The sequence below is a fragment of the Halichoerus grypus genome, chromosome 11 (assembly GCF_964656455.1).
Source record: "Halichoerus grypus chromosome 11, mHalGry1.hap1.1, whole genome shotgun sequence".
NCBI lineage: Eukaryota > Metazoa > Chordata > Mammalia > Carnivora > Phocidae > Halichoerus > Halichoerus grypus.
In genome coordinates, this window is record NC_135722.1 from 60,862,748 (window position 1) to 60,934,836 (window position 72,089).

The 72,089-nt window shown below is 38.2% G+C and overlaps 2 pseudogenes; both read left to right on the plus strand.

Moving 5' to 3' along the window:
• Positions 1–14,445: 14,445 nt before the first annotated feature.
• LOC118544558 (large ribosomal subunit protein uL23 pseudogene) lies at positions 14,446–14,987 on the plus strand (annotated as a pseudogene).
• Positions 14,988–44,943: 29,956 nt separating this feature from the next.
• On the plus strand, positions 44,944–45,462 carry LOC118540958 (cytochrome c oxidase subunit NDUFA4 pseudogene; annotated as a pseudogene).
• Positions 45,463–72,089: the final 26,627 nt, after the last annotated feature.

A 72,089-nucleotide genomic window follows, 5' to 3' on the forward strand; every position in this document is an offset into this window, starting at 1 on the left:
AAGTGGTCAGTTTCGTGTGGTTTAGCAATAGTTTCTGGCAAATGGATTAGCATAGGATAATGTAGTAAAACCCAGGGGTAAACCTGCCTATCATATTGTCTACATATTAAAATGGCACCAATTGTATGAACCTTTATGTAAGTATTAAAAATGACATTTATATATTCATTTATTTAGTAAGTATTTATTGAGCATTTTCTATGTAAGATATTGAGGTTCATGTTTATATGATTAAAAAGATGAATAAGATATAACCCTTGGGCTGAAGGAGAATATTAATCTAGTGTGAAGACTAAAATATGGGCATCGACATAATAAAACAAAAGCTCCTCTTTACTAATCAAATTGCAAGAGGAACTATATTATATCCTTACATGGATATCTCATTTTAATACTTTAATAATCTTCAGATTAAACAAATATTTCATTTTCAAGTGAGGAAACTGAATCTCAGAAAAGTGCAAAGCTTCTGCACAGCAAAGGAAACAGTCAACAAAACAAACAGGCAACCCACAGAATGGGAGAAGATATTTGCAAATGACACTACAGACAAAGGGCTGATTTCCAAGATCTGTAAAGAACTTCTCAAACTCAACACCCAAAAAACAAATAATCAAGTCAAAAAAATGGGCAGAAGACATGAACAGACACTTCCCCAAAGAAGACATACAAATGGCTAACAGACACATGAAAAAATATTCATCATCATTAGCCATCAGGGAAATTTGATACAAAAACAATGAATCATGGATCACTACATCAAAAACTAATGATGTATTGTATGGTGACTAATATAACATAATAAAATAAAATTTAAAAAAAAAACACACATTGAGATACCACCTTACACCAGTTAGAATGGCAAAAATTGACAAGGTAAGAAACAACAAATGTTGGAAAGGTTGTGGAGAAAGGGGAACCCTCTTACACTGTTGGTGGGAATGCAAGTTGGTACAGCCACTTTGGAAAACAGTGTGGAGGTTCCTCAAAAATTTAAAAATAGAGCTACCCTATGACCCAGCAATTGCACTCCTGGGTATTTACCCCAAAGACACAGATGTAGTGAAAAGAAGGGCCATATGCACCCCAATGTTCATAGCAGCAATGTCCGCAATAGCCAAACTGTGGAAAGAGCCGAGATGCCCTTCAACAGATGAATGGATAAAGAAGATGTGGTCCATATATACAATGGAATATTACTCAGCCATCAGAAAGGATGAATACCCAACTTTTACATCAACATGGTTGGGACTGGAGGAGATTATGCTAAGTAAAATAAGTCAAGCAGAGAAAGTCAATTATCATATGGTTTCACTTATTTGTGGAACATAAGGAATAGCATGGAGGACATTAGGAGAAGGAAGGGAAAAGTGAGGGGGGCATCGGAGGGGGAGATGAACCATGAGAGACTATGGACTACAGGAAACAAACTGAGGGTTTCAGAGGAGAGAGGAGTGGGGGGATGGGTTAGCTCGGTGATGGGTATTAAGGAGGGCATGTATTGCATGGAGCAGTGGGTGTTATATGCAAACAGTGAATCATGGAACACTACATCAAAAACTAATTATGTAATGTATGGTGACTAACATAACATAATAAAATTAAATTAAAAAAATTAAAAAGAAAAGAAAAATTAATTTAAAAAGCTTTCTGCAAGGAAGTTAAAGGCATGTGATAATGTACTCAGAGATTTAATAACTTTTAAATGAAATGTTCATGAAAGTTAACACAGCAGAATTAGACTCATTTTAAAATGGAACTACTTTGTTATGATTCTGAGATTTTTTTCATTAGTCTGTGATATGAGACTAAAAGTACAATTTCACACAACAAATTAAAACATCTTGAGTACTCAAAAAAAAAAAAAAAATACAGTGCAAAGACTCAGGCAAGTCACGGAGTTTATAAATGCAGAGCCAGTGTCCGAGCTCAGGTCTACAGGCCTCTAAAGCCTTTTGTTGGAGAGGTTGATGAAAGGTAAGATGCGTTCACACCACTGAGGAGAGTGTGAATTAGGAAACTGTTGGTCAATATCTATTCAATCTGAGCATATGCATACTCTATGTTCCAGAAATCCCATGGTATATTTTTCATGATAAAAATGTTTTCAAAGAATCAATTTTTGGCTTTCCTTATCCTCTTTAGTTTATCCTTGTTTTTTCATCATATTTTTGCTTTTGTTTTTATTACTTTTCTTTGGGTTTAATGTTATGCATTTATAAATGTCTTAAGTTGAATGCTTACTAAAAGTTTTCAGTTTTTCTTCCTAGCTAATTTAAGCATTTATAGTTAAATTTTTTCCTCAAAGTAATATTTTGATTGTATCCACAAGTTTTGATACATATTATTTTTGTTAGTATTCAGTTGTGAACATTTTCCAATTTATTTAGGAATTCTTCTTTGACTTCAGGTTAATGTAGAAATGTGTTTTTAAATTTCCAACTGTTCAGGGACGTATTTTCATTTAAGTTGTTGTTGATTTTTTTATTTAATTTCATCATGATCAAAGAATACAGGCTAAATGGAAAAGTCTGACACATAAGCAGTACAAAAACTCATGTCAGTGATCACCTTTGGCTGATTGGTATCAGGAAGAAAGAATAGCCATCTATGGAAACTAAAAAGGAGGTGTTAAACTAGGCAGAAAACTCAGAAGTTGTTTGCTAGATTATCCAACTTCTGAATCAGAAGTCATGAAGAGCTTCAGTCTTAGCTGGAGTTCTCCTAAAAAGCAGAGCCTGCAACCAAAACACAGATGCTTGTAGTTTATTTGGGAATGTGATCCCAAGGAGCAAGATACAGGAGAGGGAGAGTGAAAAAGGTAAATAAGAAAAGGCAATACAGAAACGTGTACCAGGTTGGCCACCCCCAGGGCCTGCATAAGGTTCCTATAGGGACCTTCACGGGATTCCTCAGAACCCTTGTGCACTATTGGTGGGAATGTAAATTGGTATAGTATTATGGAAAACAGTATGGAGATTCCTCAAAAATTAAAAATAAAACTACCATAAAATCCAGCAATCCCATTTCTGGGCATATATTCAAATGAAGGGAATTTAGGATCTAAAAGAGATAGCTGCACCCCATGTTTACTGCAGCACTATTCACAATCGCCAAGATATGGAAACAACTTAAGTGTCCATTGATAGATGAATGGATAATGAAAATGTGAGATATATATATAAATAAAATGGAATATTAATCAATCTTTTAAAAGAAGGAAGTCTTGCCATTTGTGAGAACATGGATAAAACTGGAGGACATTACACAAAGTGAAATAAGCCAGATACAGAAAGACAAATATTGTATGATCTCAGTCATGTGTAGAATCTTAAAAAGTCAAACTCAGAACCAGAGTAGAATGGCAGTTGTCAAGGGTTGGGGGAAGGGCGATGGGGAAACGCAGAAATATTGGTCAAAGGGTATAAACTTTCAGTTATAAGATGAAAAAGTTCTGGGGATCTAACAAAGACATTGGTGACTAATGTTAATAATACTGTACTGCAAACTCGAAATTTGCTAAGAGAGTAGATCTTAACTTTTCTCATCACACAAAAAAAGTTAACTATGTGAGGTGATGGATATGTTGATTAACTTGATTATGGTAATTGTTTTACAATGTATACATGTATTAAAACATCATATTGTATACCTTTAAAAATTACATTGTACAACCTAAATATGTACCACTTTTATTTGTCAATAATACTTCAATAAAGCTGGGGGAAAAAAACAAATACATAAAGCAAACAAGAACTCTTCCTTGGAAAATTGTTTCAGAATTGTCTGCCCTGGTTAACTAATGGGGAAGTATTTATTGTTTATGCCCACCTTAGTCAAGGGTAGCCCCACACTTCCAGTTTGCACATGGATGCAGAAGAGACCCTATAACATTGGGGGGGGGGTGAAGGACAGAAGGTATTGGCCTGAGCCAAGACACTGTCCCATTGCACCTGCCAAAGTTTTGTCAAAAACCTCAAGATATCAGTCTCCAAAGCATTCCTAGGGTAAGAGGCATGGCTGAGAGGATATTGCAGTACCACAAAAGAGATGCCTAATATGCTCTTAAAGCTGACTAAATTTCACTTTGCTTTCCTTTGTCTGTCTTGGGATTATGATTTCTATGGCTCTTCTTAAGGAAAAAGTTGGTTAACCTGAAGGATTCAAGTATTTCTGAGTCCTCTGACTATCTCCCTCTGCGAAATTCAGATGTAATCATGTCATCTTCCCATTTCTTTTGAAGTTTTCCATTTCTTTTGAAATAAAGACCAGAATCTTTTAGAGCCTTTCCACCTCAGCAAAGCTTCATTTTATGCCTATCTTCCTATCTCTCTGTGCTTCGGTCACACTGGTCTTTCTCTCTCAAAAGCCATGCTTCTTTCTCCTGAGGCCATTCATTCATACATGCTATTTTATCTGCCCCTTCTCCTATTTAACTTTATTCTCCTTCCAAATCTTATTTCACATGTCTAAGAATGACCTCCAAGAATTCATTTTTGTTTCCAAAGATTCTTTTAAGTCCTCCTGTTGTTACACATCCTCATGATATTTAACACCATTTGAAACTATGTTTATTTTCATGCTTATTTGACCCATGCTGATCTCATCCAGTAAACTGGAAACATCATGGAGGCATTAAATGGGTATGTAATTCACCATAATCTACCTAATGCCTGAACTTAGTTATATAAACCTCAAAGGAACAGAAATATTCATAGACTCAGAGATTTCTTAGAAAATAATCAGTGTCCTTCCCATCCTTACTGCATATAGTCTCAAGTTCTTGGCCCTTATCATTCAGTAATCCTTTCTAGGAAACTTCACATGTTCAGACTACTTTCATTTTTGTTCCCTGGAACAAATTTTGTTGATTAGTTCCTACCTTGAAACCACCTTTCTCACTGTGTTTCCTCCATAGTTGGAATGTCCCTCTATTATCTACCCATCAAAATTCTTCCACACTTTGAAGTCCAGCTCATGCTGCTCCTCTCAGACTCAGTAATTAATCTTCCCATAGAACTCCAGAATCCGATTTTATCTCTTTTGTGTTTTTTGGTTTTTGGTTTTTTGGATTTGTGTGTGTGTGTGTGTGTGTGTGTGTGTGTGTGTGTGTACCCATCTAATGCGTACATTTATTTTAGGACCTAGACCAGAGGTCTTCAGTCATCAGTATGCAACTGAGTCCATAAGTGTATTTTCTTGAATCCAACACAACCACTCTTTGACAAATGCCAATAAGAGTTAAGAATTGCAGAAATACCTGACATAGAAAAGTGGAGATAAATCAAATGTGATTTACTTATCTGAATTATATAAAATAAAATAAATAAAATAAAAAATAAAATCATCATAGTCAAAGTACCCAGTAGAAAAAAATAGAGTCTTCAACATGAAGAGATGTGTAGATTTCCAAAGCCTCACAGTTGCAGATGACAACATCTGTATGAGCAAGAATCACACGAGCACTCTTGGAATCAGAGCAGTCATCTTTCACCTAATCAGCATATGTGTCAAGGACCACCTCATCTTGGCCTGGAGCACCCATCAATCTCAAAGTTCTGCAATTCACAACATAAACATGGACTGTTAGTCCATGGTTACTACGTTTGAAGTCACAGTTTGACTTCACATGGTTACTACATTTGAAGTCACAGTTTGAATCAACAGCTGTCTAATTTCAGAGCCCTTGTTCTTAACTACAAAAGGAGAAGAAGAAAAAGAAAGAAAGAAAGAAAGAAAGAAAGAAAGAAAGAAAGAAAGAAAGAAAGAAAGAAAGAAAGAAAGAGGAAGGAGGAGGAGGAGGAGGAGGAGAAAGGAGAGGAGGGGAGAGAGGGGAGGGATGGGGAGAAGAAAAGAAAAATTTCATTTTGCATGGGAAAAAGATCCAGGGCACCCAAGGTTAATTCTGGCTATCTATGAGTCATGTAAATTTTAGATAACATTTTCTAATTTTCAAGAATAGACAGTGAATATTCATAACTTTTAAGAACCAATAAAAAATATATTTTTTAAAAAACACTGTTGTCATTGATGCCATCAGCTTTGGTCATAACCATCATTACTGCTCAGTTAATTATTTACTGTCCTTGACTGGTTTGTGATCTACTAAGGGAGAAAAGGCATAGATATAAATAAATGGCTATATGACTATCTTCTCTTCCACTGATATTAATAGGTATACTGTTTTTGGTATCTGTTCTGTCCCCCTGTCCCTATAAAGGCTGATAAGAGAATCAGTTACCCTAAAGCCATCTAAAATTGAAATCCAGTGCTTTTGTCCCTCTCTGCAACACTCCCACCAGTATTCCTCCAACTATAACATTAATACTGCCAGAGAATATACCACCTGCTAATGCAGGCTAGCTATCCCTGGAAAGCTCTGACTTCTAGAAAGCATTTTGTAAATTTGGAACAGAGCTTTGTCCCCAAACCTCCACACACTGATCCCTGCTGTTTTCTAGGGAAAACAGAGATGAAATCTCACTATACTGAAATGGAAAGAAGAGAAAATAAATAAGCTTAACAAACAAAAGGGAGAAAAAAAAAGTACAGGTAGAGAAACTAGAGCAATCCATATAAAACTTACTATCTTTTGCAAATCAACCAAAAGTACTGCATTATTAGTGGCCCTCTGTAGGCACTGGTTGGAGCAAGCAAACTGTTATTTACATAACCACTTTGAATTGTTCAGTTTGTTATACCTATCAAAACTGAGTCTGCAATTCAATGTTTCTGGCAGTTCTTCCCCAGTACAAGCCCAGATGTCCTCAACATTCAACAATGTTCCCTTCCTGAGCCAATCCTGTAGTGAGCACATCAGTGTGCATTAATTCAGTGATCAGTAAATATTTATTGAGCATTGTGCCAGGTACCATGATATGTGCTGGCAATGAAGCAGTTAAAAAACAAACTTCCAGGTAATGACAGAGTTTACATTCTAGAGGGATAGATTATAAGTAATAAATATTGAATTTGGTAAGTGTTACAACAGCAAATAAAGCATGCAAGGGGATTGAGAGTGACTAGGATAGAAATGCTATTTTACATACTATAATCAAGAACTTCCCTTTGGGGGTCTAGGAAGATGGCAGAGGAGTAGGAGACCTAAATTTCATCTGGTCCCAGGAATTCAGCTAGATAGGGATCAAACCATTATGAACACCTACGAACTCAACAGGAGATTGAAGAAAAGAATAGCAGCAACTCTCTGAACAGAAAAGCGACCACTTTCTGGAAGGTAGGACGTGCGGAGAAGTGAATCTGAGGTGATATTCGGGAAGACAGACAGCAGGGTGGGGGTCTCCGTAAGCCGCTACTGGCAAGTGATAGAGCAGCAGAGCACAAAATCGGCACTTTTAGAAGTCGGCTCCGCTGAGGGACATCGCTCCAGTGGCTAAGTGGGGGTTAGAACTCTCACTGGGACAGTGTGGTCTCAGGACCCTCTGGGTCACAGAAAGACCAGGGGTGCCTGAGTGCAGAAGAGCTCCCAGATATCGGAGCGGGGAAGCTGGCTGCAGAGACGGAGCTAAGGAGTGGGCTCTCAGCTCGGGGTTGCCATAAACCATGATCCGCAGCACAGTGGGCCACTGCTCTTCCAGCAGGGACCCAACAAGTGGCAGATCCGGGGAGACTCCCCTTCCTCCCCTGGGAGGAGCAGTGCGGGAGCACACCACAGGGATCTGCTGGGTTTGGAGACTCCACACAGGGTGTGCACCAGAAATAGAAATGCTCGATCACTGACTGGGTGAGCACAGAGTGCGGCCAGAGACCAGGGATATTGGAGTGACTGACTGCTTTTCTCTGGGGGTGCACTGAGGAATGAGGCCCCCGAGTTCTCGGTTCCTCCAGGGTGGAGATCAGGAGGCCGCCATTTTCATTCTCATCCTCCAAAGCTGTACAGAGAGCTCTCAGGGAACAAAAGCTCCGGAGAGCAAACCCAAGGAGACTACATAGCCTGACCCTGGCAAGGGCGGGGCAATTCTGCCTCTGGCAAAGACATTTGGGAACCATGGCAACAGGCCCCTCCCCCAGAAGATCAGCAAGAACAGCCAGCCAAGACCAAGTTTACCGATCAGTGAGAACGGCAGAACTCCAGCGTGAGGGGAATACTGCACATAAAATTCATGGCTTTTTTCTCATGATTCTTTAGTCTTTCAAAGTTAATTTTTTTTAATTTTCTTTTACTTTTTTTTTAAATTTTTCTTTCTCCCTTTTTCAACCAATATCTTATCAATCCCTTTTTTAAAAATCTTTTTTATTTTTCATCTTTAGAGTCATATTCTATCCCTTCATATTAGTTAACATTATTTTGGGGGTATATATATAAGTTGTTCTCTCTTTAAAATTTTGGGATACAGTTTCTCTTAACAGATCAAAATATACCCTAAATCTCTAGTGTATGGCTTTATTCTAGTCTCCTGCCTGATCACATTCTCTCCATTTTTTTTTTAAATCCTCTTCTTTCTTTTTTCAACCAACTTCTTATCAATTCCTTTTAGAAAATCTTTTATACTTTTCATCTTTACAGTCATATTCCATCCCTTCATCATATTTACCTTTATTTTTGTACATACATAAGCTTTTCTTTCTTTAAAATTTTGGGAGGCACTTTCTTCTAACAGACCAAAATACACCCAAAATCTAGTGTGTGGCACTGATCTATACACCAGCCTGATTTTATTTGATCATATTCTGGTTTTTTGTTTTGTTTTGTTTCTCTTTGTTTTCATCTTTCTCTTTTTTCTTTCTTTCCCTTTCTTTTCCCCTGGTTTCAGGTCTTTTCTGATTTGTTTAGTGTATATTTTCTGGGGATGTTGTTACCCTACTAGCATTTTGTTCTCTCATTCATCTATTCTCCTCTGGACAAAATGACAAGATGGAAAAAATCACCTCAACAAAAAGAACAAGAGGCAGTACTGACTGCCAGAGACCTACTCAATATGGACATTAGTACAATGTCGGAACCAGAGTTCAGAATGACAATTTTAAAGATACTAGGTGGGCTTGAAAAAAGCATGGAAGTTATTAGAGAAACCCTTTCTGGAGAAATAAAAGAACTAAAATCTAACCAAGTCGCAATCAAAAAGGCTATTAATGAGGTGCAATCCAAAATGGAGGCTCTAACTGCTAGGATAAATGAGGCAGAAGAAAGAATCAGTGAGATAGAAGACCAAATGAAGGAAAATAAGGAAGCTGAGAAAAAGAGAGATAAACAACTACTGGATCATGAGGGCAGAATTCGAGAGATAAGTGATACCATAAGATGAAACAACATTAGAATAATTGGGATCCCAGAAGAAGAAGAAAGAGAGAGGGGGCCAAAGGTATATTGGAGCAAATTATAGCAGAGAACTTCCCTAATTTGAGGAAGGAAACAGACATCAAAAGCCAGGAAGCACAGAGAACCCCTCTCAAAATCAATAAAAATAGGTCAACACCCTGACATCTAATAGTAAAACTTACGAGTCTCAGAGACAAAGAGAAAATCCTGAAAGCAGCTCAGGACAAGAGACCTGTAACCTACAATGGTAGAAACATTATTGGCAACAGACCTATCCACAGAGACCTGGCAGGCCACAAAGGACTGGCAGGATATATTCAGAGCACTAAACGAGAAAAATATGCAGCCAAGAATACTATATCCAGCTAGGCTGTCATTGAAAATAGAAGGAGAGATAAAAAGCTTCCAGGACAAACAAAAACTAAAGGAATTTGCAAACACAAAGCCATTTCTCTACAAGAAATCTTGAAAGGGATCCTCTAAGCAAAGAGAGAGCCTAAAAGTAACATAGACCAGAAAGGAACACAGACAATATACAGTAACAGTCACCTTACAGGCAATACAATGGCACTACATTCATATCTTTCAACAGTTATCCTGAATGAAAATGGGCTAAATGCCCCAATCAAAAGACACAGGCTATCAGATTGGATAAAAAAACAAGACCCATCGATATGCTGTCTGCAAGAGACTCATTTTAGACTCAAAGACACCCCGGATTGAAAGTGAGGGGGTGGAAAACCATTTACCATTACAATGGACACCAAAAGACAAATTAGATATTAAACCAAAGAGTATAATAAGAGATGAGGAAGGACACTATATCCTACTTAAAGGGTCTATCCAACAAGAAGATCTAACAATTGTAAATATCTATGCCCCTAACATGGGAGCAGCCAATTCTATAAGCCAATTAATAACAAAAGCAAAGAAACACATTGACAACAATATAATAATACTGAGGGACTTTAATAACCCCCTCACTGAAATGGACAGACCATCTAAGCAAAAGATCAACAAGAAAATAAAGACTTTAAATGACACACTGGACCAAATGGACTTCACAGATATATTCAGAACATTCCATCCCAAAGCAACAGAATACACATTCTTCTCTAGTGCCCATGGAACATTCTCCAGAATAGATCACATCCTAGGTCACAAATCAGATCTGAACCGCTACCAAAAGATTGGGATCATTCCCTGCATATTTTCAGACCACAAAACTGTGAAACTAGAACTCAATCACAAGAGGAAAGTTGGACAGAACTCAAATACATGGAAGCTAAAGAGCACCCTACTAAAGGATGAATGGGTCAACCAGGAAATTAAAGAAGAACAAAACTTCATGGAAACCAATGAAAATGTTCAAAATCTTTGGGATGGAGCAAAGGCAGTCCTAAGAGGAGAGTATATAGCAATACAAGCCTTTCTCAAGAAACAAGAAAGGTCTCAAATACACAACCTAACCCTACACCTAAAGGAGCTGGAGAAAAAACAGCAAATAAAGCCTAAACCCAGCAGGAGAAGAGAAATAATAAAGATCAGAGCAGAAATCAATGAAATAGAAACCAAAAGAACAGTAGAACAGATCAACGAAACTAGGAGCTGGTTCTTTGGAAGAATTAACAAGATTGATAAACCCCTGGCCAGACTTATCAAACAGAAAACAGAAAAGACCCAAATAAAGAAAATCATGAATGAAAGAGGAGAGATCACAATCAACACCAAACAAATACAAACATTTATAAGAACATATTATGAGCAACTCTATGCCAGCAAATTAGATAATCTGGAAGAAATGGATGCATTCCTAGAGATGTATCAACTACCAAAACTGAACCAGGAAGAAAGAGAAAACTTGAACAGACCTATAACCACTAAGGAAATTGATGCAGTCATCAAAAATCTCCCAATAAACAAAAGCCTAGGGCCAGATGGCTTCCCAGGGGAATTCTACCAAACATTTAAAGAAGAATTAATACCTATGCTTCTGAAACTGTTCCAAAAAATAGAAATGGAAGGAAAACTTCCCAACTCTTTTTAGGAGGCCATCATTACCTTGATCCCAAAACCAGACAAAGACCCCATCAAAAAGGGGAATTACAGACCAATATCCTTGATGAACATGGATGCAAAAATTCTCACCAAAATACTGGCCAATAGGATCCAACTGTCCATTAAAAGGATTATTCATCACGACCAAGTGGGATTTAACCCTGGGCTGCAAGGTTGGTTCAACATCCACAAATCAATCAATGTGATACAATATATTAACAAAAGAAAGAACAAGAACCATATGATCCTCTCAATAGATGCAGAAAAAGCATTTGACAAAGTACAGCATCCTTGCTTGATCAAAACTCTTCTGAGTATAGGGATAGAAGGTACATACCTCCATATCATAAAAGCCATCTATGAAAAACCCACAGCAAATATCATTCTCAATGGGGAAAAACTGAGAGCTTTCCCCCTAAGGTCAGGAACACAGCAGGGATGTCCACTATCACCACTTCTATTCAACATAGTATTAGAAGTTCTAGCCACAGCAATCAGACAACAAAAAGAAAGAAAAGGCATCCGAATTGGCAAAGAAGAAGTCAAACTCTCACTCTTTGCAGATGATATGATACTTTATGTGGAAAATCCCAAAGACTCCACCCCAAAACTGCTAGAACTCATGCAGGAATTCAGTCAAGTGGCAGGATATAAAATCAATGCACAGAAATCAGTGGCATTCCTATACACCAACACCAAGACAGAAGAAAGAGAAATTAAAGAGTCAATCCCATTTACAACTGCACCCAAAACCATAAGATACCTAGGAATGAATCTAACCAAAGAGGCAAAGGATCTGTACTCAGAAAACTATAAAACACTCATGAAAGAAATTGAGGAAGACACAAAGAAATGGAAAAACATTCCATACTCATGGACTGGAAGAACAAATATTGTGAAGATGTCAATGCTACCTAGAGCAATCTACACATTCAATGCAATCCCTATCAAAGTACCATCCACTTTTCTCAAAGAAATGGAACAAATAATCCTAAAATTTGTATGGAACCAGAAAAGACCCCAAATAGCCAGAGGAATGTTGAAAAAGGAAAGCAAAGCTGGCAGCATCACAATTCCAGACTTCCAGCTCTCTTACAAAGCTGTCATCATCAAGACAGTATGGTACTGGCACAAAAACAGACACACAGATCAATGGAACAGAATAGAGAGCCCAGAAATGGACCCTCAACTCTATGGTCAACTAATCTTTGACAAAGCAGGAAAGAATGTCCAATAGAAAAAAGACAGTCTCTTCAACAAATGGTGTTGGGAAAGTTGGACAGCCACATGCAGAAGAATGAAACTGGACCATTTCCTTACACCACACACAAAAGTAGACTCCAAATGGTTGAAAGACCTCAATGTGAGACAGGAGTCCATCAAAATCCTAAAGGAGAACACAGGCAGCAACCTCTTCGACCTCAGCCGCAGCAACTTCTTCCTAGAAACATCACCAAAGGCAAGGGAAGCAAGGGCAAAAATGAACTATTGGGACTTCATCAAGATAATAAGCTTTGACACAGCAAAAGAAACAGTCAACAAAACCAAAGGACAACCGACAGAATGGGAGAGGATATTTGCAAATGACATATCAGATAAAGGGCTAGTATCCAAAATCTATAAAGAACTTCTTAAACTCAACAGCCAAAGAACAAATAATCCAATCAAGAAATGGATAGAAGACATGAACAGATATTTTTCCAAAGAAGACGTCCAAATGGCCAACAGACATGTGACAAAGTACTCAACATCACTCAGCATCAGGGAAATCCAAATCAAAACCTCAATGAGATACCACCTCACACCAGTCAGAATGGCTAAAATTAACAAGTCAGGAAGTGACAGATGTTGGCGGGGATGCGGAGAAAGGGGAACCCTCCTACACTGTTGGTGGCAATGCAAGCTGGTGTAGCCACTCTGGAAAACAGTATGGAGGTTCCTCAAAAAGTTGAAAATAGAGCTACCATATGACCCAGCAATTACACTTCTGGGTATTTACCCCAAAGATTCAAATATAGGGATATGAAGGGTATGTGCACCCCGATGTTTATAGCAGCAATGTCCACAATAGCCAAACTATGGAAAGAGCCAAGATGTCCACCGACAGATGAATGGATAAAGAAGGGGTGGTATATATATATATAATGGAATATTATGCAGCCATCAAAAGGAATGAAATCTTGCCATTTGCAATGACATGGATGGAACTGGAGGGTGTATGCTAGCGAAATAAGTCAATCAGAGAAAGACATGTATCATATGACCTCACTGATATGAGGAATTCTTAATCTCAGGAAACAAACTGAGGGTTGCTGGAGTGGTAGGGGGTGGGAGGGATGGGGTGGCTAGGTGATAGACATTGGGGAGGGTATGTGCTATGGTGAGCACTGTGAATTGTGCAAGATTGTTGAATCACAGATCTGTACCTCTGAAACAAATAATGCAATAGATGTTAAGAAAAAAAAAAGAGGAAGATAGCAGGAGGGGATGAAAAAAGGGGGGGAAATCGGAGGGGTAGACGAACCATGAGAGACAATGGACTCTGAAAAACAAACTGAGGGTTCTAGAGGGGAGGGGTGTGGGGGCATCGGATAGCCTGGTGATGGGTATTAAAGAGGGCATGTACTGTATGGAGCAGTGGGTGTTATACTCAAACAATGAATCATGGAACACTACATCAAAATCTAATGAAGTAATGTATGGTGAGTAACATAACTTAATTAAAAAAAAAAGAACTTCCCTTTGATGAGTCCACATTCGAGTAAAGACTTGCAAGAAGTAAGAGAGAAAAGCTCCATTAATCTCCAGATAGAGGGAATAGTCATACAGAGTTCCTGAGATAAAAGTGAGCTTGGAGTAGTCAAAAAGCAAGGAGAAGGAGAAAGCCAAGGGGAGAGGGGTGAAAGATAATAGAGAAAGGTACCAGGGAGGGGGTGGGAACACAACATGTAAGGTCTTATAATCCATAGTCCAATATTTTAAATTTGAAACTGAGAAGCTACAGAAAGGTTTGAGCCTAGGTGAACTGCTCTGGCAGCTTAATAGAAATAACTCAAAAGAGAATGAATAAAAGTAGGGATTTCAGTTAAGAAGATATTAGTGGAGCCCTTTTACAAAGATGGCGCTGAAGGCTAAGAAGGAAGCCCCTGCCCCTCCCAAAGCCGAAGCCAAAGCAAAGGCTTTGAAGGACAAGAAAGTGGTGCTGAAAGGCGTCCACAGTCACAAAAAAAAGAAGATCCACACGTCACCCACATTCGGACGACCCAAGACACTGCGTCTGCGGAGGCAGCCTAAATATCCTCGAAAGAGCGCCCCCAGGAGAAACAAGCTTGATCACTATGCCATCATCAAGTTCCCCCTGACTACTGAGTCAGCCATGAAGAAAATAGAAGACAACAACACATTTGTGTTCATTGTGGATGTCAAGGCCAATAAGCACCAGATCAAACAGGCTGTGAAGAAGCTCTACCACACTGAAGTGGCCAAGGTCAACACCTTGATCAGGCCTGATGGAGAGAAGAAGGCATATGTTCAACTGGCTCCTGACTATGATGCTTTGGATGCTGCCAACAAAATTGGAATCATCTAAACTGCGTCCAGCTGGCTAAATCTAAATATAAATTTTTTCACCAAAAAAAAAAAAAAAGAAGATATTAGAGGAACCAAATAAAACTTGTGGTGACTTGAACCATAAGAGGAACACAGGAGGTGATGCAAATGATCAGATTTGAGATACAGGTTTTAAACCAGAAACAAGAGCAGTGACTGATAGATTAGAGATTGTATTAGTCTGTTAGGGCTGCCTTAACAAAACACCACAGACTGGGTGGTTAAACAACATAAATCCATTGTCTCACAGATCTGGAGGCTAGAAATCCAAGATCAAGGTGTTGGCAGGACTGGTTTCTTCTAAGGCTTCTCTCCCTGGCTTGCAAATAGCCATCTTCTTTTCCCTGTACCTTCACACAGTCCTTCTTCTGTGTGTATCTGTGTACTAATCTCCTCTTCTTATAAGGACAACAGTCATATTGAATTATGACCTCCCATGACCTCATTTTACCTTAATTACCTCTCTAAATAAGGCCTTATCTCCAAATACAGTCATATTCTGAGGTATTGTGGGTTAGGGCTTCAACATATGAATTTTGCAGGGCCACAATTCAGCCCATAACAGATGTAGAATGTCAGAGGAAGAGAAGTTTCCAGAATGACCTTACATTTTTTTCTATCTTGAACATTAAAATTCCAGTTATCACTTATTAAAAAAGGGAGACCAAGGGAATGGGAGGTTTGAAGGTAAAAATCATCCAGGTGGCACACCTAGTAAGCTGTTGGAGAGGACACTGGAATTCAGAGAAAAGTCAAAGATAGTATTATATACTGGGATGTTTGTCAACAAATACATGACATTAAAACATGGGATGGTTGAAATCTCTTTAAGAGTGTATTTGGGTAGAGAATAAAACAAGTATGCAGATGGAGACCTCTGCCATTCCAATATACAAAATTCTAGTATAAGATATTCGAATACAATAAAGGAGACTGAGGAATGACCATTGAGATAGGAGGGCCCAGAAAGATGTATCTGTGAAGGATAGTGAATAAAATGTTTCAAGGAGGAAAGTATCAAATGTATCAAAGTGGGAAAATAAGACTAGTAACAATACTACTGGCTTTTTCCATATGAAGGTTATTAGTGACTTTAACTAAAACAATATTGGTAACATGGTAGAGATGAAATCTTAATTCCTCACATATAATAGGTGGTTTCTGCATTACTTCTGCTATTTTACTCCCAGCATCTAGAGCTGATAAAGTGGACAGCAATTATCTGGATGTCAACCTGGATCCAGCTGTCTTCTGACTCTATGATTAGGACCTCCAATTCCTCCACTTGATTAATAACCTGATAGCTCACCTACCTCTTGCCACTTTATTCTTTCCATGAGATGAAGCCAACTTCACCTGGAGTTCTTTTCCAAATCAAATCAATCACCCCAAAACAAAAGTCTTCCACCCACTCAGACCAAGAATCCCAGCTGCCTACCTAGAAATGCTTGTTGCCATTTTAAACACTCTCTGCCAGCCAATATGTATTATTATCTGAGCTGATACTTCTGGGGAATTACCTAAAAGGCTTGCTGCCCCAAAATGATTCTAGATACAACAGAAGATTATTATCTAGGAGGCTACCCACCAGAATAATTCAAGCTGCAAATTCTTCTAACAGAGATCTTATTTTTGCAATCAACCATTTTATAAATTAAAGCATTTTTAAAATTAAAGCATTCTTTTCCACACTGTATGGTATGTGAAAAGTTATATCAACCAGGCCTGCTAATGGCATGGTGGTTATCTATTGCATGGATATGGTGGTGTGTTTCATACTAGATGGTAGCAAAGATTTCACACTGATGACACACTAATTGTGGTTACTGTTAGTCATTTTGGCCAGTTAAATTTATTTTTGAAAATAAATTGCAATCATGCAAGCATAAACAAACTATATGAATTCTGAACAAGCTGGGTTTATGGAATACAATCTGGGAAAAAAAAAAAAAAAAGGCGTTATCCTTTTCTTCTCTACTGCCCAGTCATGCACCCTCTGTAGGCTTATCTCATAACTGCTCCTCAGATGCCATTTGTAAATCACAAAGTATTCATCACTTAGTTAGCTATATGTCCAATAAGGTATAAGAATAAAATAAATATCTAGACTTAGAGTTGAAATTCCTGCCCTCTCCCAGCTTAGACCTGCTTTAAAAATGTGTGTTTGATTTTATTTTCCACTTCTTCTGTGCTTTTACTCTTCTTTCCCTATTTACCAGTTTGCTTCAGTATTTCCAGGGTTGAACACAGGGGAGGTAGAAAAGTTTTAAAGGCAGAAAGATCTTAGCTTACTGGCCTACCATATGTTCATGTCTGTAGAGAATTCATTCTCTCATAAGATGCTTTCATAGGTTCTTTGGAGAAGCCTCTTGAATCAAATGCAGCAGTCTTTTCCTACAGTTTCCTAACATGGAAAATACACCCCCTTTCAACCTCTGGGTATACATGGAAATTTCCACAAATAATCTCTTTTATTTTTTTGTTGGTGTTCCACCATCCCTCCAAGGTAGTCATTGGACAATCCCTTTAACATGGCCTGAGGTACTATATCACCCCCCTCCAACACACACACACACACACACACACACACACACACACACACACCCCTTTGCTGCTCACAAAACATACCTTGACTCATCGTTGGTAGGAGCACAGCACAGGTACTTCTACAATGCAGCCACCAACCTTTGCTCTACTGTCAAACACGCAGCTCCAGCCACACTCTTTCACTTGGAGACCTCACAGACTCTGCATCTTAACAGACTCTAGGGGCACAGGATCAAGTTCTCCAAGTGGTCTCCTTGAAGCCCATTTCATTTGGCATAAAGGAAGAGCTACTGACACCATTGCTCATGAGTCTATAGAACTCATAGCACACTAACAACACTCTAGAAAGTTCAGCTTGAATCCTGGCCACTCTCTTGGTCTCTCCAATGTCTTAAATAACTGAGGTGGGAGGTAAACAAAACGCTGAGAAAACAGTTCTTGATTGTTTGCTTTCTAAATTCATTTGGGTAGTTTTGCACCTCAGTCTGGAATGTGGTAGTATTTGCCACCTATTTTCTTGAGCTTTTAGCTATTAATTACAGAAAAAATGTATTTTAATATCTTGCTACATTAGCATATAAATACATTGCATAATAAAAACATTTTCTTTGGGGAATTAATATATTTAAACTCTAGAAAAACTGTTCAGCCTAAAGAATCAGGTCAAAGATATTCTAGGTAAAGAAACTTCTGTTTGGCTTTAAAATGTGGCATGGTTATACAATGGAATACTGGTCAACAAAACCAAATGAAGTAGATACACACTCAACAATAAAGATGAGTCACAAGAGCACTATGCTGACCAAAGGAAGCTAGACATAAAAGAGTACATATTTATGATTATATTTAGATGAAACTCTGGCAAAGAAAAATCTAAATTTTTAGTAAAGGAAGCATATCAGTGGTGCCTTAGAAAATGTGGGGGGGTTCAGGGCGGAGCAAGATGGCGGAGGAGTAGGAGACCTGGATTTCGTCTCCTCTCAGGAATTCAGCTGGATAGGGATCAAACCATTCTGAACACCTACAAACTCAACAGGAGATCGAAGAAAAGAATATCAACAACTCTCTGAACAAAAAAGCGACCACTTTCTGGAAGGTAGGACGTGCGGAGAAGTGAATCCGAGGCGTTATTCGGGAGGATAGACGGCGGGGGAGGGACCTCCATCGGCCGCTTCTGGCAAGTGATAGAGCCGCGGAGCACAAAATCAGAACTTTTAAAAGTCAGCTCCGCTGAGGGACGTCACTCTGGTGGCGAAGCGGGGGTGGAACCCTCGCGGGACAGTGTTGTCTCAGGACCCTCGGGGTCACAGAAAGACCGGGGGTGCCTGAGTGCGGCAGAGCTCCCAGGTATCGGAGCGGGGAAGCCGGCTGCAGAGACGGAGCCCAGGCGCGGGCTCTCACCCCGGGGTTGCTATAAACCGAGATCCGCGGCACAGTCGGGCCACTGCTCCTCCAGCAGGGACCCAACAAGCAGCAGATCCAGGGAGACTCACCTTCTTCCCCCGGGAGGAGAGGTGCGGGAGCGCACCGCGGGGATCTGCTGGGTTTGGAGACTCCACCCGGGGTCGGGTGCCAGATAGAAAGGCGCGGTCACAGGCCGGGTGAGCGCGGAGTGTGGCCGGAGACCGGGGAGACGGGAGTGACTGACTGTTTTTCTCTGGGGGCTTGCTGAGGAGCGGGACCCCGAGTTCTCGGCTCCACCGGGGCGGAGACTGGGAGGCCGCCATTTTCACTCTCCGCCTCCAAAGCTGTACGGAGAGCTTGCAGGGAACAAAAGCTCCGGAGAGCAAACGCGAGCAGATTACTTAGCCCGGACCGGCAAGGGCGGGGCAATTTTGCCTCAGGCAAAGACATTTGGGAACCACGGCAACAGGCCCCTCCACCAGAAGATCAGCGAGAACAGCCAGCCAAGACCAAGTTTACCGATCAATGAGAACGGCAGAACTCCAGCGCTAGGGGAATACTGCACATAGAATTCATGGCTTTTTTACCATGATTCTTTAGTCTTTCAAAGTTAATTATTTTTTTTAACTGTCTTTTTTTCTTTTTTCTTTTTTTCTTTTTTTTTGAATTTTTCTTTTTCCCTTTTTCAACCAACATCTTATCAATCCCTTTTTTAAAAAAAAAAACATTTTTATTTTTCATTTTTAAAGTCATATTCTATCCCTTCATAGTAGTTACCCGTATTTTTGGCATATATATATATAAGTTGTTCTCTCTTTAAAATCTTGAGATAGTTTCTTCTAACAGATCAAAATATACTCTAAATTTCTAGTGTATGGTTTTTCTCTACTCCCCTGCCTGATCACATTCTCTCCCCTTTCTCTTTCTTTTTCTTTTTTTAATCCTCTTCTTTCTTTTTTCAAACAACTTATCAAATCCTTTTATAAAATTTTTTATAATTTCCATCTTTACAGTCATATTCCATCCCTTCATCATATCAACCCTTATTTTTGTACATATATAAGTTTTTCTTTCTTTGAAATTTTGGGAGGGACTTTCTTTTAACAGACCAAAATACACCCAAAATATAGTGTGTGGCACTGATCTATAAACCAGCCTGATCATATTTGATCACATTCTGTTTTTGTTTTGTTTTGTTTTCTTCTGCTTTTGTTTGTTTTTATCTTTATCCTTTTCTTTTTTCTTTTTTTCTTTCTTTTTCTTTTTTCTCTCTTTCCCTTTCTTTTCCCACTGCTTCAGGTCTTTTCTGATTTGTTTAGAGTATATTTTCTGGGGACGTTGTTACCCTGCTAGCATTTTGTTCTCTCATTAATCTATTCTCCTCTGCACAAAATGACAAGACAGAAAAAATCACCTCAACAAAAAGAACAAGAGGTAGTACCGACTGCCAGGGACCTACTCAATACGGACATCAGTACGATGTCAGATCTAGAGTTCAGAATCACCACTTTAAAGATACTAGCTGGGCTTGAAAAAAGCATGGAAGATATTAGAGAAACCCTTTCTGGAGAAGTAAAAGAACTAAAATCTAACCAAGTTGAAATCAAAAAGGCTATTAATGAGGTGCAATCAAATATGGGGGCACTAACTGCTAGGATAAATGAGGCAGAAGAAAGAATCAGTGAGATAGAAGACCAAATGATGGAAAATAAAGAAGCTGAGAAAAAGAGAGATAAACAACTACTGGATCACGAGGGCAGAATTCGAGAGATAAACGATACCATAAGACGAAACAACATTAGAATAATTGGGATCCCAGAAAAGAAGAAAGAGAGAGAGGGGCAGAAGGTATAATGGAGCAAATTATAGCAGAGAACTTCCCTAATTTGGGGAAGGAAACAGGCATCAAAATCCAGGAAGCACAGAGAACCTATCTCAAAATCAATAAAAATAGGTGAACACCCCGACATCTAATAGTAAAACTTACGAGTCTCAGAGACAAAGAGAAAATCCTGAAAGCAGCTCGGGAGAAGAGATATGTAACCTACAATGGTAGAAACATTAGATTGGCAACAGACTTATCCACAGAGACCCGGCAGGCCAGAAAGGACTGGCAGGACATATTCAGAGCACTAAATGAGAAAAATATGCAGCCAAGAATACTATATCCAGCTAGACTGTCATTGAAAATAGAAGGAGAGATAAAAAGCTTCCAGGACAAACAAAAACGAAAGGAATTTGCAAACACAAAACCAGCCCTACAAGAAATATTGAAAGGGGTCCTCTAAGCAAAGAGAGAGCCTAAAAGCAACATAGACCAGAAAGGAACACAAACAATATACAGTAACAGTCACTTTACAGGCAATACAATGGCACTAAATTCCTATCTTTCAATAGTTACCCTGAATGTAAATGGGCTAAATGCCCCAATCAAAAGACACAGGCTATCAGATTGGATTAAAAAACAAGACCCATCGATATGCTGTCTGCAAGAGACTCATTTTAGACCCAAAGACACCCCCAGATTGAAAGTGAGGGGGTGGAAAACCATTTACCATGCTAATGGACACCAAAAGAAAGCTGGGGTGGCAATCCTTATATCAGACAAATTAGATTTTAAACAAAAGACTGTAATAAGAGATGAGGAAGGACACTATATCCTACTTAAAGGGTCTATCCAACAAGAAGATCTAACAATTGTAAATATCTATGCCCCTAACATGGGAGCAGCCAATTATATAAGGCAATTAATAACAAAAGCAAAGAAACACATTGACAACAATACAATAATAGTGGGGGACTTTAACACCCCCCTCACTGAAATGGACAGATCGTCTAAGCAAAAGATCAACAAGGAAATAAAGACTTTAAATGACACACTGGACCAAATGGACTTCACAGACATATTCAGAACATTCCATCCCAAAGCAACGGAATACACATTCTTCTCTAGTGCCCATGGAACATTCTCCAGAATAGATCACATCCTAGGTCATAAATCAGGTCTCAACCGGTACCAGAAGATTGGGATCATCCCCTGCCTATTTTCAGACCACAATGCTTTGAAACTAGAACTCAATCACAAGAGGAAAGTCTGAAAGAATTCAAATACATGGAGGCTAAAGAGCATCCTACTGAAGAATGAATGGGTCAACCAGGAAATTAAAGAAGAATTAAAAAAGTTCATGGAAACCAATGAAAATGAAAACACAACTATTCAAAATCTTTGGGATACAGCAAAGGCAGTCCTAAGAGGAAAGTATATAGCAATACAAGCCTTTCTCAAGAAACAAGAAAGGTCTCAAGTACACAACCTAACCCTACACCTAAAGGAGCTGGAGAAAGAACAGCAAATAAAGCCTAAAACCAGCAGGAGAAGAGAAATAGTAAAGATCAGAGCAGAAATCAATGAAATAGAAACCAAAAGAACAGTAGAACAGATCAACGAAACTAAGAGCTGGTTCTTTGAAAGAATTAACAAGATTGATAAACCCCTGGCCAGACTTATCAAACAGAAAAGAGAAATGACCCAAATCAACAAAATCATGAATGAAAGAGGAGAAATCACAACCAACACCAAAGAAATACAAACAATTATAAGAACATATTATGAGCAACTCTATGCCAGCAAATTAGATAATCTGGAAGAAATGGATGCATTCCTAGAGATGTATCAACTACCAAAACTGAACCAGGAAGAAATAGAAAACCTGAACAGACCTATAACTACTAAGGAAATAGAAGCAGTCATCAAAAATCTCCCAAAACACAAAAGCCCAGGGCCAGATGGCTTCCCAGGGGAATTCTACCAAACATTTCAAGAAGAATTAATACCTATCCTTCTGAAACTGTTCCAAAAAATAGAAATGGAAGGAAAACTTTCAAACTCATTTTATGAGGCCACCATTACCTTGATCCCAAAACCAGACAAAGACCCCATCAAAAAGGAGAATTACAGACCAATATCCCTGATGAACATGGATGCAAAAATTCTCACCAAAATACTAGCCAATAGGATCCAACAGTACATTAAAAGGATTATTCACCATGACCAAGTGGGATTTATCCCTGGGCTGCAAGGTTGGTTCAACATCCGCAAATCAATCAACGTGATACAATACATTAACAAAAGAAAGAACAAGAATCATATGATCCTCTCAATAGATGCAGAAAAAGCATTTGACAAGGTACAGCATCCTTTCTTGATCAAAACTCTTCAGAGTATAGGGATAGAGCGTACATACCTCAATATCATAAAAGCCATCTATGAAAAACCTACAGCGAATATCATTCTCAATGGGGAAAAACTGAGAGCTTTCCCCCTAAGTTCAGGAATGCGGCAGGGATGTCCACTATCACCACTGCTATTCAACATAGTATTGGAAGTCCTAGCCACAGCAATCAGACAACAAAAAGAAATCAAAGGCATCCAAATTGGCAAAGAAGAAGTCAAACTGTCACTCTTTGCAGATGATATGATACTTTATGTGGAAAAATCCCAAAGACTCCACCCCAAAACTGCTAGAACTCATACAGGAATTCAGTAAAGTGGCAGGATATAAAATCAATGCACAGAAGTCAGTGGCATTCCTATACACCAACAACAAGTCAGAAGAAAGAGAAATTAAGGAGTCGATCCCATTTACAATTGCACCCAAAACCATAAGATACCCAGGAATAAATCTAACCAAAGAGGCAAAGGATCTGTACTCAGAAAACTATAAAATACTCATGAAAGAAATTGAGGAAGACACAAAGAAATGGAAAAACGTTCCATGCTCATGGATTGGAAGAACAAATATTGTGAAGATGTCAATCCTACCTAGAGCAATCTACACATTCAATGCAATCCCCATCAAAATACCATCCACTTTCTTCAAAGAAATGGAACAAATAATCCTCAAATTTGTATGGAACCAGAAAAGACCCCGCATAGCCAGAGGAATGTTGAAAAAGAAAAGCAAAGCTGGCGGCATCACAATTCCAGACTTCCAGCTCTACTACAAAGCTGTCATCATCAAGACAGTATGGTACTGGCACAAAAACAGACACATAGATCAATGGAACAGAATAGAGAGCCCAGAAATGGACCCTCAACTCTATGGTCAACTAATCTTCAACAAAGCAGGAAAGAATGTCCAATGGAAAAAAGACAGTCTCTTCAACAAATGGTGTTGGGAAAATTGGACAGCCACATGCAGAAGAATGAAACTGGACCATTTCCTTACACCACACACAAAAAGAGACTCCAAATGGTTGAAAGACCTCAATGTGAGACAGGAGTCCATCAAAATCCTAAAGGAGAACACAGGCAACAACCTCTTCGACCTCAGCCGCAGCAACTTCTTCCTAGAAACATCACCAAAGGCAAGGGAAGCAAGGGCAAAAATGAACTATTGGGACTTCATCAAGATAAAAAGCTTTTGCAAAGCAAAGGAAACAGTCAACAAAACCAAAAGACAACTGACAGAATGGGAGAAGATATTTGCAAATGACATATCAGATAAAGGGCTAGTATCCAAAATCTATAAAGAACTCATCAAACTCAACACCAAAAGAACAAAGAATCCAATCAAGAAATGGGCAGAAGACATGAACAGACATTTTTCCAAAGAAGACATCCAAATGGCCAACAGACACATGAAAAAGTGTTCAATATCGCTCGGCATCAGGGAAATCCAAATCAAAACCTCAATGAGATACCACCTCACACCAGTCAGAATGGCTAAAATTAACAAGTCAGGAAATGACAGATGTTGGCGGGGATGCGGAGAAAGGGGAACCCTCCTACACTGTTGGTGGGCATGCAAGCTGGTGCAGCCACTCTGGAAAACAGTATGGAGGTTCCTCAAAAAGTTGAAAATAGAGCTACCATATGATCCAGCAATTGCACTACTGGGTATTTACCCCAAAGATACAAAAGTAGGGACCCGAAAGGCTACGTGCACCCCGATGTTTATAGCAACAATGTCCACAATAGCCAAACTGTGGATAGAGCCAAGATGTCCATCAACAGATGAATGGATAAAGAAGATGTGGTATATATATACAATGGAATATTATGCAGCCATCAAAAGGAATGAGATCTTGCCATTTGCAACGACGTGGATGGAACTGGAGGGTATTATGCTGAGCGAAATAAGTCAAACAGAGAAAGACATGTATCATATGACCTCACTGATATGAGGAATTCTTAATCTCAGGAAACAAACTGAGGGTTGCTGGAGTGGGGGCTGGGGTGGGAGGGATGGGGTGACTGGGTGGTGGACACTGGGGAGGGTATGTGTTCTGGTAAGCGCTGTGAATTGTGCAAGACTGTTGAATCTCAGATCTGTACCTCTGAAACAAATAATGCAACATATGTTAAGAAAGAAAAAAAGAAGAAGAAGAATGTAGCAGGAGGGGAAGAATGAAGGGGGGGAAATTGGAGGAGGAGAAGAACCATGAGAGACAATGGACTCTGAAAAACAAACTGAGGGTTCTAGAGGGGAGGGGGGTGGGAGGATGGGTTAGCCTGGTGATAGGTATTGAGGAGGGCACGTTCTGCATGGAGCACTGGGTGTTATGCACAAACAATGAATCATGGAACACTATATCTAAAACTAATGATGTAATGTATGGGGATTAACATAACAATAAAAAAAATTTAAAAAAAAAAGGAAAATGTGGGGGGGTTCACTAGAATGGGCCACAAAAATTTTAGAGGTGACAAAAATGTTTGTGGTGAATATATGGATGTGTGGGTGTATCAATTTGTCAAAACTCATCAAAACATACACTTTAAATGGCTTTTTAAATTTTATTTAAATACATATAAAAATTAGATGTGAAAACTACACACCTGGACTGTACCATATTTCCCCTTATGGAACTGCTTTCATTGAATTGTTCTTTATTTTTATGTTGTATTATAAAGCCCCCAAAAGATATAGTAATAAGTAGCCTCACCAACACAAGCTGTATTTTCTGGAGGGATGCTTTTGAGTGAGTTGTTCATCATTCCTTCCATGATGATAAACAGCAACAAAAGTATATTCATTAATATGTGAGCTACTTGCAAACAATGTGCTTACTTTCATCCTGTGGACACTAAATCAAGTAAAAGATCATTTTTTCCTCTCTCAGATTACTTCCACCAAACTCAAAACTTGGAAACCTCTGGGTCTCATGGCATGCTTTCTGTATATTAACACAGCTTTGTAGTTCTCTTATTTTTCCTCATGAAGATGAAAGTATCCTGTATTGGCATTGATTTATTATGGCCAAAAGGAATAAAGAAAGTAAAGTAAAAAGCAGATTCATGAAAACATCTGTCAACCAAAGAGAAAAGACTATAAAAGACTATAAAAGCAACCATACCAATAATTAAACTCCAAATGCTAAAGACCTGCCCAATCCCTTTAGAAACATACAAGACATAAAAATTTGTCATATAATTCAGGCATACAAAAAAACAGAATCTGTTTTACGCCATGACTATTGCTAAGAAATCTGAGCTGTGGGGTCAAGGGTAGATAATCTAAGGAAATAATCCTACTAGGAAGACTCTGAATCTTGTCTTGCAAATCAAAGGAAAAAATTATGAGAAAGTAACTTCAATTTTATTAACTGGAAAAAGGATTAAAATGCCATTTCACCTTGTTTTTTAAAGTATTAATTAAAATATTGTGTGTGTGAGAGCCCACTAGTGTTGGTGTTGAAAATTAAAAAGTTAATGAAAACTAAATTATATAAACATTAGCTAAGAATACAATGGTTGGTGGTTTATTAATGAGGAAAGAGTAATGTAAGAAGAGTATGCATACCACATACAGCTGCTTATGAGACAAGAAGGGCCTGAGATGAAAAACAGCACATAACTATTTCAGTATTTTCTCCTTCTGGCAATATCTGATTGTTATTGTGCTCATTCCTTTCACAGCTGCTCTCAAGTTCACTAGCCATCTTGTTGTGTTTTATCCTGTCAACATGTTTCTCACATACTCTTCCATCTCCCCTTCTCAAGCATTCCCAGTAGAATCCCATAGAACAAGTAACATTTTCTTCACATTTTCCTTTTATTTCTAGTTTGCTCCCAGCATGTCTTCACAGGGAGGGGGACAACATTGCTAAGACTTTCTCCAGCTTGAGTAAGGGAAACTGCTAAGCATGCTCCAATTTTTCTCTCTAGGTCCACAGGTAGTAAAGCCTTTATGTTCATTTACTGGCTCATTTGACAAGGAATAACTGAACATATTCTATGTGCTAACTGCTGTGTAACCAATGGTTGCAAAGTGAGTTCACAAACAAATACCTCAACAGTCCTCAGCATCATCTTGAAGTGGCCTTATCTGTGTCTCCATTTCACACAGGGAAAACCAACTGAGACTAAATGAGACAGAGTGACATTTCCAGCCTAAAGATTAAACTCTGATCTGTCAGGCTCTGCAGCATGACAGTTTAGAAGGACCCCTCTGTAACAATAAACTAATTCCTGGGTGTATTAAAACAGACTTCATAATAAATTACAAACATACCATGAAGTAAGGGGGGAAAAGGAAAGAAAGAAGGAAAAACAGCAGCAACAAAGAGCTAAAACAAGATTTGAGAATAGTGGGCTGTAGGAGAATATGGAAGCTAGGTTACCTCAGGATAAATGCCCACATTAGTGCTGTGCTATCTTGAGCCCCCATGATGTACAGGATGAACTTGGGACTCCTCCACCTTAAGCCTAGACACTCAACAAGGACTAATGCAGTACTAAATCAGCAATGCCCACCAGTTTCCAATAGAAACAAATGCAATCCTCTGAATGAAAACATCATCACCCTTGGGTGCACTCAGATTAAATTGAACCACGAAAATATTAACAAACACAAAAGGAAACAAACCACCATATGATTCAGGAGAAACAACAAATAATAAATTTCTTTAGATGATCAAAGACCTCAGCTAAGAAATTTAACAGGATGAAATTTAACAGTGCATTCAATGTTTAAAGAAAAAGTTAAGGTGGAATTAAGAACCTAGAAAGTAAAACTAAGCTACTCCAAAAAAAAAGGAAGAAGAAGTAGAAAAAGAACAAGAAAAAAAAAAGTAGCAGCAACAGAGGTAGTATTGTAGGGTATTGTAGTACTGAAAGGTCAAAAAGGTGATAAGGAAGGACATACCCCCAGAGGCAGTGGAATGCCCATGATTGAGGCAGCAGAGTAGGTGGCAGGAGGTAGTGGGTAGCAAGGAAGGAGGGATTACCACAAAAGCCGCAGCAAGCCCAGTAGCCTATAGAATGTATTATAGTTCAGATATCCCATTGACAAATTCTTCCAACTTCTGTATATTTGAAAATGTCTATATCTCACTTTCATTTTTCAAAAAAAAATTTCCTTGAATATAGAATTTTAAGTTAATAATTTTTTTTCAGCCTTGCAATGATGTCATCTTACTGTCCTCTGTCATTTAATTTTTCTTATAAGAAATCAGATGTCATTCAGATTGTTGTTCCCTTATGTGTGAAGTTTCATTTTTTCTGGCAGTTTTTTTTCCTTTTTTTTAAGATTTTATTTATTTATTTGACAGAGACACAGCAAGAGAGGGAACACAAGCAGGGGGCAGTGGGAGAGGGAGAAGCAGGCCTCCCACTGAGCAGGGAGAAGGGAGATGCTGTGTGGAAATAATGCCATAAGAACTTTAGGGCTATAGATAAATCTCAAGCCTATTTATGGCTAAAATTCTTACCATCTTTGTAGTTCTGAAAACAAGCAAAGTAAAAGTGGTCCTTGATAAGAAAGGCCCTTTGGTGCCTGGCCTTAGCCAACTCAAAGACTCTGGAGATAAAAGCAGCTCATCCTAAGCCTCGAAAAAGACTCACAAATAATTTTCTATGGACACTAAGCATTTCACAGTCAAATATGAACCCAGAAGAAAACAAGGCACCATGAAGAGAATCATCCCACAAAATGAATTAAAAATAAATCAGCAGAAACACTCGTATGAACTTCAGAAAATTTTGATAATTTTTCAATTATCAACCAGAAATTATTTCAAAGACATTTTACAGCAAGGATGTAAAGAAATTAAAACCCTTGTAAGTAGTGAAGCCATTGTGGAAAATGTTTGGCAGTTCCTCAATAAATTAAACAGAGAACCAACAAATTATCTCATCTGCTTGACCAACTTTTCTTTCAGGAAGATGTGGGATTCAATCCCAGATCTGCTGCTTTTTAGATTTGTGATACTGACCCAATCAACTAATTTCTCTTAGGTTCACTTTTTCAATCTGTTAACTAGTTACAATATCAACCTTGTAGGAACTAGTGATAATTAGGGATTATATGTGTGCCAGACATCTCCTAAAGTTCTAAGGACCAAGCGTAAGATAGCATAGGTGTTTAATAAACTAAAACATCAAATATATTTTACTTGCTTCCATGTCTATTTTCTTTGAGATCTCATAGATTGTCTCTATAATTCTATTTCCAGTTTCTAGCACAGTATCTGGAATATATTAGGTTTAACTGTATGTCTGTAACTATCAATAGGGATCTTCATAGTACAACTAAAATTCTGACTCATGAGACTATTATAGGCTATATTTTGTCATCAGTAAGACACTGAATGGAAACCAGCACTCATCAGTAGGACAACATCAAGCATTCCTCTAGTCAATAGGAATCCCTGTAATGGTCCAGCACATAGCTGTAGTGCTCCAGTACACAGCTCTCAGGGAGGTATCTATTTCTCAGATGACTGCTCAGATACAAGGAGATTAAATTCACATCAGACAGGTTTATCACTTATCCGTTTATACATAACAAATTGCCTCTAAAATTTGCTGGCTTAAAACAACAAATCTTCCCCCACCCCTTTAATTCCACATTTTCTGTAGCTCAAGAATCTGGGTGCAATTTAGCTAGGTTTTCTTGCTCAGGATTTCTCCCAAGGCTGTGATCAAAGCTGCAATGCAGTCATCTCAAGACTTAACCTGGGGAGGATTCACTTATAAAGTCATTGGTTTGTTTGTCGGCAGAGTTCAGTTTCTCACAGGTTTCTGGACTGGGGGCACCAATTCCTTTCTGGCTACTGGCGTGACACTTCCCTCAGCTCCTGGCTATGTGGTCAACAGCTTATAACACAGCATCCAGGCTTCCATCAGAGCACAAAAGCAAGAGAGGGTGAACAAAAACAAACCAGGGTCTTTTTGTAACCTAATCTTGGAATCGGCATTCCATTAATTTTGCTATATTCTATCTGTTAGAGGTGAGTCACTAAGTCCAGCCAAAATTCAAGTGGAAGAAATTACACAGGGCATAAATAGCAAAAATAAAGCACTACTGGGATCCAGTTTGGGAGCTATCTTCTACCACAGGCACCATGGAAAGCAAAGTAGCTTAGATGCCTCATTTCAAACAAGAGTCTTATAACGAACCCGTAACTGTAACTTCCAGGTTTCCCTCAGGGGACAAGACAGTTACGAGTTACTATACTAAGGAAGTCTAAGGTATGGCATTTGCATGAGGCATTTATAATTCTCATGTAGTTTCTTACATTTTTTAAAAAACAATTTTATTGAGGTATGACTGCCATATAAAAAGCTGTAAATATTTAACATATATAATTTGATGTGAATGGATCTAAGTTATATAACCAGGAAGCCATCATCACAATCAACATCATAAAATTATCTGTCACCTCTAAAGCTTCCTCCTGCCCCTTTTGTTTTCTTTTCCTTTGTGGGAAAAACATGTAACATAAGATCTACCCTCTTAATGAATTGTTAAATATACAATACTGTTAATTATAATCCCTATTTGTACAAATTTCAGGACTTATGTATTTTACATAACTGAAACTTTGGACCCTTGACCAATACCACCCCACTCCGTCCTCCCCTCAGCTGCTGGCAATCTCCATTCTACTCTCTGTTGCTATGTGTCTATTTTGGATGCAATCCCTATTAAAATTCCAATGGCATTTGTTACAGAAATAGAAAAAATAATCCCAAAATTCATTTGGAACCACAAAAGACCTCACACAGCCAAAGTATTTTGAGCAAGAAGAACAATGCTGAAGATACCACATTCCCTGATTTCAAAACATATTACAAAGTTACAGTAAGCAAAGGAGTATACTAGTGGCATAAAAACAGACATATAAAACAAATGGAATAGAATAGAGAGCCCAGAAATAAACTCACACATATATAGTCAACTGATCTTTGACAAGGACACCAAGAATACATTATGAGGGAAAAGATAGTCTCTTCAAGAAATGATGTTGTTTCCACATGCAAAAGAATGAAATTGGACTGTTACACCATACACGAAAATGAACTCAAACTGGATTAAAGACTTACATGTAAAACCTGAAATAATAAAACTCTTTGAAGAAACAGGGGAGAACACTTCTAAAGATTGGACTAGACAATGATTTTTTGGATATAACACCAAAAGCAAAAGCAACAAAAGCACAAATAGACTAGTGAGACTACATCAAATTAAAAGGCTTCTGCACAGCAAAGGAAGCAATTAACAAAATGAAAACACAACCTACAGAATGGGAGAAAATATCTGTAGACCATGTATCTAATAAGAGGTCAATATCCAAAATATATAAGGAACTTCTACAACTCTGTAACAACAACAACAACAAAAAAAAAACACCTGATTTTAAAAATAAGCAAAAGAAGCCATCAAAAAAAAAAAAAGAAAGAAAGAAAAGAAAAGAAATCCTGCCATTTGCAATGACGTGGATGGAACTGGAGGGTGTAATGCTGAGCGAAATAAGTCAGTCAGAGAAAGACAAGTATCATATGATCTCACTGATATGAGGAATTCTTAATCTCAGGAAACAAACTGAGGGTTGCTGGAGTGGTTGGGGGGTGGGAGGGATGGGGTGGCTGGGTGATAGACATTGGGGAGGGTAAGTGCTATGGTGAGCTCTGTGAACTGTATAAGACTGATGAATCACAGACCTGTACCCCTGAAACAAATAATACATTATATGTTAATTTAAAAAATTTTTAAAAAAAGAAAAGAATCATTGCAGAAATCCTCACCCAGTAAATAAGGGTGAAGACAGAAGATCCTGTGATACAGAAGAGAAAAAAAAATGTTTTTGAAGCAGAAGGAGAACCAGGAACAGGTATTATCTTGATTTAAAAAAAAAAAAAAAGGAAAAAAAATAAGCTAAAGACCTGAATAGACATTTCTCCAAAGAAGATAAACAAATGACCAATCAGTATATGAAGAAGTGTTCATTCAGTTTACACTACATCAAAAACTCTATGTTGGCTAACTGAAAATAATAAAAAAATAAAAAATAAAATAAATAAAAAATAAAAAGAAAAGGTGTTCAATATCACTAACCATTAAGAAAATGCAAATCAAAATGACAAGGTGAGATCACTTCACACCTATTAGGATGGCTATAAAAAAAAAAGGGACAAATGTTGCTGAAGAAGTGAAGAAAAGGGAACCCTTTTACATGGTTGGTGGGGATGTAAATGGGCGCAACCACTATAGAAATCAATATGGGGTTTCCTCAAAAAATTAAAAATTAATTAAATTACCATTTGATCCAGCAATCCCACTTCTGGGTATGTATCCAAAAGAATTGAAATCTAGATCCCAAAGAAATGTCTGTACTCCCATGTTCATTGAAGTATTATCCACAATGACCAAGTTATGGAAACAATCTAAATATGTATCAATGGCCAAATGGATAAAGAAAATGTGGTATATACATACAGTGGAATATAATTCATCCTTTTTTTTTTTTTCATACAATTTTTATTTTTTATTTTTATTTATTTTTTTTTAATTTTAATTTTTTTTTTAATTTTTTTTATTGTTATGTTAATCCCCATACATTACATCATTAGTTTTAGATATAGTGTTCCATGATTCATTGTTTGTGCATAACACCCAGTGCTCCATGCAGAACGTGCCCTCCTCAATACCCATCACCAGGCTAACCCATCCTCCCAACCCCCTCCCCTCTAGAACCCTCAGTTTGTTTTTCAGAGTCCATCGTCTCTCATGGTTCTTCTCCCTCTCCGATTTCCCCCCCTTCATTCTTCCCCTCCTGCTACATTCTTCTTCTTCTTTTTTTCTTTCTTAACATATATTGCATTATTTGTTTCAGAGGTACAGATCTGAGATTCAACAGTCTTGCACAATTCACAGCGCTTACCAGAACACATACCCTCCCCAGTGTCCATCACCCAGTCACCCCATCCCTCCCACCCCACCCCCCACTCCAGCAACCCTCAGTTTGTTTCCTGAGATTAAGAATTCCTCATATCAGTGAGGTCATATGATACATGTATTTCTCTGTTTGACTTATTTCGCTCAGCATAATACCCTCCAGTTCCATCCACGTCGTTGCAAATGGCAAGATCTTATTCCTTTTGATGGCTGCATAATATTCCATTGTATATATATACCACATCTTCTTTAGCCATTCATCTGTTGATGGACATCTTGGCTCTTTCCACAGTTTGGCTATTGTGGACATTGCTGCTATAAACATCGGGGTGCACGTAGCCTTTCGGGTCCCTACTTTTGTATCTTTGGGGTAAATACCCAGTAGTGCAATTGCTGGATCATATGGTAGCTCTATTTTCAACTTTTTGAGGAACCTCCATACTGTTTTCCAGAGTGGCTGCACCAGCTTGCATTCCCACCAACAGTGTAGGAGGGTTCCCCTTTCTCCGCATCCCCGCCAACATCTGTCATTTCCTGACTTGTTAATTTTAGCCATTCTGACTGGTGTGAGGTGGTATCTCATTGAGGTTTTGATTTGGATTTCCCTGATGCCGAGCGATATTGAACACTTTTTCATGTGTCTGTTGGCCATTTGGATGTCTTCTTTGGAAAAATGTCTGTTCATGTCTTCTGCCCATTTCTTGATTGGATTCTTTGTTCTTTTGGTGTTGAGTTTGATGAGTTCTTTATAGATTTTGGATACTAGCCCTTTATCTGATATGTCATTTGCAAATATCTTCTCCCATTCTGTCAGTTGTCTTTTGGTTTTGTTGACTGTTTCCTTTGCTTTGCAAAAGCTTTTTATCTTGATGAAGTCCCAATAGTTCATTTTTGCCCTTGCTTCCCTTGCCTTTGGCGATGTTTCTAGGAAGAAGTTGCTGCGGCTGAGGTCGAAGAGGTTGCTGCCTGTGTTCTCCTTTAGGATTTTGATGGACTCCTGTCTCACATTGAGGTCTTTCAACCATTTGGAGTCTATTTTTGTATGTGGTGTAAGGAAATGGTCCAGTTTCATTCTTCTGCATGTGGCTGTCCAATTTTCCCAACACCATTTGTTGAAGAGACTGTCTTTTTTCCATTGGACATTCTTTCCTGCTTTGTCAAAGATTAGTTGACCATAGAGTTGAGGGTCCATTTCTGGGCTCTCTATTCTGTTCCATTGATCTATGTGTCTGTTTTTGTGCCAGTACCATACTGTCTTGATGATGACAGCTTTGTAGTAGAGCTGGAAGTCTGGAATTGTGATGCCGCCAGCTTTGCTTTTCTTTTTCAACATTCCTCTGGCTATGCGGGGTCTTTTCTGGTTCCATACAAATTTTAGGATGATTTGTTCCATTTCTTTGAAGAAAGTGGATGGTATTTTGATGGGGATTGCATTGAATGTGTAGATTGCTCTAGGTAGGATTGACATCTTCACAATATTTGTTCTTCCAATCCATGAGCATGGAACGTTTTTCCATTTCTTTGTGTCTTCCTCAATTTCTTTCATGAGTATTTTATAGTTTTCTGAGTACAGATCCTTTGCCTCTTTGGTTAGATTTATTCCTAGGTATCTTATGGTTTTGGGTGCAATTGTAAATGGGATCGACTCCTTAATTTCTCTTTCTTCTGACTTGTTGTTGGTGTATAGGAATGCCACTGACTTCTGTGCATTGATTTTATATCCTGCCACTTGACTGAATTCCTGTATGAGTTCTAGCAGTTTTGGGGTGGAGTCTTTGGGATTTTCCACATAAAGTATCATATCATCTGCAAAGAGTGAGAGTTTGACTTCTTCTTTGCCAATTTGGATGCCTTTGATTTCTTTTTGTTGTCTGATTGCTGTGGCTAGGACTTCCAATACTATGTTGAATAGCAGTGGTGATAGTGGACATCCCTGCCGCGTTCCTGACCTTAGGGGGAAAGCTCTCAGTTTTTCCCCATTGAGAATGATATTCGCTGTAGGTTTTTCATAGATGGCTTTTATGATATTGAGGTATGTACCCTCTATGCCTATACTCTGAAGAGTTTTGATCAAGAAAGGATGCTGTACTTTGTCAAATGCTTTTTCTGCATCTATTGAGAGGATCATGTGATTCTTGTTTTTTCTTTTGTTAATGTATTGTATCACGTTGATTGATTTGCGGATGTTGAACCAACCTTGCAGCCCAGGGATAAATCCGACTTGGTCGTGGTGAATAATCCTTTTAATGTACTGTTGGATCCTATTGGCTAGTATTTTGGTGAGAATTTTTGCATCCATGTTCATCAGGGATATTGGTCTGTAATTCTCCTTTTTGATGGGGTCTTTGTCTGGTTTTGGGATCAAGGTAATGCTGGCCTCATAAAATGAGTTTGGAAGTTTTCCTTCCATTTCTATTTTTTGGAACAGTTTCAGAAGGATAGGTATTAATTCTTCTTGAAATGTTTGGTAGAATTCCCCTGGGAAGCCATCTGGCCCTGGGCTTTTGTGTTTTGGGAGATTTTTGATGACTGCTTCTATTTCCTTAGTGGTTATAGGTCTGTTCAGGTGTTCTATTTCTTCCTGGTTCAGTTTTGGTAGTTGATACATCTCTAGGAATGCATCCATTACTTCCAGGTTATCTAATTTGTTGGCATAGAGTTGCTCATAATATGTTCTTATAATTGTTTGTATTTCTTTGGTGTTGGTTGTGATGTCTCCTCTTTCATTCATGATTTTGTTGATTTGGGTCATTTCTCTTTTCTTTTTGATAAGTCTGGCCAGGGGCTTATCAATCTTGTTAATTCTTTCAAAGAACCAGCTCCTAGTTTCGTTGATCTGTTCTACTGTTCTTTTGGTTTCTATTTCATTGATTTCTGCTCTGATCTTTATTATTTCTCTTCTCCTGCTGGGTTTAGGCTTTATTTGCTGTTCTTTCTCCAGCTCCTTTAGGTGTAGGGTTAGGTTGTGTACTTGAGACCTTTCTTGTTTCTTGAGAAAGGCTTGTATTGCTATATACTTTCCTCTTAGGACTGCCTTTGCTGTATCCCAAAGATTTTGAATAGTTGTGTTTTCATTTTCATTGGTTTCCATGAATTTTTTTAATTCTTCTTTAATTTCCTGGTTGACCCATTCATTCTTCAGTAGGATGCTCTTTAGCCTCCATGTATTTGAGTTCTTTCTGACTTTCCTCTTGTGATTGAGTTCTAGTTTCAAAGCATTGTGGTCTGAAAATAGGCAGGGGATGATCCCAATCTTCTGGTACCGGTTGAGACCTGATTTATGACCTAGGATGTGATCTATTCTGGAGAATGTTCCATGGGCACTAGAGAAGAATGTGTATTCCGTTGCTTTGGGATGGAATGTTCTGAATATGTCTGTGAAGTCCATTTGGTCCAGTGTGTCATTTAAAGTCTTTATTTCCTTGTTGATCTTTTGCTTAGACGATCTGTCCATTTCAGTGAGGGGGGTGTTAAAGTCCCCCACTATTATTGTATTGTTGTCGATGTGTTTCTTTGCTTTTGTTATTAATTGCCTTATAGAATTGGCTGCTCCCATGTTAGGGGCATAGATATTTACAATTGTTAGATCTTCTTGTTGGATAGACCCTTTAAGTAGGATATAGTGTCCTTCCTCATCTCTTATTACAGTCTTTGGTTTAAAATCTAATTTGTCTGATATAAGGATTGCCACCCCAGCTTTCTTTTGGTGTCCATTAGCATGGTAAATGGTTTTCCACCCCCTCACTTTCAATCTGGGGGTGTCTTTGGGTCTAAAATGAGTCTCTTGCAGACAGCATATCGATGGGTCTTGTTTTTTAATCCAATCTGATAGCCTGTGTCTTTTGATTGGGGCATTTAGCCCATTTACATTCAGGGTAACTATTGAAAGATAGGAGTTCAGTGCCATTGTATTGCCTGTAAAGTGACTGTTACTGTATATTGTTTGTGTTCCTTTCTGGTCTATGTTGCTTTTAGGCTCTCTCTTTGCTTAGAGGACCCCTTTCAATATTTGTTGTAGGGCTGGTTTCGTGTTTGCAAATTCCTTTAGTTTTTGTTTGTCCTGGAAGCTTTTTATCTCTCCTTCAATTCTCAATGACAGCCTAGCTGGATATAGTATTCTTGGCTGCATATTTTTCTCATTTAGTGCTCTGAATATGTCCTGCCAGTCCTTTCTGGCCTGCCAGGTCTCTGTAGATAAGTCTGTTGCCAATCTAATGTTTCTACCATTGTAGGTTACATATCTCTTCTCCCGAGCTGCTTTCAGGATTTTCTCTTTGTCTCTGAGACTCGTAAGTTTTACTATTAGATGTCGGGGTGTTGACCTATTTTTATTGATTTTGAGAGGGGTTCTCTGTGCTTCCTGGATTTTGATGCCTGTTTCCTTCCCCAAATTAGGGAAGTTCTCTGCTATAATTTGCTCCATTATACCTTCTGCCCCTCTCTCTCTTTCTTCTTTTCTGGGATCCCAATTATTCTAATGTTGTTTCGTCTTATGGTATCGTTTATCTCTCGAATTCTGCCCTCGTGATCCAGTAGTTGTTTATCTCTCTTTTTCTCAGCTTCTTTATTTTCCATCATTTGGTCTTCTATCTCACTGATTCTTTCTTCTGCCTCATTTATCCTAGCAGTTAGCGCCCCCATATTTGATTGCACCTCATTAATAGCCTTTTTGATTTCTACTTGGTTCGATTTTAGTTCTTTTACTTCTCCAGAAAGGGTTTCTCTAATAACTTCCATGTTTTTTTCAAGCCCAGCTAGTATCTTTAAAGTGATGATTCTGAACTCTAGATCTGACATCGTACTAATGTCCGTATTGAGTAGGTCCCTGGCAGTCGGTACTACCTCTTGTTCTTTTTGTTGAGGTGATTTTTTCCATCTTGTCATTTTGTGCAGAGGAGAATAGATTAATGAGAGAACAAAATGCTAGCAGGGTAACAACGTCCCCAGAAAATATACTCTAAACAAATCAGAAAAGACCTGAAGCAGTGGGAAAAGAAAGGGAAAGAGAGAAAAAAGAAAAGGAAAGAAAAAAAGAAAAAAGAAAAAGATAAAGATAAAAACAAACAAAAGCAGAACAAAACAAAACAAAACAAAAACAATGTGATCAAATATGATCAGGCTGGATTATAGATCAGTGCCACACACTAGATTTTGGGTGTATTTTGGTCTGTTAAAAGAAAGTCCCTCCCAAAATTTTAAAGAAAGAAAAACTTATATATGTACAAAAATAAGGGTTGATATGATGAAGGGATGGAATATGACTGTAAAGATGGAAATTATAAAAAATTTTAAAAAAGGATTTGATAAGTTGTTTGAAAAAAGAAAGAAGAGGATAAAAAAAAAAAAAAGAAAGAAAGAAAAAAGGGAGAGAATGTGATCAGGCAGGGGAGTAGAAAAAAACCATACACTAGAGATTTAGAGTATATTTTGATCTGTTAGAAGAAACTATCTCAAGATTTTAAAGAGAGAACAACTTATATATATATGCCAAAAATACGGGTAACTACTATGAAGGGATAGAATATGACTTTAAAAATGAAAAATAAAAATGTTTTTTTTTAAAAAAGGGATTGATAAGATGTTGGTTGAAAAAGGGAAAAAGAAAAATTCAAAAAAAAAAGAAAAAAGGAAAAAAGAAAAAAAGTTAAAAAAAATAATTAACTTTGAAAGACTAAAGAATCATGGTAAAAAAGCCATGAATTCTGTGTGCAGTATTCCCCTAGCGCTGGAGTTCTGCCGTTCTCATTGATCGGTAAACTTGGTCTTGGCTGGCTGTTCTCACTGATCTTCTGGGGGAGGGGCCTGTTGCCGTGGTTCCCAAATGTCTTTGCCGGAGGCAAAATTGCCCCGCCCTTGCCGGTCCGGGCTAAGTAATCTGCTCGGGTTTGCTCTCCGGAGCTTTTGTTCCCTGCAAGCTTTCCGTACAGCTTTGGAGGCGGAGAGTGAAAATGGCGGCCTCCCAGTCTCCGCCCCGGCGGAGCCGAGAACTCGGGGTCCCGCTCCTCAGTGAGCCCTCAGAGAAAAGCCGTCAGTCACTCCCGTCTCCCCGGTCTCCGGCCGCACTCCGCGCTCACCCGGCCTGTGACCGCGCCTTTCTATCTGGCACCCGACCCCGGGTGGAGTCTCCAAACCCAGCAGATCCCCGCGGTGCACTCCCGCACCTCTCCTCCCCGGGGAAGAAGGTGAGTCTCCCCAGATCTGCCGCTTGTTGGGTCCCTGCTGGAGGAGCAGTGGCCCGACTGTGCCGCGGATCACGGTTTATGGCAACCCCGAGCTGAGAGCCCGCGCCTGGGCTCCGTCTCTGCAGCCGGCTTCCCTGCTCCGATCCCTGGGAGCTCTGTCGCACTCAGGCACCCCCGGTCTTTCTGTGACCCTGAGGGTCCTGAGACCACACTGTCCCGCGAGGGTTCCACCCCCCACTTCGCCACCAGAGTGACGTCCCTCAGCGGAGCAGACTTCTAAAAGTTCCGACTTTGTGTTCCGCGGCTCTATCACTTGCCAGAAGCGGCCGACGGAGGCCCCTCCCCCGCCGTCTATCCTCCCGAATATCGCCTCGGATTCACTTCTCCGCACGTCCTACCTTCCAGAAAGTGGTCGCTTTTCTGTTCAGAGAGTTGTTGCTCTTCTTTTCTTTGATCTCCTGTTGAGTTTGTAGGTGTTCAGAATGGTTTGATCCCTATCCAGCTGAATTCCTGAGAGGAGACGAAATCCTAATTCATCCTTTAAAAAGAAGGAAATCTTGCCATTTGCAACAATATAGTGTGGATGCACCTGGAGGGGATTCTGCTAAATAAATAAGCTAAACACATAAGAAAGACAAATGCTGCATGATCTCACTTATATGTGGAATCTAAAATACTTCAATTTTAATTGCAGCATTCAAACATTCCTAACACAGCAATGTAGTTTAGCAATATCACTGACATTCTACCCTTATCAGATTATCAGAACACAAAAAAGAAGTTTAAGAAAGGCCAAATTGTCTTTACCACAATATGAAGTTACTATTTTTTTAAGTCAAGAATGGCCAAATACTAGAGAATTTATATGGCTTTACCTAATATTATGTGTTTAATAAATATATGGGTATCAAATTTAATTGAACTGAATTGAACTCACAAACACAAGGTTGCAATAGTTAGATATCAAACAAAGTGAATCTAGAAAACAGAACAGGAGAGGGGGCAAAGAAGATCTGGCCTAAGGATGATACCTCAGCTAGCACTGTGAACATATCGCACACTGAAGAGGACATGTATCACATTCAGAAAAAATAATTATTAAACAACTACTTATTACTGTGGCAGGTCCCATTTCAGTTCAGGTCACTTAAACAAAATTGTTTGAACACTGATAAGATACTAGGAAGTGTGGTAAGAGCTAGAAATAGACATGTATAAGCACGGTCCCTGATCTTAATAAACCCAGGTACTCACATTTACTGATGTCTACTATATGCAGACATTATCCTTGTAACTAAGGAGAAAAAGATGAATAAGATACCATCTCTGTATTCAGGGCAATTGTGAACAAATGGAAATAGACATAAAAATTATCATTTAATACACAAGGCAGAGAGCAGAAGAGATGAAGCTGAAGAGGCAAGAGGGGACCATATAATAGAGAGCTTTGTAAATCATTTTAAGGAAGTTGATGAAAAGTCCTGGAAGGTTTTCATCGGGGCAGTGGTGTGATAAGAAATACAATCCTTGCAGCTGTGTGCAAAATGGTATAAGGGAAGTAGGAGTGGAGACAGAAAGAAAAGTCTTTGCAGACAGGAAGAGGATCTGAATTAAGGCAATGGCAAAAGAATGAATACTTTCTTCACTTCAGCTTCTGCTCACAGAGATACTCAAATCAATATATGCCACCCCCACCCCCATTCATTTGATATAAACAAACCTCACTGCCTTAGTTCTCTCCATGCTGCCCCCATCACTACTTCCCCACTCATGGCAAAGTCCCATCATATGATTCATTTAGATAGACATTTTGCCCAGTGCCTGGTAAACAGTAGATACTCAAGATATTTGTTTTGGCTTGATCACATGAATCAGGGAAGCTGCTACAAAGTGGACACATGCCTTGCCTCCTGTTTTATTGGCTTCCTCCTAACTTGGCAAAAGTCCGTGGCCTTGAAAAGAAGGGACTTATGCTAAAAAAACACTGAGGAGCATCTGTGCTCTGTGTACATAGCACTGTTTTGAAATCTCCTGTCCCTGCTTCAAAGAGCTTGACAGCAGCCAGAACCAACTGTTTGGTTAATGAAACCTCAAAGGCTAAAGAAATACAGTAATAACCTATAACTTGCTTTCTAAATATTCACAATGTTCATAACTCAGAACTCCATTTCATTGCTTAGAAATCCTTTCATTATCCAGTTATTTAAGTACCTACTAGGTACTAGGGCAAGAAGATAAATCAAAGATAGCTCCTACCTTATGTGGGTGCACATTTTAATAAGAAAGAGATGAAAAATAGATGACAGGTGAAAGATAGATAGAAAGATAATAGACAGATAACTGGTCAACATAATGAGTTCTAAGACAAAAAGTATAAAGAGTTTTGTCAGAGTAGAGGGAAAGGTTGTATCATCAACTTCTACCTGGGGCACAGGGGTGGCCTTACAGGAGAGGGGCTGTCAGAGCTGGGTATTGAAAGACAAAGAGTACAACAGGAGAAAATGGGATGAAATTCCAAATTTGTTGAGTAAGAGGCAACACTTCCATATAAGTATACAAGAACACACGAATGGAATTAAGGAGACTGCAGGCCAGACTGTAAGCAATGATCAATTAATCAAGGTAATGCCCTCCCTTCTTAAATTCCAGAGGCTTTCCCATGTGCTTATTATGAAGAAGAGATATTTTTGATACGTACTTTCCATTTATAGTCATCCTGCATCTACATTGTACACTGTTTTAGTTGTTCCTGTATTTTCATCCTATTTCTGGCTCTTCATACTATTTGTTAGCTACTCAGAGTTCCCAAGAAAGAAGAATATAAAAAATTTTACCCCCTCTTTCTATCAAATAGTGTCTGAGAAATACCACATATTTTTCAGAGAAAATAAAATCTGTTGCTCTAGGTGAATAGTGCATTAAATGGGGAGGTAGTACAGTAAGTTTTCATCATACACTCAATAAAATCTTTTGTTTTTACTTCATGCAATGATCAACATTTCTTCATCCCTGGTGTAGAAGATGTAAGAAAATCTATGGCACAAATTTGGCCAACACAGCAAGACCCCTACTGTGTGGGCGGTACAGGATCTGCAACATAAGCTTCCAAATAGGTCTTTGAGTCAAGCTACAGATGGCATGACAGCTCCAGCGCCATCAGCTGACCAGCCATGTGCTGAATGTAAAGTGTAGAGAACTGTCTCTGTAATGACTGGAGAGTCCTTCTTTGATATTCAAATGTACTACAGCCTACTTAGCAATATGGTCATCCAGCAATTTGTGAATATGACATAAAAATTTTGTTATTAAAAATTTCCAAATCACTAGTCATTATTTTATCACTATGAAAACAACTGAGAATTGTTCCAGGCACTTGGAAAGTAGAAAAATATTCAAGAATGCCAAAGATCCCATACTCCGAAGTGAGAAGATAGGACACACTGAGACTCTTGGCATTTGCCCCTCACCCACATACAAGGTACATAAGAGAAAGGTAAGGCAATTTTCCAGAGACTTTTTTTTTAATTCAATTAGCCAACATAAAGTACAATATTAGTTTCAGATGTAGTGTTCAATGATTCATCAGTTGCATATAACACCCAGTGTTCATCACATCACGTGTCCTTGAAGGTAATCTGTACTTTAAGCATTTTCCCAAAGGGTAGCTGGGGGAAATTTGCCTGGAGTGGTTGGCAGACAGTACCCTGCACTGTCATTGATCATGCTACCTGCTGTATCTGTGGTTATCACCCCCTGGGAGAATCAAGTGGGTGGTGATTGACTTCTTCAAGGGAAAAGTTTAAGGAAAAAAAAAAAACTAACTTAAAAAAAAGACAAAGTAGAACCACCCCTAAAAATGTGAGGGAAATGTGCAGGTATTAGAGTTGATAAAGCAATAGGCCCCATCAGGAGACTTGTGAGAAGAAAATAAAAATTGAGACTTTCAACTATAAAGACATGAAGGTGAAAAGAGTGACAATGAGAGCATATGGAAATGATATCCTTTTATCAAGTTGTTAAATGTGGATTTTCCTTCATCCCATTGTTGCTTAGGATCTCAAGGTAGGGAAAATTTCAAGAATGTGAAGTGCCTGCACACACCTCTTAGCGAGATGGCCGACCCCACATGCAGAACATGCTACGATTTTATGAAATCAGTTCTGCCGGTATTCACCTATCATACACATCCAAGCTGCATCACAGTAAGATCAAAGAGAATGGTAGCAAGTAAATAAATGTTCTGAGAGAGTTGTCAGTATGCTGTTGAGGGTGGGAGTGGTTCAAGGATACAAAGGAAGAGACGTCTCGAAAATGAGGGGGACTTCATGACACAGGGCTTAGCAGGTATTCTGGAATTTGAAGGACCTGGGGATTGATACCTGACTAAGGCCTGGAAAGTCCAAACATGAGAGGTGTTGGCTACAAGAGGGCTGCACTAAGAGGATTTACATTTCCCCTGAAAAGAGGTCAAAGGTATTAGATGAGAGGAGGCTTGGTATGCCCACTGACGCTAGAGGAGAAAAGTGACATAGCAGAGTGGTAAAATGCTGAAAGGCAGAGGACCAACAGGGATTCACACACAACCAGCATAAAGAGGAAAGAGACAGCAGGTGGGACTCTCCAAGGAACACACAAAGCATATGATGAAAAAAATGAAAACCAGTATTTCGTATCTTCCACATCTCACAGTCACTGTGTCAGTTGTCAATTCACTGCCTCTTACCCCAAATGCAACCCCTCAATATATGTCTTAAGATAAACAACAAAATCCCTTTAAGCATTTCTCCTTTAAAGTGAGAACAAGGTTAAACTTTCTCACTCCAGGGTGCTGGAGGGACACTGCAAGAGGAAGGGGATATCCTTGCAATTCTACCAAGAGTCAGGGGTCGACGTTGTGGCTGTGAGGTCATCTAGTAGAGCACTGCCCCAGCCATGAGTGCAGAATGCAGTCACTCTGCAGCCTTGCAGCCTATCAGGTAACAACCTTTTTGCTGCCTTCTGTACCTGGAAACCAGAACCTCACTCAGCCTACATGGTCTCAAGGCCTCCTGCCTATACCTGCACTGGGACTCCCACTACAAACCCACACTCCCAGCTGCTGATCTCCTGCCATCCTGCTTGCAGTCCACAAGGAAGGTTGCCTATTGTTTACTAGCAACTCCCCCCCGCCCCCCCAGCTCTAGACTAGCCAAACTAAGAAACTTCTCTACTATCCACTAGGTTGAACCCCTCCTCCTGCAAGAAGGCCTGAACTCCTTCCTAGTTTGTCCTTCCTTGGACACTCTCCCTCAGCCCTGGGGTACCATATATATCTTAGAGTTACACCTCTATTATACTTAATAGTTCTTTATGTTAAACTTCCCCTGTTGAACCTACTGCGTAATTTCTATCTCCCGAATAGACCCAGAACACTACTGTCATCAGTACAATTCCATAATTACACTAATCAAGTAAAACCTTCTGCATCCCACCTCTGCCCCCTTCCCAATCCCCTCCAACTCTGGAAAAGATGGATCAACTCAATGGGAGGATGTGGGAAGATGGTGGGAAGCAGAAGAGACAGTTGATGACATGAAGAAAACAGCTCCCTGACTCACTACAGCCTGACTCAATATACCTGTAAAACTATCTTATTCTGAGATAGGAATTTCACAGAACTATTAGAATTGTTCTCTACTGGGACGTCCGTTCATCCTCGGTGTAGGGATTACTTAGTGCCGGGCCTTCCATGTTTGGTTTTTCCTTCTCCTGGACAGGAGGCCTCTGCAGCAACCATGTTATGCCAGATCATCGGTCAGGCCAAGAAGCATCCGAGCTTGATCCCCCTCTTCGTATTTATTGGGGCAGGAGTTACTGGAGCAGGGCTGTATGTCTTGCGCCTGGCATTGTTCAATCCAGATGTCAGTTGGGATAGGAAGAATAACCCAGAACCCTGGAACAAACCAGGTCCCAATGATCAATACAAGTTCTACTCAGTGAATGTAGATTACAGCAAACTGAAGAAAGAAGGTCCAGACTTCTAAATGAAATGTTTCACTATAAAGCTGCTTAGAATGAAGGTCTTCCAGAAGCCATCCGCACAATTTTCCACTTATCCAGGAAATATTTCCCCTCTAAATGCATGAAATCATGTTGGTGTATTGTGTTGGGGTTTACGCTGAGTAATAAATATCTGAAACTTGAAAAAAAAAAAAAAGAATTGTTCTCTACTAACCTGTAGGCTACTGTGTCATTTTTACCACTATATCTTCCCAACTACTAGCAAAGAAGATTGTCAATTCTCAATAATATACTTTTTAATATTGTTGAAAGAATTGTTATGGTCAAGGACCTCAGAAGGTAAAAAGAAAAGGTAACCAATATTTAGTCAGAGAAGAGCCACCTTACTCAGAAATATGAGTCTTAAATTGAATCAAATTCAAGCAAAATTTTTTTAAAAATTTCAATCCCAAAGTGAAAGAAGCCATTATATATTTTTTCTGAGTATGAAATTTATTAAGCAAAAGCCATCCCCTGAAAAAGGATCACAAAATTTTATTAGACAGGATATTCTCTGTTCTTAAGCCCCTTACTGAAATTTTAATCTCCTCTGCAGCATCTCTGTAGCTTATTTTCAAACAACCAGGAACAGGGAACCCATTCCCTCCCAAAAGGAGCTCATCCCAATCTCAGAGAGCACAAATAATCAGAAAATGCTTTCTTTAATTCAGTCAGGGAAAACATTAAAGGGTAAAGTCCCTTTCCCTCATGACAGTCCTTAAATACTTAAAAGTGGTCATTATATCCCTGGAGATTTTTCTTCTGGTTCAAGAGCCAACATTTTATTTCTCATATGGCTTCATTTAGTGTTTTCTCACTGTCCTAGTCACTCTCCTCTGAACACACACCAGTTATGTCTTTTTTCTATTTCCTTTACATGTCTTCCTCCATATGTAATGAAAACCTTATACTACAGTTGGCACAGTTTATAGCTGCATGCCAGAACAGCAAGACTATCGTCTCTAAGGCTCAGTATAATCTACTTCAGTGAGAGAAACCTAATCACTATTCCCACTCTACTCATGTTCCCTGGGCAAGCTCATTAGTTTGGGCTGGTTTTAATTACCACAAATACGATACCCTAGTGCCTGATCCATATCACCAGCTCAAGCCTCCTTCCAAGATCCTGATGCATTTACCATACTACCTGCTCATCATCACTCCTGGATATTCCAGACATGCCTCAAGCTCAACAGGCTGAACACTAAAATCTCCATTTTTCCCTAGGAACGTGCTCCTCCCCCTAGATTCTCCATCTCAGTTAAGAGTGCTACCATCATCCCAGCCACACTGTCTAAAACACACCATGCACAGGCAAACATTAAACATATGTTTTCTCTTTGTCACTCTCTAAATATCTCTAATAAGTATTCCTTTTCACCCTCCCACACTGTTTCATTATCCATGATATTCTTCATATTGTTTCCTCTGTCTCTCCTATTAACCCTCTACCCCATTACTTCCTGATCTTCATTCAATACTTCACTGAGGCACCATCTCTTCCAGGAAGCTCAGGAGGAAAAAGTCATTACCTTGGCTGAATCCAAGATGCAACGACAGACAACTTGGGGGTTTATGGATACCACATCCTCTCCAAACCATCCTTCTCTGATATACACAGTATCCACCTCTCTCACCTCACACTAAAATACTTTTTCATTTCTTTTTTGACGTTGGACAGATTCTTTTTCCCTTCTTTTTTCAAGCATTTCCTAAGACTTCTCTTAGGTTCCTTATCACTTCCTTTATCTGAAAAGATACCACCACTGACTTCACAAAATTTGTCTCCTACCTATTTCCTTGAATCAAATAAAGTGCAACCTTGGAAAACTATGTTCTCGTTGGGATTCCTTCCTAATATCATGGGGACTGAGGTCCTGTACTACAGAGATTCCATAACACCTACTGTATGCATCAACTCATTTGGGCATCAAGGCAAGATTTAAAAATAACTCAGAGACACATAGCAAGTAGATAGAAGTGCCCTTACAGATCAGTGATTCCAAGTTGGGCCCTCTCTTGACATCTCAGGGTCAGAGCATGGACTTCAGAATGTGATTGGGTTAGTCTTGAGTTCATTGCTTTTAACTGTTTCCTAGGAGAGTTCTTTAACTTCTCTAAGATTCAGTTTTCTCATCTACAAAATTAGGATAATAACAGTACCTCCTAAAATTTTAATGGAGATTAAATATTATATAAAGTACTAGTGCAGAACTCAAAGGTATTAACTATCACGAATACTCCAAATCAGGAAACTAATTGGGTATAAAGCTGTGACTTCATCTCAAATTTTCTTGTTAATATCCATACCATCTTTAGAAATATATGATCTATTTTGAGAAAAAAGATAAATGGCCAAAAAATGGCATTGACCCCTTTTGTTTTTCCTCGCATGACTGCTTCAGCTACAATTTAAAAGACTCATCAAAATTTCCCAAGGAAATTGCCCAGTCAAAAACAGTCTTGGGCTATAAAATATGGCACATACAGTCCATAGTCCATCAAACTCTGACATGGAATGAATCTTTAATGAACATAAAGCTCCTTCATGAGCCTTCCCTCCTGGATCTTGGTACCTTTAAGATGTAATTGTTAGAAGAAAATCCTGCTGATGTAGATCTTTCTTTATGTTAGATGGCTTCATATGTTTTGCCTCATACACAAAAAAATGGAGTTTGTATAACAGCAGTGCATTCCTTAGACTTCTCTGGTCTTTTCAACACTTTTATTCTCCTTATTTTTTCACAGTTTGATAGTTTATAAGATATTTATTTAACACCTACTATAAGCACTGTGCTAGGTATGGTTTAGGTAATAGCCACTGATCTGGAAGAGTCACAGCTAAATGGAGGATGGAAATTGATGTCATGAAAAAGTTGTGAAGGTTTTAATTGCTTATTTCAATCATTTTGGATATTACCACCAAATTAGCTACATTATCATTAAGGAATAGTTCTTTATTATTTGAAGTTATCCTTAGTAAACCCTAAGTAAAAATGTTAACTTAAAAACTGTTTATCACTTTTGAAATGTGTCATCTGATTTATTTCAATTCCATAAACACTTGCACACTCAAGCAAGGCACTGTGCTAAGCACTACACTTCTTTGAAGCCACACATTATGTGGAACAAGGACAGACTGAAAGTACTCTTGTTGGTATGATTAACACATAGTAAGCCCCAACACAGGTTTAAATAGCAGGAGAAAAATTCACACATGGCACTCAATAATTTTTCGATCTAATGATGGAAATGAAGACACACAAGTAACAGTAAAACAAGGTCAACTTACACAAGTACTAAATTATGGAATATGCAGGTAGGTATGGAAAGTTAAGCAGACGACCTTTGTTTGGATAATCAAAAAAGTTTTCCTAAAACAACTGACATTTTAAATGAGCTTCAAAGGTTGAAAAGAATAGACAGGTCCATGGAAATAAAAGTCCCTAGGCAAGAAGAATGGAATAAATATAAGCTTGTGATCTTGAAAGCAGGTGGTAGTAGTGGATGGACAAGTGGGAGGAGATAACTCCTATCAAACACAGACCCTAGAGTTTAATACAATAGATCTATATTCTATTCGTCTTTAGGTTCCTGCAACCTCTCATGTATCTGGCACCTGCCCCAGAGTTACTGGTGAAGGGAAGGAAGAAAGTTTGGCCAGGAAGACAGGAAGGGAAGGAAGGAGAAAAAGAAGAAGAAAGAGAGGAAAGTAGGAACCAATCAGAACGGGTATCTCATAAATGTCTCATAAATGAATCCTGGTTTAATCAATGTGAAAAAGAAGAAAATGAGTATCTGAAAAATATGAACACTGACTATATGTAATGATTTTAAGGAATTGTTCAATTTTATGTGTGATAATAGTATTGTGATTATGTTTTAAGTCCTTATAGAGATTCTTTTGTATTAATAACCATTGACTATGATTGATGGATATGTGGGGATACACAATATATTTTCTTATGTATAATTTGGAAATTTTATATAACAATCCTAACAAAAAAAGAACAAATGCCTTCAGAAGACTTAATTTTGGGATGCCTGGGTGGCCCACTCAGTTAAGCGTCTGCCTTCGGCTCAGGTCATGATCCCAGGGTTCTGGGATCAAGTCCCACATCTACCTTCTTGCTCAGCAGGGAGCCTGCTTCTCCCTCTGCCTGCCGCTCCCCCTGCTTGTACTCTCTCCCACACTCTCTCTGGCAAATAAATAAATAAAATCTTTTAAAAATAAATAAATAAATAAAAATAAAACAGCATTTACTTAAAAAAAAGACTTGATTTTAAAAGGTCTACAATAAGTTCTATAGTGAAATAAGAAGTTCTATAATAGATTTTTACCATGAAAAACTCTCTTAAATAAATGATACCAGCAGACATTATCATTACCTGTAGTATTTAAGAATGCTTTCATATATTTTTACATGATTAACAATTTTAGAAAATAAAATATACAATCTGAAGTTAATTGTTATGTCACCTTTCCCAAAATATTCTTCTATCTTCATTACATATATTTTAAATGTATAGGTAACTATATTCTATTTTGGCAATAGTTAATAACACTTTCTCAATGAAAATTCATTCAGTACTTTCTATATATGAAGCACCTGCACAATGTATTAATAAGGCATAGCTTCTACCCTTAAGGAACACATTATGCAGTCGAAGGGTGTAGTGTCCATTGGTCAGTTACAGATTTATTTATTTTATTTTATTTTTTTAAGATTTTATTTATTTATTTGACAGAGAGAGACACAGCGAAAGAGGGAACACAAGCAGGGGTAGCAGGAGAGGGAGAAGCAGGCTTCCGGCTGAGCAGGGAGCCCGACGCGGGGCTCGATCCCAGGACCCCGGGATCATGACCTGAGCCGAAGGCAGCCGCTTAACGACTGAGCCACCCAGGTGCCTCAGATTTATTTATTTTGATGGCTGGATTGAGCATGTCCCTAGATTCTTAGAGCTGTAACCTGAAGAGATGGTATTCACAGAGGTCAGTTATCAGAATCAAATAAATGTCATCTCTTACTTAAACTCATAGCAGTCCATCAGTTATCTAGAGAAACTTCTGAAAGAATGTAGATGATAATTCCAATGTATAAAGTATGTGACATATGACCATTAAAGAGTTATTTTAAGAGACATTTAGGATATTTCTCAGGTTGCTTTTATATGAAAGGTATGATTTTAGGTCTGCCAACTCAAATAGACATCCATTTCAAAGGCCAAAAATTAAATACCAAAGAATTCTACTTTCCTAATTTAATTTTGACAACATGGAAAAGTTTATGGTTTTAGCTCAAGTATCTTTAGGGGACATTTTTTCATATTCTTTCTAAAAGAAAGAATAAAAATAAAGCCTATCAAAACCCTATTGTTCCATATCCTATATACAGAATTACAGCAAGTAAGAGTATGTCCCTGACTCCCTGTCTGCATTTTTTACCCCCAAAGGAGAAAATAACCTGGAATAGTTTAGGTAAAAAAAAAATTGTCCTTCAGCTTGTTAATTTGGAGGCACCACATTTCAAAGTGATTCACTGCAGCCATGAATAAGGAATGTCACTGAAATAGTGAGATGGCCTGAACCACTTTAGAAATTAATGGCCTGACTGTGATATACTGGCGCCCCTTTGACGCATCTATAATTGGAGTGCCAATTTATTTCCAATCATTTCAAGCACTGTAATTATAGAGCATCATCGTTGCCTGTTTAACATTCATATGGGAAGCTGTCATATGAATGTTGGCCAGGGACCAATATTTTGCAACTGAGATACATGAACAAAAAGTAAAGAAATACGAAAAGGTCTGGTTTGTTTTTCAAGGCCTGAACTTTGGCCAAGGTGGGCAGAATTAAATGAGGCAGTGGAGCTGCTGACGGATTTTTAAGTCCTAAAAGTTGCTTTTAAACACATCATCATTCAAGATGAGGAGAGAAGAAAAACAAGAATAACAACAGACGATTCTTGCTGCCCCGATACAATGATGACATTTCAGTAGGCATTCTTCAAGCATCTACTATGTGCCAGGCATTCTGCTAACACTGGAGATACTGAGATAAAAATGAAACAACACCCACACACACATATTCAGAATGATGTTAACATACTGAGAGCTAGTTATGTACTGCACACCAGGAGGGTATTTTTAAAAGGTATCTTATGGATACTATTGTTTTCATTTCAAATCTGCCAATGCAAAGGCACAGACTACATTAAAGGAGTATTTACAAAATTTTCTCATAATTCTGGGAACCAAAAATAACTTGAAACTTCAGATTCACACTAAGTGTTGAGGAAGAAAATATTCGGACCTCGCAGGGTTAGGCATCCTCTGTGTCTGCTGCCCACTGTCTCACCTCTGCTCTGCTACGGCACTAACATCATATTACCTCCACAAACTCTAGAGCGAGGCAAGCAACACTTCTTGATCACTGGAGTATCCTTAATGCCCATCACATCTAGGGAATCAATAACTGTTTTGTGAAAACTGAAATAATTAATACATAAGTGAAATTCCCTTTCATAACACTACTCACATTTGTCAGTTTCTTTCCATCCCATTTTCTACCACTTAGACCAGATCTTCAGCCTAACTGCTCTCTGTTCTCTACTTGGATCCTAGCGAAGGATTAAATCTTCTCCAACACCGGTAGGCATGCCACAAAACTTTCTCCAAAGCTTTTGATTATTCTTCATTGCATGGAAAATAAAATATCTCCTTAGACTGGTATTCAGAGCCCTTCACCATTTATTTGTGATCTACCTCTGTAAACTTATTCCTACTATCATGGAATGCTGTTCTGTAAAAAGCAATTAATAACGTGATTTTTGAGTTGTGGTATTCACAAAATTTGAATTGCAATTCATCAAATATTTAGTACCAATTGAAGTGCTAGTTTCTATATTCATTATGAAAGGTATAACATGGGAATTTTATGGATACATAAAAATTATGATAACTGCTTTAACAGTGAGTTAAAAAATAATTAAATCAGTAAGAAAAGAGAAGGCTTATGTGAGAGACTAGGAAACAGAAAAGGTTGCCGGAAGATAGGCAGAGGGGGAATAAAAGAATTTTAACCAAACTGTATAGCCAAAGCTCTCACTCCTCCCTAGGAACCGTGAAATTGACTAAGTGCTTGGCCCAATCTGACAATTGAGAAGATAGTACAATCTTTCTTTTGAACTTGGCTGGTAATCATCAATCTGTGTGAGCTTTTCATAGCCAAACCATTAACATTGACTAGGTAGGGTAGATTTATAAGGGTAATTGGAACAGTGATTGTTGATATCAATTTACATGAGGAATTTTATTATTACTATTAGTAAAGCACAATGGCAATTATGAAGTGTGATTAATCTAAGTCTATAATTGAACTAATACTCATGATCTAATTAGAAAAGAAAAGTCTGAAGTTATAAATTTGCTAGGAGAAGGGAAAAGAAATGAAACTAACATCTAGCCCCCAGTATGTGCCCCAAACTGTACTGGATACTTTGTATGTTATTTCAACTTTAACCTCAAAAAACCCCTAAAATCATCATTATTAGCAGAAATGAGTAGAAGAGCTCAGTAAAGTTAAATAATTTGCCCAACGTCCATCAGCCAGTGGATTCAAAGCTGGGATTTGAGCCCAGGTCTCTCAGACTCAAAAGTTTTTTGTCTTTCATTTCACTAAACGTTGGGAGAAAATGAAAAACAACTGAGAAAAGAAGACGTGAAGTAAAATTTGGACATCTCACATGCTCATGCAATAGTAAGTTTGAGAAGTAAGGCATTTTATAGAGTGGAACCTTGAAAGAAACCCTTTCACATGGACCATGCATCCATTGGCACTGCCCCATCATGTGAACCATGGATCTATAGACACTACCACTTCTTGTGGACTATTCATCTATTAACACTACCGCTGAAGCTTCCAACTGTTCCACTGTGACAACTGGCCACTCTGAATGCATTTCAGTAAAGATGAGCAACCAGTGCAGAAGTGGCATTTTTACGATTAGATGTGGATGTGAATGTGTCTATGGATAAAACAAGTAAACACACAACTGTTGAAAATCAGACTTTTAAATACTTCTGTCCTTTAATCTGTCTTCCTCAAGGTTTTGAATTCCTAATATATATATATATATATAAAGATTAGATATTCTTGTAGATATTCTAATTTTCCAAAACAGAGAATTAATAAAGCACTGAGCAGCTTTGGGCGCAAAGACAGATTGTAAAAAAAGCAAAATAAATTGTCATTACTTATGTAAAAAAATAAAGTGTTAAAAAGTGATAGGTCCTGTGTCCACTAGAAAAATTCTATTTGAAACAATCCTTATTTTCAAAGTACCATAAGATTGGGAGACAGGGAATACCCTTAACTGATATTCCACGAAGATGTCTATTATGTCTCTCATGCCATATTGTTAACATGATAAGATAATATGGGAGGATAAACAAATGACCAGATTTAGACTGTTAATTAATATATTTATATCCAAGTGAATTACAAATATATCTGTCTATTTCTTTGCTGGTCAATTTTTTTTTAATCAACCACTGGAAAAAAAATCAGAAGACAAGATTATCAAATCAAATCAAATTACAAGGATGCTACTAAGGACAATAGAATCAAATATCTCAGTAGCTTTGTAAGACAAGCCAAATTACCATGATAAAATTTAATGAAGATAAATGTAAACAATCCACTGAGACTCAAAATCAAATACACAAGTACATGATGATTAAGATATTAAGTAATTGCCATTTATGTATAAAAGGCCTGGACAAAAGCTGACAGTAAGCTCAATATGAGTCAATATTGTGACATCAAAACACTTAATTTAATCTTAGATTACAGTACTAGAAGTGCAGTATCCAAAAAAAGAGATAAAAGTTCCCCTGTGCTCTGTGCTGATCCATGCAAAGTATTATTTCCACCTATGGACAAAAGATTAAGTGAGGCACATTGAAAACATCACCTAGCAGTAAGATCAAAGGACAAATAATTGAAGAATGCCTAAGAAAATTACTAAAGCTTTCATACTAGAAACACTGCTACATGGAAGCCAAGATACCCTGTGGCAGAGAGCAGACTAAAAATATGAAGTAAAATTTGGACATCTCACATTCTCATGCAACAGTAAATTTTAAGAATAAAGCATTTTATAGAGAGAAACCTTGAAACGAACCATTTCATGTGGACTGTGCATCCACTAGCAAGAGCAAGGAACACATTTCAATGAATTCTACCCAGAGGCAGTGAATTCCTAGGCATCAGCACAGCTGTACATTCCTGGTTTCCCACACATGGGCAGGGCCTGCCCTACTAACCTGATCCCACAGTGCAGAGCAGTCCAGAATAAACCCTTTCTGCAGGAAGGCAGGAGGTTCCTGCATTCTAGAGCTTCCTCACCCCATTCTCAGGCCTGTTCTAACATCTCAGCTTCTCAGTACTACTTCTCTGGAGGCAAAGGAAGTCTAGGTAACTTTTCCTAAGGTGTGGGATTTTTGATAGCCTGTTCTCAGGTTCATGCATAAATCCATTTTCCTCAGCCCATTGTTTCTCAAAGCCTCCTAGATCATATTGGCCCCAACTTTCCCCAAGAGGCCCAGGATTATATTCAAGGAAGCAAGATACCAGCCTGTGTTTTAGATTCCCTGCAAACCTATCAGAGAATTGTTACCCACCTTCCCCAACCCTTTTCCAAGTCTTGAAACTCAATCCCCTAAACTATATATTCCTATCCCCACCCCACTCCTGGCTCCACCCTCCACATACCAGAAACATTTTCTACTTCCTGTGTGACAGGAACTTGCTTGTGTCAAATCTTTCCCTTTTTAAATCTATGATCTTATTTGTTTAAAAAAACTAACAAACAAACAAACAAACAAAACCTCTGTGCACTAGAATTCCTAGCTTGGCCTTTCAATTTACCTCAACTTTGGAAAATTGAAAGAGGGGAGAATTTTTTTCTATCAACAAAACCTGGTTCTTAGAAGAAAAATAAAGCAGGCAAGTGAAAATAAATACACACACACACACACACACACACATATATATATTTTGTCTTTAGTCTATCTTCCCATTGAGGATTTTAAAACTCAAGCCTAAGCAATACTCTTGATTGTGTTCTATCTTTGCAGTAAACCAATGAATTCTATTGAATGAATGGGTAAACAGCAATATGAAAGTAGAAAATAGACATTACTAGAAATACTTGATAAATATTTGTATTATGGAAAGGGGTTGAATTCTATCAAATGTTTGCCTCTACATATATTGAAGTGATCATAAGGCTTTTGTCCTTTACATCAACAAGTTAAATTACATTAAATCATTTTTGAGACATTAAGCCAACTTTACATTCCTGAAATGAATTCCAGGTGACCATTATGTATTATCTTTTTTATGTATTACAAATCTCAATTTGTTATTTATTTTAGAATTTTTGCCTCTGTGTTCATTTTTTCCTAATTCTCACAACACAATATAAGTTTAGTTTTATTATTTCCCTTTCATAGATGAGGGCTCTGAAGTTTGTGGGGGTTATTAAACAATTTACTCAAGGTCACAGAGCAAGCAAATGCAGTACTTGGATTTTAATTCAGATTGGTCTAATTGCAGGATCTTTCCACTGTATTACACATTAGCCAGCATTTTTCTGTTTCCAAAAAGGTCAAGGATGAATCAAGTACAGATTCTATACTCAGGACACTCACATCATGCCCAAATTCTATTTTATTCAGGTATTCTTACAGGATGACAGTACTTGTCAAATAAATTGAAAGGCAGAATGGTTAATACTGGAGCAGAGACACTGGGCTTTTGAATTCTGGCTCTGTCCCTAACTAGCCATCAGATATGAGCCTCACTGAGCCTCAATTTCCTCATCTAAAAAAATGAATCTAAAACTTCTAGTTTCTAGTCCAGAATATAAGGAGCTTGGAAGTCATCCCTCCATCTTAACAACAAATAAAAAGCTGAACAAACTGAAAAATCAGAAAAGTGAGGTTACAGGGCAAACCACTGCCCCCAAACTTGGAAAGATAGTCAGGTGGATAGAGTATCACAACTTACTGGAATAGAAACCCTTAAGCAGCAACCTTCACTGGAACCAACAACAGTCAAGAAAACCTGAATTATAACTGATGAATTGGTGGAGACTCAGTGTAGATAAATTCTGGGGGGGGGGGGGTGCGGAGGTGGTGGTGGTCTTAATTCATTCAGGCTGTTATAATAAAATATTATATAATTGGTAGATTATAAACAAAAGAAATTTATTTCTCATAGTTCTGGAGTCTAGAAATCCAAGAACAGGGTGCCAGCATGATTAGGTTCTGGTGAGAACTCTCTTCTGTGTTTCAGACTACCAACTTCTTGCTATGTCCTCACATGGAGGAAGGGGCTAAGAAGCAATCTGTGGTATTTATTAGAAGAGCCCTAAACTCATTCATGATGGATCCACACTCATAGCCTATTTAACCTCCCAAATACCTCATCTCCTACCACCATCACATTGGGCACTGGGATTCCAACTTATGAATGGGGGGGGGGGGCATAAACATTCAGACCAGAGCAGGAGTGAGTCATGGAGAGGGACAAACTTGTGAGTTTTACCAGGTTCTCAGAATAAAAATCAGAGAAAATTCCTCTCCTCCTTTAGGAAGGGGGAGGGAAACAGTTACCATTTTGAAACATGCCAGAGCATTCAGTTCTTCTTTACAAGGCCTACTCTTGAAAAAAACTTTTACCAGATTCTCAACTATTGGGGTTTTATCAGAGCCTAACTGAACTGAGGCAAAAGAAATACTCAACCCCAGCCAGTCTAACCTTCCATGGAAGGGAAGGGAAATAGTCCCACCGAGCCAACTCTGGCTATCCTAACCCAACTAGGAATGGGGGGAAAACTGAAAAGCACTTTTGTGGATTACAGCTAAGGAGTACAGACTCATTAAGAGACTGAGACTTAAGAGTATAAACTGCTTCCCCTTCCCCCACACCTTACCATCACATTACGAAAGGACAATTACTAGAGTTCTTTTTATCCAATACGTTGTGCTTGGCTTTCAATAAAAAGTTACAAGATATACTAAAAGGCAAAAAGACACAGTTTGAAGAGAAAGAGCAAGCATCAGAATCAGAGACACAGAGCAGGGATGTTGAAATTACCTGACCAGGAATGTAAAACAACTTTGATTGATATACAATGGCTCTAATGGATAAAGTAGACAACATGCAATAACAGATGGGAAATGCAAGCAGAGAAATAGAAATTTTAAGATGAATGAAAAATAAATGCTGGAGATTAAAAACACTGTAACAGAAATGAAAAATGACTTTGATGGGCTCATTCACTAAGCATAACATAGGATAGAATCTCTACTTTGAGAATATGTCAACAAAAATGGCCAAAACAGAAAAGCAAAGTAAAAGATGGGGGGGGAGGCTAAAACATCCAAAAACTGTGGGACAAATACAAAAGGTATAACATATGCATAACTGGAAAGAGAGAAAGAAACAAAAGAAATATTTGAAGGAATAATGACTGAGAATTTCCCCCAAGTTAATGTGAGACACCAAACCGCACATGAAGAAGCTCAGAGAATGCCAAGTAGAATAAATGAAAACAGAAGAACAAAACACTACACCTAAGCATATCATTTCAAACAATAGAAAATCAGAGATAAAGAAAAATCTTAGGGGCACCTGGGTGGCTCAGTCGTTAAGCATCTGCCTTCGGCTCAGGGTCCTGGGATTGAGCCCCCATCGGACTTCCTGCTCCCTGCTTCTCCCTCTCCCACACCCCCTGCTTGTATTCCCTCTCTCGATGTGTCTCTCTCTGTCAAATAAATAAATAAAATCTAAAAAAAAAAAAATGTAAGCATGAAGACTGGAGTGAAATTTCTAAAAGTTTTGAGGAAAAAAACATGTGTAATTACATATACTGTGAAATTATCCTTCAAAAGTGAAAGAAAAATAAAGTCTTTCTCAAATAAACAAAATTTGAAGGAATTTGTCACCAGTAGACCTGCACTGTAGGAAATGTCAAAAGTAGTTCTTCAGAGTGAAGAAAACTGATAGAGGTCAGAAATGCAGATGTACATTAAAAAAAAAAAAAGAAACTCATTGAAGAAGGAATAAGTGAAGATAAAATAAAAAGTTTTATTTTTCTTACTCTTAACTGATGTAACAGATAACAAAAAAATAGTAACAATATACTTGATTATATAATATGCTTATGTATAAATGAAATGAATGGTAGCAATGATATAAGGGACAGGAGGGAAGAGTTAGGAATATTTTGTTATTATAATATAAATGCACTACCTGTCAATCAGTATAGTGTTGTTCATTTGAAAGTGAACTTGGATTAATTGTAAATATCAACTGCAAACTCTAGGGCAATCATTAAAAAGATAAAAAGTGGCTCTGACATCTCACATCACTGGTAGGAAACATTGGCAGTTGAGCTTTCAGAAGACCAGGTTCACAGTTGATAAAAGAGCTAGCCAAAAAAATGAGACTTACAACTGTTTGACAATGCTTTTGAAACAGAAGATGACCATTGTGTTGGAGCATTGTGATCAAAGAGGAAAACAGTAAAACATGAGCTTTGGAAAGTCATTTCAGTCTGCTCCCATACTTAAATAGTTTCAAGCCTCTGGCTGTCAGGCTGAATAATGTGAAAAAGTCTGGTGATGAAGCACAGATATTTTAAGTCCTTAAAATATCTTAATTTCATAGTCCCTTGTCCCATATAAAATACAGAAGAAGCACCAAAACTGAAGCCAAGATCTGAGTGGCATTATTTACAATAATGAAGATAAGGAGGCAACCCAAGTGTCCATCAATAGACGAATGGATAAAGAGGATGTGGTGTATACATGCAATGGAATGTTACTCAGCCATAAAAAGGATGAGATCTTGCCATTTGTAACAGTATGGATGGACCTAGAGGGTATTACGCTAAGTGAAATAAATCAGACAAAAACAAATACCGTAAGATTTCTCTTATATGTGGAATCTAAAAGACAAAACAAATGAATAAACAAAGAGCAGAAACAGACCCATAAATAGAACTGATGGTTGCCAGAAGGGGGAGGGCTAGAGGAATGAGTAAAATGGGTAAATGGGAGTGGAGATACAGTCTTCAAGTTATGGAATGAGTAAGTCAAGGGGATAAAAGGGACAGCAGAGGGAATATAGTCAATGGCATAGTAATAGTGTTGTATGGTGAGAGATGATAGTTACACTTGTGAGTATACCATGATGTATAGACTGGTTTCATCACCATGTTATATACCTGAAACTAAAATAATACTGTGTATCAACTAGATATCAATTAAAAAGAAAATATATGGGGGGCACCTGGGTGGCTCAGTTGGATGAGCGTCTGACTCTTGGTTTCAGCTCAGGTTGTGATCTCATGGGTCATGGAATCAAGTCCTGAGTCAGGCTCCATGCTCAGCAGGGAGTCTGCTTGAAGATTCTCTCCCACTGCCCCTCCCCCCACTCTTTCCCTCCCTCCCTCTCTCTTTCTCTAATAAATAAATAAATATTTTTAAAAGAAGAATATTCATTGGGAAAATGCAACCCAAAACTCTTTACACCTACTAGAATGACTATAATTAAAGAAATGGATTGTAAGAAATCCATAGTGTTGGTGAGGATGTGGAGAATTTTAAACCCTTGTACACTGCTGTTGGGAATGTAAAAAGCTGCAGCTGTTATGTAGAACAGTTTTGTGGTTCCTCAAAAAGATAAATAATTACAATATGATACAGCAATTTCACTCCTAGGTATATAACCAAAAGAATTGAAAACAGGAACTCGGATTATTTGTATGCCAGTGTTCACTACAGCATTATTCACAATAGCCAAAAGGTGGAAACAACTCGGCTGTCCATTCACAGATGAATGGATAAATAAAATGGATATATACACAATGAAATATTATTCTACTCTAAAAAGGAATAAACTTCTGATACATGTTACAACATGAATGAACCTTGAAAACATTATGCTAACTGCACTAAACCAGACACAAAAGGACAAATATTATATGTGAATTATAATGGTGAGTTATTAATGAATACAATTTCTAGGGTTATGAAAAAGTTTTAGAAATAGATAGTGGTGATGGTTACACAAAATTGTGAATATAGTTAATGCCAATGAATTATTGTACATTTAGTAGTTGAAATGGCAAATTTTAAGTTATATACATTTTACCACAATTTAAAAGATTAGTAATGTGTAATATACCAAAAGCCATTGAAGTGTATACTTTAAATGGGTGAATTGCATGGTATGTGAATTATATCTCAATAAAGCTATTTAAACCCCCCAAAAAGATAAAAAGTATAATATGCTAAAAAAGGCAAAAATAAAATTATATAAAAATGCTCAATTAAAACCACAAAAGGAACAAAAAGAGTAAAAAACCAAGTAGGAATAATAAACAAGAACAATGAATATAGAGCCTAACAAATATGGTTGATATTAACCCAGCTATACCAATAATCACTCTATATGTCAATGGTCCTAATACACTATTGAAAAGGAGATTGTCAAAGTAGATCAAAAAACAAGGCTCAACTATATGTTGTCTATAAGAAACCCACTTCACATATAAAGGCACATATAAATTGGGGCGCCTGGGTGGCTCATCAGTTGAGTAGCTGGCTCTTCATTTCAGCTGAGGTCATGATCTCAGGGTCCTGGGATCAAGTCTGGCGTTGGGTTCCAGGCTCAGTGGAGAGTCTGCTTCAAGATTCTCTCTCTCCTTCTGCTCCCCTCCCCTGATCTCTCTCAAATAAAGAAGTCTTAAAAAAAAAGACACATGTAAATTAAAAGTATTAAGATGGAAAATGATACATCACGTGAACACTAATAATCTAAAGAAAACTAAAGTAGCTATATTAATTTCAGAGAGAGCATCCTTCAGAGAAAAAAAAAAGCTATCAGAAATAAAGAGGGACATTACGAAATGATAAATGGGGTCAATTCTCCAAAAAAAAACCAATTCTTAATGTGTACAAACCTAAAAAGAGACTGCCCAAAACCATGATGTAAAAACTGGTAGAACTGCAAGGAAATATAGATGAATCCACTATTATAGTTGGAAATATTACCCTCTACCAGAAATGGTGAGTGACTGCTGAGATCCAGCAGTCAGTAAATCAATAGGGGTATAGGTGAATTCAACAATACCTTCAATCAACTAGATGTAATTGATACCTATAAACTACTTTATGTAACAATACCAAAATACACATTCTTCTCAAGCATGCATGGAACATTCACCAAGATGGATGACATACTGATTCATAAAAAAAAAAAAAGCACCTTAACAAATTTAAAATAGAAATCAAACAATATATACTCTTATTCCAAAGAAGACATCCAAATGGCCAACAGACACATGAAAAAGTGTTCAACATCGCTCGGCATCAGGGAAATCCAAATCAAAACCTCAATGAGATACCACCTCACACCAGTCAGAATGGCTAAAATTAACAAGTCAGGAAATGACAGATGTTGGTGGGGATGTGGAGAAAGGGGAACCCTCCTACACTGTTGATGGGAATGGAAGCTGGTGCGGACACTCTGAAAAACAGTATGGAGGTTCTTCAAAAAGTTGAAATTAGAGCTACCATATGACCCAGCAATTGCACTACTGGGTATTTACCCCAAAGATACAAATGTAGGGATCCAAAGGGGTACGTGCACCCCGATGTTTATAGCAGCAATGTCCACAATAACCAAACTGTGGAAAGAGCCAAGATGTCCATCGACAGATGAATGGATAAAGAAGATGTGGTATAGATATACAATGGAATATTATGCAGCCATCAAAAGGAATGAAATCTTACCATTTGCAATGACGTGGATGGAACTGGAGGGTATTATGCTGAGCAAAATAAGTCAATCAGAGAAAGATATGTATCATATGATCTCATTGATATGAGGAATTCTTAATCTCAGGAAACAAACTGAGGGTTGCTGGAGTGGGGGGGGTGGGAGGGATGGGGTGGCTGGGTGATAGACATTGGGGAGGGTATGTGCTATGGTGAGCGCTGTGAATTGTGTAAGAATGTTGAATCACAGACCTGTACCTCTGAAACAAATAATACATTATATAAGAAAGAAGAAGATAGTAGGAAGGGAAAAATGAAGGGGGGGGAATTGGAGAGGGAGACAAACCATGAGAGACTATAGACTCTGAGAAACAAACTGAGGGTTCTAGAGGGAAGGGGGGGTGGGGGAAATGGGTTAGCCTGGTAATGGGTATTAAAGAGGGCACGTATTGAATGGAGCACTGGGTGTTATACGCAAACAATGAATCATGGAACACTATATCAAAAACTAATGATGTAATGTATGGTGATTAACATAATAAAAAAATGTGTGTATATATATATATACTCTTAGACCACACTATATATCACGTGATATATATATATACTCTTAGACCACACTAGAACTCAGTAACAGAAAATCCCAAAATTCTTGGAGATTAAATAACACAATTCTAAATAACACATAAGAAGAAATCTCTTAACTAAATGAAAATGAGAATACAATTTATCAAAATTTGTGTGCAGTAAAAGCAGTGCTTAGAGGGATACAAAGTACTGAATGCATATATTGGAAAAGAATACCTAAAATTAACCATTTAAGTTTCCACCGTAGAAAACTAGAAAAAGAAGAGAAAATTAAATCCTAAGTAAGAAGAAAGGAAACAATATACATTAAGTCAGAAGTCAATGAATTTGAAAGCAGGAAATCAATAGAAAAAAAATCAGCTTTTGGATTTGCGATCAGGTTTTCTATTTGCTAAAAGATTAGTAAAACCGGTAAGCCTCTAGCCAGGCTAACTAAGGAGAAACTAAATACAAATTACTAATGCTGAAATTAAAGAAGTGGCATCACTAGAGATCCCACTGACATTAAAAGAATAATCAGTGAATAATGTAAACAACTCTGCCCATGAACTTGATACCCTAGATAAAATAGACCAATTCCTTAAAAGATACAATCTGCCAAATTCACATAAGAAGAAATAATCTGAATAGGCCTATATCTATTTTAAAAATTATACCAATAATTAACAACCTTCCAAAATAGAGAGCACCCGATGGGTTCACTAGTGAATTTTACGAAATACTTAAGGAAGAAACTACGTGAATGGCCAAAACGCTCCCATAAAATGGCACAGGGTTGCAGATTGGATAAAAAGACAGGACCCATCCATATGCTGTCTACAAGAGACTCACTTTGAACCTAAAGAGACATCCAGACTGAAAGTGAAGGGATGGAGATCCATCTTCCATGCCAGCGGACCTCAAAAGAAAGCTGGGGTAGCAATTCTTATATCGGACAATTTAGATTTTAAATAAAGTCTGTAATAAGAGACACAGAAGGACACTATATCATTCTTAAAGGGTCAATCCAACAAGAAGATCTAACAATTGTAAATATCTATGCCCCCAACATGGGAGCAGCCATCTACATAAGCCAACTGTTAACCAAAATAAAGAGTCATATTGATAACAATACGTTAATTGTAGGAGACCTCAATACTCCACTCTCAGCAATGGACAGATCATCTAAGCAGAAAATCAACAAGGAAACAAGAGCTTTGAATGATACATTGGACCAGATGGACCTCATAGATATTTACAGAACATTCCACCCTAAAACAACAGAATACTCATTCTTCTCCAGTGCACATGGAACTTTCTCCAGAATATACCATATACTGGGTCACAAATCAGGTCTCAACCGATACCAAAAGATTGAGATTATTCCCTGCATATTCTCAGACCACAATGCTCTAAAACTGGAACTCAATCACAAGAAACAAACACTTGGAAGCTAAAGACCATTCTGCTCAAGAATGTCTGGGTCAACCAAGAAATCAAACAAGAACTTAAACAATTCATGGAAATCAATGAGAATGAAAACACATCGGTCCAAAACCTATGGGATACTGCAAAGGCGGTCCTAAGGGGGAAATACATAGTCATCCAAGCCTCACTCAAAAAAATAGAAAAATCCTGAATTCACCAACTAACTCTACACCTTAAAGAACTAGAGAAAAAGCAACAAACGACGCCTAAGCCATGCATTAGAAGAGAAATAATTAAAATTAGAGCAGAAATCAATGAATTAGAAACCAGAAACACAGTAGATCAGATCAATGAAACTAGAAGTTGGTTCTTTGAAAGAATTAATAAGATTGATAAACCACCGGCCAGACTTATCCAAAAGAAAAGAGAAAGGACCCAAATTAATAAAATTATGAATGAAAGGGGAGAGATCACGACTAACACCAAGGAAATAGAAACAATTATTAGAAACTATTATCAACAGCTATATGCCAATAAACTGAGCAATCTCGATGAAATGGAGGCCTTCCTGGAAACCTATAAGCTGCCAAGACTGAAACAGGAAGAAATTGACAACCTGAATAGGCCAATAACCAGTAACGAGATTGAAGCAGTGATCAAAAACCTCCCAAAAAACAAGAGTCCAGGGCCTGATGGATTCCCTGGGGAATTCTACCAAACATTCAAAGAAGAAATAATACCTATTCTACTGAAGCTGTTTCAAAAAATAGAAACAGAAGGAAAACTTCCAAACTCATCCTATGAGGCCAGCATTACCTTAATCCCCAAACCAGGCAAAGACCCTGTCAAAAAGAATTTCAGACCGATATCCCTGATGAATATGGATTCCAAAATCCTCAACAAAATCCTAGCTAATAGGATCCAACAGTACATTAAAATGATCATCCACCACGACCAAGTGGGATTTATCCCCGGGATGCAAGGGTGGTTCAACATTCGCAAATCAGTCCTAGCAACAGCAATCAGACAACAAAAAGAAATAAAAGGTATTCAAATTGGCAAAGAAGAAGTCAAACTCTCTCTTTTCGCAGACAACATGATACTTTATGTGGAAAACCCAAAAGACTCCACCCCCAAATTACTAGAACTCATCCGGCAATTCAGTAATGTGGCAGGATACAAAATCCATGCACAGAAATCAGTTGCTTTCTTATACACTAACAACGCAACTGTAGAAAGAGAAATTAGAGAAACGATTCCATTTACAATAGCACCAAAAACCATAAGATACCTCGGAATAAACCTAACCAAAGAGGTAAAGGATCTATACTCTAGGAACTACAAAACACTCAAGAAAGAAATTGAAGAAGACACAAAAAGATGGAAAAATATTCCATGCTCATGGATTGGAAGAATGAACATTGTTAAAATGTCTATGCTACCCAGAGCAATCTATACCTTCAATGCCATCCTGATCAAAATTCCAATGACATTTTTCAAAGTGCTGGAATAAACAATCCTAAAATTTGTATGGAATCAGAAAAGACCCCGAATCGCCAAGGAAATGTTGAAAAAGAAAAACAAAGCTGGGGGCATCACGTTGCCCGATTTCAAGCTATATTACAAAGCTGTGGGCGCCTGGGTGGCTCAGATGGTTGAGCGTCTGCCTTCGGCTCAGGTCATGATCTCAGGGTCCTGGGATCGAGTCCCGCATCAGGCTCCCTGCTCCTTGGGAGCCTGCTTCTCCCTCTGCTTCTCTCTCTCTGTCTCTAATGAATAAATAAATAAAATCTTTAAAAAAAAAACAAAAAACAAAAAACAAAAAAAAAAAAAAACAAAGCTGTGATCACCAAGACAGCATGGTATTGGTACAAAAACAGACATACAGACCAATGGAACAGAATAGAGAACCCAGATATGGACCCTCAACTCTATGGTCAAATAATCTTTGACAAAGCAGGAAAAAACATGCAATGGAAAAAAGACAGTCTCTTCAATAAATGGTGCTGGGAAAATTGGACAGCCACATGCAGAAGAATGAAACTCGACCATTCTCTAATACCATTCACAAAGATAAACTCAAAGTGGATGAAAGACCTCAATGTGAGACAGGAATCCATCAAAATCCTAGAGGAGAACATAGGCAGTAACCTTTTTGACATCGGCCACAGCAACTTCTTTCAAGATACATCTCCAAAAGCTAGTGAAACAAAAGCAAAAATGAACTTTTGGGACTTCATCAAGATAAAAAGCTTCTGCACAGCAAAGGCAACAGTCAACAAAACAAAGAGGCAACCCACAGAATGGGAGAAGATATTTGCAAATGACACTACAGATAAAGGGCTGGTATCCAAAATCTATAAAGAGCTTCTCAAACTCAACACCCAAAAAACAAATAATCAAGTCAAAAAGTGGGCAGAAGAGATGAACAGACACTTCTCTGAAGAAGACACACAAATGGCTAACAGACACATGAAAAAATGTTTATCATCATTAGCCATCAGGGAAATCCAAATCAAAACCACACTGAGATACCACCTTACACCAGTTAGAATGGCCAAAATGGACAGGGAAAGAAACAACAAATGTTGGAGAGGTTGTGGAGAAAGGGGAACCCTCTTATGCTGTTGGTGGGAATGCAAGTTGGTACAGCCACTTTGGAAAACAGTGTGGAGGTTCCTCAAAAATTTAAAAATAGAGCTACCCTATGACCCAGCAATTGCGCTCCTGGGTATTTACCCCAAAGACACAGATGTAGTGAAAAGAAGGGCCATATGCACCCCAATGTTCATAGCAGCAATGTCCGCAATAGCCAAACTGTGGAAAGAGCCGAGATGCCCTTCAACAGATGAATGGATAAAGAAGATGTGGTCCATATATACAATGGAATATTACTCAGCCATCAGAAAAGATGAATACCCAAGTTTTACATCAACATGGATGGGACTGGAGGAGATCATGCTAAGTGAAATAAGTCAAACAGAGAAAGTCAATTATCATATGGTTTCACTTATTTATGGAACATAAGGAATAGCATGGAGGACATTAGGAGAAAGAAGGGAAAAATGGGTGGGGGGAATTGGAGGGAGAGATGAACCATGAGAAACTATGGACCTGAGAAACAAACAGGGTTTTAGAGGGGAGGGAGGAGGGGGGATTGGTTAGCCCGGTGATGGGTATTAAGGAGGGCATGTACTGCATGGAGCACTGGGTGTTATATGAAAACAATGGATCGTGGATCACTACATCAAAAACTAATGATGTATTGTATGGTGACTAACATAACATAATAAAATTTTTTAAAAAAAGAAAAAAATAAAAATAACAAAAATAAAGTAATAAGACATGAAAGGAAAATAAAAGGTACACATATTGGGAAGGAAGATATAAAACTATCTTTCTTCACAGATGATGTGATCGTCTATACAGAAAACCTGAAAGAGGGATGCCTGGGTGGCTCAGTCATTTAAGTGTCTGCCTTTGGGTCAGGTCATGATCCCAGGGTCCTGGGATCAAGTTTTGCATTGGGCTCTTTTCTCTGTGGGGAGCCTGCTTCTCCCTCTGCCTGCTGCTCCCCCTGCTTGTGCTCATTCTGTCTCTCTCTCTCTCTGATAAAGAAAGAAAGAAAGAAAGAAAAAGAAAGAAAGAAAGAAAGAAAGAAAGAAAGAAAGAAAGAAAGAAAGAAAGAAAGAAAGAAAGGAAACTTGAAAGAATCAACAATAGCCCTATTGGAAGTAATTAGCAATTACAACAACATTTCAGGATATTAGGTTTATATATGAAAATCAATCACTTCCCAATAAACCAGCAATGAACAAGTGGAAACTGAAATTTAAGTGCAATACTATTTACATTACCACCCCCAAAATAAAATACTTAGGTACAAATCTAACAACTATTTACAAAATCTATATGAGAAAAACTATAAATTTCTGGTGAAAGAAATCAAAGAACTAAATATTTGGATAGATATTCCATGTTCATGGACAGGGAGATTCAATATTGTAAAGATATGAGTTCTTTCCATCTTGATCTATAGATTCAATACAATCCAAATCAAATCTCAGCAAGTTATTTTTGTGGGTATCAACAAACTTATTCTGAAGTTTATATGGAAAAACAGAAGACCCAGAATAGTCAACACAATATTGAAGGAAAAGAACAAAGTTGGAGGATTGACACTATCCAACTTTAAGACTTACTAAATAACTATAGTAATCAAAACAATGTGATGGTAAAAAACAAAACAAAGAAAACCCCACAATAGATCAGATTAGGGAACCCACCAAAAACAGACTCACAGATTCACATAAATATAGTAAACTGATCTTTAACAAAGCAGCAAACTAAATACAATGGAGCAAAGATAGTCTTTTCAATAATTGGTACTGAAACAACTGGAAATCCATATGCAAAAAACAAAATCAGACTCCAGACACAGGCCTTACCCTTTCCACAAAAATTAACTTAAAACGGACCACAGACCTAAATATAAAATGCAACATTTTTAAACTCCTGAGAGATAGCATAGAAGAAAATCTAGATGACCGTGGGTAAAGCAATGACTTTTTAGATACAACACCAAACACATAATCCATAAGAGAAAGAACTGATAAACTGGACTCTATGATTCCAGCTAGGTAACATTGTGGAAGAGGTAAAAATGTGGACACAGGGCCTGGGGGTAGGGAGTGTTGACAGTTGAACAGAGGATTCTTAGGGTGGTGAAACTAATCTGTATGATATTATAATGGTGGATACACATCATTCATTTGTCAAAGCCCTTAGAATATACAACACCAAGTGACTCCTAATGTCAAGTATGGACTTTGAGTGATAATGATTTGTCATTGTAGGTTCATTGACGGTAACAAATGTTTCTCTCTAGTGCAGGATGTTGACAGTAGGGGAAGCTGTGCATGCATGGAGTAAATCTTTGTACCTTCTAAATTTTGCTGTGAACCTAAAACTATTCTAAAAAAATAATCTTTCTTTTTTTTTTTAATTAAGCTAAGAGTACTTTTTAGGTTGCCATGATAATTAGATCTAATACCCAAGAAATATCACGTGCAGAGTCTTACTGGCACATCACAGCCTCCCACCCAGTGTGGGTATGCAAGATATTCAGTATTAAATCAGCCTTCATACACCTTCCTTTTTCCCTTGATTCATATTTTGCAGATAAAGTCAAATTCCCTTCAGAGAAATTTTCTCTAGATTCCAGATTTCCCCATAGCCAAGGAGTATCAAGTTGAAATTTCATTAAAATATGATATTGGTTCTTTTCCCTCTTTATTAATAGACCACAATGATAGTAAAGCCCATACCTTGACAACTAACTGTGGCAGCTGCTGTTTACAATTTCTGTTTGAAAATTAGAAAAGTTATTTTTTTAAAAATCCGAGATCCTTAGTTGTCATTGATTAAAACAACTGGATGCATGTTCCAGCACTCTCTATGTGACCCTGAGCTCGTTACTGAACATCTCTGTACCTCTGTTTCCTTCCTTGTGAAATGAGGTCGTGATATTACTGTCAGGAATAAAAGAAGGTAACAGAAGGACATTAACTGCCTATGGGGACTCTGGAAGAGAGAGTGAAAAACTATTAGCCAGACATAGTAATCCTAAGAGCTTGGAAATATCTCTACAACTTCATAACTTTCCCTATATTGTAGCATTCTATACTGCCATTTCCCTGTAGCAATACAGTGAAGAGATAATGCACTTTCAAGTTTGACAGACCTATCTCTTACCATGTGACCTTGGGTATGTAACTTTTCTGAGCCTTGGTTTCCTTATTTGCAAGCTGATGATATTAACTCCTACTCCATTAGATTTCCATGAACATTAAAGAAATATCATAGTTGGGGCACCTGGGTGGCTTAGTCGGTTAAGCGTCTGCCTTCGGCTCAGGTCATGACCTCAGAGTCCTGGGATTGAGCCCCCACTGCATCGGGTTCCCTGCTCAGTGGGGAGTCTGCTTCTCCCTCTCCCTCTGCCTGACCTCCCTGCTCCTGCTCTCTCTCTCTCCCTCTCAAATAAATAAAAATAAAATCTTTAAAACAGAAGCTTAAAAAAAAAGAAATAGCATAGTTATGTTCAATATTCATTATTTTTTCTACATAAAAGAAAATCAGAAGACCAAGATCTTCAAATATTTTGCTTTTTTTCCAGACAGATGAACAAACAGGTACTGAATGATTATTCTCAAGACTGTAGTCTTGCGAAGACAGTTCTCAAAAAAAAAAAAAAAAAAAAAGGTGATTAGGTTGAGTTCCTGAAGTCATAAGATCAGAAGAGCAGGGTACAAATAAACAACCCCCCCCCCAAAAAAAGCTCATCTGGCTAGCCTATGGTATGGCTTTTCCAACATGGTGGTAGCCATTTAAGCAAATTTCCATTATAAGAGCTTGACGATATTGAATCCCTTCCTATAATAATACCTAATATACTCCCAAATATATCCAGGTCCTAATATCTGGAACCTGTGAATTTGCTGGCATATGGCAAGAGGAACATGTAGATATGATTAAATTAAGGATCGTGAGATAAGGAGATTAATCTGGATTGTCCAGTTGGACCCTAAATGTAATCTTAAATGTTCTTATAAAAGGGAGATGGGGAGATTTGACTACACAAGAGGAGATGGTGATGTGATGATAGAAGCAGAGATTGGAGTGAAGCTTTGAAAGGAAGCCTAGTCAAATAAAGACTAAAAGCTGAAAAAAATGCAACAAAACACATTCTCCCCTGCAGAGCCTCCAGTCCAGAGCCTCCAACCTACAGCTTGACTTTTAGTCCCCTGAAACTGATTTCAGATTTCTGACCTCCAGAACTAAGAGAATACATTTGTGTTGTTTTACCACTGAGTAAACAGGACTAATACACCTCATTTTGAAACAGTTCTAACACAATGAAACAAAGTCCAACAAGCAAAGCAAAGCAATGATGATAGGACATATACTGAGGCCTTAAGAGATCATGAACTCCGTGTTATTGCTTAGGGGAACAATCAGAGAGGGAGATGAACCATGAGAGACTATGGACCCCGAGAAAGAACTGAGGGTCTCAGAAGGGAGAGGAGTGGGGGAAGGGGGTAACAGGGTGATGGGTATTAAGGAGGGCACATGTTGTGATGTGCACTGGGTATTATATGTAACTAATGAATCATCAAACACTACATCAAAAACTAATGATGTACTACTATAGAGTGGCTAACTGAACATAAAAAAAAGAGATCACGAACTCTGTCTTCATCATGCAGATTTCTCAGAACAAAAGGAGGAATGTTCTTGACCAGCAATCAAGTGCTGAGTCCCAGGCCCTATATTACCTATATTCATGACAGCCTAGCTGGATATAGTATTCTTGACTGCATATTTTTCTCATTTAGTGCTCTGAATATATATACATATAATGTATTATTTGTTTCGGAGGTACAGGTCTGTGATTCAACAGTTTTACACAATTCACAGTGCTCACCATAGCACATGCCCTCCCCAATGTCTATCACCCAGCCACCCCATCCCTCCCACACCCCACCCCTCCAGCAACCCTCAGTTTATTTCCTGAGATTAAGAATTCCTCATATCAGTGAGGTCATATGATACATGTCTTTCTCTGATTGATCTATTTCGCTCAGCATAATACCCTCCACTTCCATCCACATCATTGCAAATAGCAAGATTTCATTCTTTTGATGGCTGTAAAATATTCCATTGTATATATATACCACACCTTCTTTATCTATTCATCTGTCAATGGACATCTTGGCTCTTTCCACAGTTTGGCTATTGTGGACATTGCTGCTATAAACATCCGGGTGAACGTACCCCTTCGGATCCCTACATTTGTACCTTTGGGGTAAATACCCAGTAGTGCAATTGCTGGATCATATCGTACCTCTATTTTTGAGGAACCTCCATACTGTT